At 45.6% G+C, this 72,089-nt stretch overlaps 1 protein-coding gene across 1 annotated transcript; it reads right to left on the bottom strand.

The window, feature by feature from the left end:
* Positions 1-15,691: 15,691 nt before the first annotated feature.
* On the bottom strand, positions 15,692-54,486 carry pctp (phosphatidylcholine transfer protein). The gene is made up of 6 exons (XM_068058619.1): positions 54,347-54,486; positions 43,389-43,506; positions 34,090-34,169; positions 32,248-32,413; positions 21,688-21,755; positions 15,692-17,875 (listed from the first exon to the last, which is right to left on the bottom strand). The coding sequence occupies exons 1-6, from the start codon at positions 54,461-54,463 to the stop codon at positions 17,795-17,797; spliced, it is 630 nt and encodes a 209-aa protein (XP_067914720.1). The 5' UTR covers positions 54,464-54,486; the 3' UTR covers positions 15,692-17,794.
* Positions 54,487-72,089: the final 17,603 nt, after the last annotated feature.

The following is a 72,089-nucleotide window of genomic DNA, read 5'->3' as shown; positions in this document are numbered from 1 at the left end:
TGTTTAAAACAGAAAGAAATTTAACTTGCCTCTAAACTTAAACAATAATTTCAGTTAATTGCTAAATGTAAACAAAGCAAAAACTAGACTTTAGAGAGATTAATTAATCCTTAAAATCCCCTCATTTACCAAACTCCCTGCTTCACACTCTGTGCCCTCCAGCAGAACTCAGTGCAGACAAGCAGCACAGAGTAGGGAGGTTATGCTGGAACTGTATAAAACACTAGTTAGGCCACAGCTAGAGTACAGCATACAGTTCTGGTCATGGCATTACAGGAAAGATGTGATCACACTTGATATGGAAATGTTGCCAGGATTGGAGATTTTTGGCTATAAGAAAAGATTAGCGAGGCTGGGGTTGTTTTCTTTGGAAAAGAGGAGGCTGAGGGAAGATTTAGTTGAGGTGTATAAAATTATGAGGGGTTTGGATAGAGTGGACCTATTTCCCTCAGCAGAGAGGCCAGTTACCGGGGGGTGGAATTTAAAGTAATTGGTAGAAGGATTAGAGGGGAGTAGAGGAGAAATTAATTCACCCAGTGGTGACGGGGATCTGGAACTCGCTGCCTGAAAGGGTGGTAGAGGCAGAAACTCCTCATCATATTTAAAAAGTACTTGCATGTGCACCTGAGGTGTTGTAACTTACTGGACCAAGAGCTGGAATGGGGGATTAGGCTGAACAGCTCATTCCCAGCTGGCACAGACACAATGAGACAAATGGCCTCTTTCTGACCATCAATTTTTCAGGACAGTACAAGTTAGATTTTTTCTTACTCATTCACAGGTCCTGGGCGTCGCTGGCAAGGACAGTTTTTATTGCCCATCCCTAATTGCCCTTGAGAGGGTGGTAGTGAGCTGCCTTCTTAGACCACTGCAGTCTATGTGCTGAACATACTCCCACAGTGTTGTTAGGAAGGCAGTGCCAGGATTTTGACCCAGTGACGATGAAGGAACAGTGATATAGTTCCAAGTCAGGATGATTGTGTTCCATGTGCCGACAATTTGGAAGGTGCTGTTTATGGAGACCTGGTGCTTGGCTGCAGTGTATCTTGTAGATGGTACACACTGCTGCCACTGTGTGTCGGTGGTGGAGGTAGTGAATGTTTGTGGATGGGGTGCCAATCAAGCGGGCTGTTTTGTCCTGGACGGTGTCGAGCTTCTTGATTGTTGTTGGAGCTGCACCAATCCAGGCAAGTAGAGAGTGTTCCATCACACTCCTGACTTGTACCTTGTAGAATGTGGACAGGCTTTGGGGAGTCAGGAGGTGAGTTACTCGCTGCAGAGTAGCCAGCTTCTGACTTGCTCTTGTAGCCACGGTATTTATATGGCTACTCCAGTTCAGTTTCTGGTCAATGAGGAACCCCCTCCCCCACCCCGGAAGGTGATGGTGGGGGATTCTGGGATGGTAATACTGTTAAATGTCAAGTGAAGGTGGTTAGATACTCTCCTGTTGGAATTGGCCACTGCCTGGCACTTGTGTGGCATGAATGTTACTTGCCACTTATCAGCCCAAACCTGAACATTATCTAAGTCTTGCCGTGGGCATGGACCGCTTCAGTATCTGAGGAGTCATGAATGGTGCTGAATATTTTGCAATCATCAGCGAACATCCCCACTTCTGACCTTATGATGGAGGGAAGGTCATTGATGAAGCAGCTGAAGATGGTTGAGCCTGAGGAACTCCTGTAGCAATGTCCTGGGACTGAGATGATTGACCTCCAACAACCACAACTATTTTCCTTTGTGCTAGGTATAGCTCCAACCTGTGGAGAGCTTTCCTCCCCAACCAATCCCCATTGACTTCAATTTTATAATGGTTCCTTGATACCATACTTGGTCAAAAGCTGCCTTGATGTTAAGGGCAATGATACTCACCTCAGAGTAAAGCTCCCTCTGCACTGTTACCATCAAACACTCTCAGGGTAGGTACACTTTTATATTCCAACTTCTTTCCTGAAGGTGCTGAATTTTGCTAGGGTACAGGTGCACGGACAGCAGCTGCTGTCTGGTACCCAGACCAACTGGCCATTTTTCATCCATTGACTTAGTGTTGCACAACTGTTCAATTATTGAGATGTCCCTGACAATCCAAACACATCCCTGGAGAGTTGTAACCAAGGAGAATGCTGAAGTGAAAGCAGTGGGGATCAGGGTACCTATGGAGGTTGTCACTGATGGGAAAGTGAGGTGAGTGGGACTCTGGTGAGGGCCTACACAAAATTCTACATGAGTTGAAGTGAGTGCCCAGATTCACCTTGTGGAACTGGAGAATAAAATAAGGGACGAATGAAAGAAATATCTGTAGAGATACTAGGGCTGCAAAAAGCTCTGAGTAATAGATCTACCCCAGCAAATATACCTGTTATGCTATTGAACCTCCTCTCCAATATCCTTCTTTTTAGTAAAGACTGACATGAAAGTACTTACTAAATACCTCAGTCATTTTTTGATTAATTCCAAGTTGTTAGTCCTCACCCTCGGGGTCCCCACTCTTAATAATTCTATACCTGTAAAATACTGTGTTCCTTTTGATTAGTTTTGACATTTTTTCCCACATACCCCTTTTTAACTTTCCTTATCCTGACCGTAACCTTTTATTTTCTCACATTCTCCCAAAGATACTTGAAAAATAAAAGGTAAAAGGGAGGGAAGAACTTAAAACAATCACAATCACAAAGGAAAAGATACTGGGAAAACTATTAGAGCTGAAGGCTGACAAGTTCCAGGACCTGATGACCTGCATTCTAGGGTCTTAAAAGAAGTGGCTGCAGAGATAGTAGATGCATTGGTTGTGATCTTCCAAAATTCCCTAGATTCTGGAAAGGACCCAGCAGATTGGAAAAGAGCTAATGTAACACCTCTATTCACAAAAAAAGGGAGACAGAAAGCCTAATTGGCCTGTTGTTTCGTGCTAACATCTGTCATAGAGAAAATGCTAGAATCCATTATTAAGTAGGTTATAACAGGACATTTAGAAAATCATAATGCGATCAGGCAGAGTCAACATGGTTTTGTGAAAGGGAAATCGTGTTTGACTAATTTATTAAAGTTCTTTGAGGAAGTAACAAGCAACATGGATAAAGGGGAACCTGTAGATGTAGAATACTTGGATTTCCAAAAGGCATTTGATAAGGTGCCACAACGAAGATTACTACACAAAATAAAATCTCATTGTGTAGGGGGTAACATATTAGCATGGATAGAGGATTTGTTAGCTAACAGGAAGCAGAGAGTAGGAATAAATGGGTCATTTTCAGGTTGGCAGGATATGACTAGTAGAGTGCAATAGGGATCAGTGCTGAGGCCTCAACTATTTACAATCTATAGCAATGACTTGCTAAATTTGCAGATGACACAAAGATAGGTAGGAAGGTAAGTTGTCAAGACGACAAAGTCTCGACAAAAGGATATAGACAGATTAAGCGAGTGGGCCAAAATTTGGCAGTTGGAGTACAATGAGAAAATGTGAACTTGTCCACTTTGTCAGAAAGAATTGAAAAGCAGAATATTATTTAAATAGAGAGAGACTGCAGAACTCTGCGGTACAGAGAGTTCTGGGTGTCTTGGTACATGAATCACAAAAAGTTAGTATACAGGTAGCAAGTGATTAGGAAGGCAAATGGAATGTTGACATTTATTGCAGGGAGAATATAAAACTAGGTAAGTTTTGCTACAGTTGTACAGAGGCTTAATTATACCACATCTGGAGTATAGTGTACAGTTTTGGTCTCCTTACTTAAAGGATAAAATTGCATTGGAAGCAGTTCAGAGAAGGTTCACTCGACTGATTCCTGGGTTGAAGGAGTTATGAGGAAAGGTTGAGCATATACCCATTGGAATTTAGAAGAATAAGAGGTGATCTTATTGAAACACATAAGATCCCAAGGGGACTTGACAGGGTGGATGTGGAAAGGGTGTTTCCACTTATGGGCGAGGCTAGAACTAGGGGTCATTGTTTAAAAATAAGGGGCCTCCCATTTAAGACAGAGATGAGGAGAATTTTTTTTTCTCTCAGCGGGTTGTTAATCTGTGGAATTCTCCTCCCCAGACAGCAGTGGAGATGAGGCCATTGAATATATTCAAGGCTGAGCTAGATAGAGTTTTGATAAGTGTTATGTGGGGGGTGGGCAGACAGGAAAGTCAGGTTGAGGCCACATTCAGATCAACCATGATCTTATATATGGGGAGGTGGTGATATAGGCTGGTGGGATTTAAATTCAATTAATAAATCAATAATGTATTAATAAATATATAAATAAAAGCCCATAATTAATAAATTAGTATTAAAAAAAGTCCTTTAGGGAAGGAAATCTGCAACCTAGTCTGTCCTATGTGTGTCTCCCTTGGACGGGGTGAGCTACATCCCAGAGTGTTGAAGGTGGCGTCTTGATTGAAACATATAAGATCCTGAGGGGTCTTGACAGGGTGGATGTGGAAAGGATGTTTCCCCCTTTGGGAGAATCTAGAACTAGGGGTCACTGTTTAAAAATAAGGGGTCACCCATTTAAGACAGAGATGAGGAGAAACTTTCTCTCTGAGGGTTGTGAGTCTTTGCTTCTACCGCCTTTTGAAGAAGAGAATTCCAGAGTCTTTGAATATTTTTAAGGCAGAGGTAGATAGATTCTTGATGAGCAAGGGGGTGAAAGGTTATCGGGAGTAGGCGGGAAAGTGAAATTGAGGTTACAATCAGATCAGACATGATCTTATTCTGTGGCGGAGCAGGCTCGAGGGGCCGAATGGCCTACTCCTGCTCCTAATTCGTATGTTGGTATGTTATCAAATGCAGGGCAGGCCCAAGGATTGAATGGCCTACTCCTACTGCTAGCTACAAACATACATACGAACTTAGGAATTAGGAGCAGAAGTAGGCCATTCGGCCCCTCTAGCCCGTTCCGCCATTCAATAAGATCATGGCTGATCTGTTTCTGTCTCTAATTTCACACTCCCATCTACCCCCGATAATCTTTGATTCCCTTGCCTAACAAGAATCTATCTATCCCCGCCTTAAAAATATTCAATGACCCCGCCCCCAGCACCTTCTGAGGTAGAGAGTTCCAAAGTCGCACAACACTCAAAGAAAATTTCTCATCTCTGTCCTAAAAGGGCAACCCCTAATTTTAAAACCGTGCCCCCTAGTTCTGGACTCACCCACAAGAGGAAACATCCTTTCCATATCCACCTTGTCAAGACCGTTCATGATCTTATAAACTTCAGTCAAATCTCCCCTCACTCTTCTAAACTCCAGTGAACACAAGCCCAGTCTGTCCAACCTTTCCTCATAAGACAACCCACTCATTCCAGATATCAATCTAGTAAACCTCCTCTGAACCACCTCCAACGCACTTACAGAATCACAGAATTGTTACAGCATGGAAGGAGACCATTCGGCCCATCGTGTCTGCACTGGCTCTCTGAAAGAGCAATTCCCTCAGTTCCATTCCCCTGCCTTCTCCCCATAACCCTGCACATTCCTCTTTTTCATATAACTATCTAATTCCCTTTTGAATGCTTCAATTGAACCTGCCTCCACCACGTTCTCAGGCAGCGCATTCTAGACCTTAACCACTCGCTGCGTGAAAAAGTTTTTCCTCATGTCACTTTTGCTTCTTTAACCAAATACTTTAAATCTGTGCCCTCTTGTTCTCGATCCTTTCACGAGTGGGAACAGTTTCTCTCTATCTACTCTGCCCAGACCCCTCATGATTTTGAATACCTCTATCAAATCACCTCTCAGCCTTCTCTTCTCCAAGGAAAACAGTACTAACTTCTCCAATCTATCTACATAACTGAAATTCCTCACCCCTGAACCATTCTCCTGAATCTTTTAGAACTATAGAAAAATTATGGCACAGAGGAGGCCATTCAGCCCATCATGTCCATGCTGGCCGAAAAAAACTAGCTGCCCAATCTAATCCCATCTTCCAGCACCTGGTCCATAGCCTTGCCGGTTACAGCACTTCAGGTGCAAGTCCAGGTACCTTTTAAATGAGTTGAGGGTTTCTGCCTCCACCACCGATCCGGGCAGTGAATTCCAGACACCCACCACCCTCTGGGTGAAAAAGTTTTTCCTCATGTCCCCTCTAATCCTTCCACCAATCACCTTAAATCTGTGCTGCCTGGTAATTGACCTCTCTGCTAAGGGAAATAGGTCCTTCCTGTCTACTCTATTTTGGCCCCTCATAATTTTGTACACCTCAATTAAGTCACCCCTCAGCCTCCGCTGTTCTAAGTAAAACAACCCTAGCCGATCCAATCTTTCATCATAGCTGCAACTTTCCAGCCCTGGCAACATTCTCGTAAATCTCCTCTGTACTCTCTCTCCAGAGCAATTATGTCCTTTCTGTAAAGTGGTGACCAGAACTGTACACAATACTCCAGCTGTGACCTAACCAGCGTTTTATACAGTCTCAGCATTACATCCCTGCTTTTGTATTCTATACCTCAGCCAATAAAGGAAAGCATTCCATATGCCTTCTTCACCACTCGATCTACCTGTCCTGCCACCTTCACGGACCTGTGGACATGCACTCCAAGGTCTCTCACTTCTTCTACCCCTTTCAATATCCTCCCATTTATTGTATATTCCCTCGCTTTATTTGTCCTCCCAAATGCATTACCTCACACTTCTCTGGATTGAATTCCATTTCCCACTTTTCCGCCCACTCAACCAAACCATTGATATCATTCTGGAGTCTACAGCTATCCTCTTCACTATCAACTACACGACCAATTTTTGTGTCATCAGCAAATTTCCCAATCATATCTCCCACATTTAAGTCCAAATCATTAATATATACCACAAACAGCAAAGGACCCAACACTGAGCCCTGTGGAACACCACTGGAAACAGCTTTCCATTCACAAAAACATCCATCGACCATTACCCTTTGTTTCCTGTCCCTGAGCCAATTTTGGATCCAACCTGTCATATTGCTCTGTATCCCATGGGCTTTCATTTTACTGACCAGTCTGTCATGTGGGACCTTGTCAAATACCTTACTAAAATCCATGTGGACCACATCCACTGCACTATCCTCATCAATCCTCCTTGTTACTTCCTCAAAAACCCAATCAAGTTAGTGAGACATGACCTTCCCTTAACAAATCCATGCTGACTATCCCTGATTAATCCATGCCTTTCTAAGTGGCAGTTTATCCCGTCCCTCAGAATTGATGCTAACAATTTACCCACCTCTGAGGTCAGACTGACTGCCATATAATTATTTGGCCTATCCCTTGCACCCTTTAAACAATGGTACAACGTTCACAGACCTTCAATCGTCTGGTACCTCTCCTGTATCTAGTGAGGATTTGAAGATGATCCTCAGAGCATCCGCTATTTCCTCCCTGGCTTCCTTTAACAACCTGGGATACAATCCATCTGCCCCTGGTGGTTTATCTACTTTCAAGGATGTCAGACCCTCCAGTACTTTCTCTCTCATTATGCTTATCGTATCTAATACTTCACACTCCTCTTTTACTACAATGTCTACATCATCCCTCTCCTTTGTGATGACAGAGACAAAAAAACTTCTGCATCCAAGTGTAAGTTCCCCTGTACATCTCTGATAGGCCCTACCTTTCATTAGTTATCCTCTTTCTCAATGTACTGATAAAACATCTTCAGGTTTTCCTTGATTTTACCTGCCAATAATTTTTCATGTCCTCTCTTTGCTTTTCTAATTTCCTTTTTTACTTCACCCCTGCACTTTCTATACTCCTCTAGGCTTTCTAAAGTATTAAGATTTTTGTGATCGTCATAAGCTTTCTTTTTCTGCTTTAACTTACTCTGTAAGCTTCTAGATAACCAGGGGCTCTAGATTTGGCCGTACCACCCTTTCTCTTTGTGGGGACATGTCTACACTGTGCCTGTAGTATCTCACTTTTGAATGCCTCCCACTGATTTTCCTTCAAGTAGCTGTATCCAGTTCACTTCCGCCAGGTCACCTCTCAGTTTCGCAAAATTTGACTTGCCCCAATTTAGAACTTTTACTCCTGTTTTATCTTTGTCCTTTTCCATGATTATGCTAAAACTAACTGTATTATGGTCACTATCTCCAAAATGGTCACCCACTGTTACTTCATCCACTTGCTCAGCTTCATTTCCGAAATCTAGAATTGCACCCCCTCTCGTTGGGCTTGTTACGTGCTGGCTAAAAAAGTTCTCTTGAATGCAGTTCAAGAATTTTGTCCCCTCTGTGCCCTTCACACTGTTTGTATCCCAGTTGATATTGGGGTAGTTGAAATCCCCAACTATTATTGCCCGATAGTTTTTTGCACTCAGAAATTTGCCTACATATTTGTTCTTCTATCTCCCTCTCACTATTTGGGGTCTATAGTACACTCCTAGTAGTGTGGCTGCCCCTTTTTTATTTCTCAGCTCAACCCATATGGCCTTGTTTGATGATTCATTTCGCAGATCATCCCTCCTCAAAACTGTTATTGATTCCTTAACTAATAATGCTACACCCCCTCCTTTTTTATCTCCCTCTCTATCCTGCCTGAAAACTCTATATCCAGGGATGTTGAGCTGCCATTCTTGCCCCTCTTTAAGCCAAGTTTCCACTGTAGCAATTATATTGTGCTGTCATGTGTCTATCTGTGCCCTCAGCTCATTGGCTTTATTTACTATATTCCTTGTATTTAAATAAATACCCTTTAACACTGTCAAATTCCTGTGCTGCACACTTTTTAATCTTTGCTTCTTCTGTCTTTCAGAGCCACTCGGTAATTTTCTGCCTCATGTTCCCTGCCCTGAAATTGTCCTATCTAAGACTGTGCTCAGGTTCCCATCCCCCTGCAAAACTAGTTTAAATCATCCCCAACAGCACTAGCAAACCTACCTGCAAGGATATTTGTCCCAGTCCTGTTCAGGTGCAGACCGTCCGACTTGCACAGGTCCCACCTTCCCCAGAACTGGTCCCAATGCCCCAGAAATCTGAAGCCCTCCCTCCTGCACCATCTCTCCAGCCACGCATTCATCCGGTGGATTTTCCTATTTCTATAGTCACTAGCAGGTGGCCTTGGGAGTAATCTAGAGATTACTACCTTTGAGGTCCTGCTTGCTAATCTCGTTCCTAACTTCCTAAACTCAGCCTGCAGGACCTCATTCCTTTTTCTTCCTTTGTCGTTGGTACCAATGTGGACCACGACCTCTGTCTGTGCACCCTCACCCTCCAGAATGCCCTGTAGCCGCTTGGTGATATCCATGACCCTTCCACCAGGGAGGCAACATACCATTCTGGAATCACATCTGCGACCACAGAAACGCCTATCTGTTCCCCTAACTATAGAATCCCCCATCACTATTGCTCTCCTCTCCTTTCTCCTCCCTCCCTTCACAGCTGAGCCACCCATGGTGCTCTGGTTATGAGTCTCGCTGCAGTCTCCAGAGGAACCCTCTCCCATCGGTACTCAGAACTGAATACCGGTTAGAAAGTGGGATGCTCTCCGGGGACTCCTGCAATACCTACCTTGACCTTCTTGTCTGTCTGGCAGCCACCCAGTCCCTCTCTGCCTGTGCTCTCTTAAGCTCTGGGGTGACTACCTCCTGAAACGTGCTATCCACATAGTTCTCTGCCTCTCAGATGCACCACAGTGACTCCAGCCGCTGCTCGAGTTCCGAAACCCGCAGCTCAAGCTTCTGCAGCCGGTGACACTTCCTGCAGATGTGTTTGTGAAGGAGACATGGTGCATCCACAACTTCCCACATACCACAGGAGGCACATTCTGCTTGGCCAAGCTGCCCTGCCATTACTTAGCTTTACAAACTAATTATTGCTAATGTAATAAGTGGAATAACCTACCAGTTATTTGCCAATCAGCTTCTTCCCCTGTCCCATTTTCTGTACTCTCTCCAATGCCCTCACGTTTTTCCTAAAGTGCGGTTCCCAGAACTGGACGCAATACTCCAGCTGAGGCCGAACTTGTACATGACACAAGTTCAACATAACTTCCTTGCTCTTGTACTCTCTGCCCCTATTAATAAAGCCCAGGATACTGTATGCTTTATTAACTGCTCTCTCAACCTGTCCTCCCACCTTCAATGACTTATGTACATATACACCCAGGTCCCTCTGCTCCTGCACCCACTTTAGAATTGTACCCTTTAGTTTATATTGTCTCCATGCTCTTCCTACCAAAATGGATCACTGCATTTCTTTGCATTAATCTTCATCTGCCACCTGTCTGCCCATTCCACCAACTTGTCTATGTCCTTTTGAAGTTCTGCACTCTTCTCCTCACAGCTCACAATGCTTCCAAGTTTTGTATCATCTGCAAACTTTGAAATTGTGCCCTGTACACCAAGGTCAAGCTCATTAATATATATCAGGAAAAGCAAGGGTCCCAACACTGATCCCTGGGGAACTCCACTACAAACCTTCCTCCAGCCCGAAAAACATCCATTAACCACTACTCTTTGCTTCCTGTCACTCAGCCACTTTCATATCCATGTTGCTACCGTCCCTTTTATTCCACGAGCTACAAGTTTGCTCACAAGTCTGTTGTGTGACACTGTATCAAATTCCTTTTGAAATTCCATGTACACCACATCAACAGCATTGCCCTCATCAACCCTCTCTGTTACCTCCTCAAAAGTCCCCAGCAAGTTAGTTAAACATGATTTTCCCTTAAGAAATCCCTGCTGGCTTTCCTTAATTAACTCACATTTGTCCATGTGACTATTGATTTTGTCCTGAATTATTTTTCCAGAAGTTTTCCCACCACCGAAGTTAAACTGACTGGCCTATAGTTGCTGGGCTTATCTTTACACCTTTTTTGAACAAGGGTGTAACGTTTGCAATTCTCCAGTCCTCTGGCACCACCTTCAAGTCTAAGGAAAACTGAAAAAATTATGGCCAGTGCCTTCACGATTGCCACCCTCACTTCCCTCAGTATCCTTGGTTGCATTTCATCTGGTCCTGGTGCTTTATCCACTTTAAGTACAGACAGCCTATCTAATACTTCCTCTTTATCAATTTTAAACCCCTCGAGTGTCTGACTTACCTCCTCTTTCAACATTGCCTGGGTTGCATCTTCTTCCTTGGTAAAGACAGATGCAAAGTATTCATTTAATACCTCAGCTATGCCCTCTGCCTCCATCTGTAAATCCCCTTTCTGGTCCCTAATCGACCCCACTCCTCCTTTTACCACCTTTTACTATTTATATGTCTATAGAAAACTTTGGGATTTCCTTTAATTCTAGCTGCCATCTCTTTTCATGCTCTCTCTCTTTGCTTTTTCACTTCCCCTCTGGACCTTCTATATTCAGCCTGGTTCTCAATAGTATTTTCTACCTGGCATCTGTCATAAGCACACTTTTTCTTGTTTATCTTACATCGTTCCTTAAATAAGGAGACCAAAACTGCACACAGTATTCGAGATGTGGTCTCACCAATGCCCTGAATAACTGAAGCATAACATCCTTACTTTTATCTTCGATTCCCAATTCATACGTATGTTAATTTTTTGATTTTATAAGCCCCCTTCTTTCACTTTAATTCATTCCTAGCTTGTTAATTCATGACATCCAAAAGTAGCAGTTTCCTTTGTAAGAATATACTTAAGTACCTTTGATTTTTTTTTTAATGTCCTCCTACTATTGTTCCACAGTCCTGTGTATAAATGCATCCTTCCATCTCGCTCTGCTAGCTTGCTCACCTATTCTGTAGAAAGGGCTTTAAACAAAATAGTGGGGGGCGGGGGAGTGGAAGGGTTCAGTTGCATGGAAAAACAGGAAGTTAAAGCAGAAGGTAAGAGTGCAGGTTTGTGGTGAGGCTGATTGTTACCAAACTGCAAGAAGTTTACTGGTTAAACCAGAAGAGAGAAATAATAAACAGGTGAATAAAGCATCAGTGCTGAGGGACAGGTTAGGGGGTATAGCCCAAATAAGAGTTCTATATACAAATGCAGAGAGTGTAAGGAATAAACTAGATGAGCTGCAGGCACAAATTCAAATGGAAGATTATGATGTGGTGGCCATTGCGGAGACGTGGCTGCAGGATGGTCGGGACTGGGAACTAAATATACCTGGTTATAAAGTTAACAGGAGGGACAGGGAAAATGGCAGAGGGGGTGGAGTAGCCTTACTGATTAGAAATAATATCACCTCATTGGTGAGGGAGGATATAATGAGGGGAAAGCATCCGGTGGAGATCTTATGGGTGGAATTGAGGAACAGAAAAGGGTCTAAAACTGTTATAGGTGTTGTGTATAGACCCCCTGGTAGCATTTCTGAGGTATTAGATTGTATAAATGCACAAATTAGGCAAGTGTGTAACAAAGGCAGAGTAGTATTAATGGGGGATTTTAACTTACACATAGATTGGGAGAGGCAGATTAGCACCCGTCAGAAAGGTAGTGAATTTCTGGAATGTGTCCGGGATAGTTTCCTACAGCAATATGTCCTAGATGTAACAAGGGGACAGGCAATATTAGATTTAGTTATGAGTAATGAGCCAAATTTAATTAGTAGCCTAACTGTGCATGAACATTTATCAAATAGTGATCACAACATGATCGAATTCAAGGTAGCGTTTGAAAGTGAAAAGCACGAATCAGCTACTAGAATTTTAGTCTTGGGTCAGGCTGACTTTACTGGGATGAGACAGAGACTGTCCACAGTAAACTGGGTAGATCTGTTACAAAAACAAGAAATGCTGGATTCACTCAGCAGGTCTGGCAGCATCTGTGGAAAGAGAAGCAGAGTTAACGTTTCGGGTCAGTGACCCTTCTTCGGAACTGACAAATATTAGAAAAGTCACAGATTATAAACAAGTGAGGTGGGGGTTGGGCAAGAGATAACAAAGGAGTAGATCTGTTAATGGGTTAAACGACTGAAGAACAGTGGAGAATATTTAAAGAAACATTTAACAAAATACAGAGCGAGTATATACCCGAGAGGAAAAAGCTCCACTTCACAGAAAACACAGCCCTGGACAACTAAAGAGATTAGGGATAGCATAAAACTCAAAGGGCTTACAAAAATGGAAAACACAGCACAGATCCGGCCGAATGGGATCGATACAAAGACCAGCAAAGGGTCACAAAGCAGGTTATAAGAGCTACTAAAAGAGATTATGAAAAGAAACTTGCAAGGGACATCAAAATCAATAAGAGGAAATTTTATAGTTACATAAAAGGAAAGCAGGTGGTCAAGAGCAATGTCGGCCCACTAAAAACTGAAAATGGAGATATTGTCATTGATAATGGGGAAACGGCAGACATGTTGAATAATTACTTTGCCTCAGTATTTACAGTTGAAAAGGAGGATAACTTGCCGGAAGTCCCGAAAATATTAATAGCCGATCGGGGACAGGGACTTAACACAATGAACATAAGTCAAACATCAGTAACAAGGAAATTAATGGAACTAAAGAGTGAAAAATTCCCAGGACCTGATGGTTTCCATCCGAGGGTGTTAAAGGAAGTAGGGGAGCACATTGTAGATGCCCTAACTATAGTCTTTCAGAGTTCCCTAGATTCAGGAGTGGTCCCTCTGGATTGGAAAGTTGCATGTCACTCCACTTTTTAAGAAGGGTGAAGGGGGGAACCAAGGAAATTACAGACCAGTTAGCCTGACATCTGTGGTGGGCAAGTTGCTGGAGTCTATAATCAAGGATAGGGTGACTGAACACCTAGAAAAATTTCAGTTAATCAGGGACAGCCAGCATGGATTCGGGAAGATCATGCCTGACAAATCTCATTGAATTTTTTGAAGGGTATCTAAGGTAGTGGACAGGGGAATGTCTATGGATGTTATTTATATGGACTTCCAGAAGGCATTTGATAAAGTCCCACATAAGAGACTGTTAACTCCATGGGCTTCTACCTTAGTTGAGGGCAAATTATTGACATGGTTAGGAAGTTGGTTGAGTGGTAGGCGACAGAGAGTGGGGATAATGGGTAAGTACTCCGATTGGCAGGATGTGACTAGTGGTGTCCCGCAGGGATCTGTGTTGGGGCCTCAATTATTCACATTATTCATTAACGACTTGGATGATGGCAGAGTAAATCATATATCCAAATTTTCTGATGATACAAAGTTAGGCGGCATTGTAGACAGTCTAGATGATAGCATAAAATTGCAGAGATATTGACAGACTAGGTGAGTGGGCAAAACTGTGGCAGGTGGATTTCAATACGGGAAAGTGTGAGATTATCCATTTTGGACCAAAAAAGGATAGAGCAGGGTACTTTCAAAATGGGAAGAGGTTAAGTACAGTGGATGTCCAATGAGACTTGGGGGTTCAGGTGCATAGATCTTTAAAATGCCACGAGCAAGTGCAGAAAATAATCAAAGAGGCTAATGGAATGCTAGCCTTCATATCTAGAGGATTGGAGTATAAAGACAGAGGTTATACTGCAGCTGTACAAAACCCTGGTTAGACCACACTTGGAGTACTGTGAGCAGTTCTGGGCACCACACCTTAGGAAGGATATATTGGCCTTGGAGGGAGTGCAACGTAGGTTTACAAGAATGATACCTGGACTACAGGAGTTAAGTTACGAGGAGAGATTGCACAAATTAGGCCTGTTTTTGCGAGAATTTAGAAGGTTATGGGGTGATCTGATCGAAGTTTTCAAGATATTAACAGGAAAAGACAAGCTAGATAAAGATAAACTATTTCCACTGGTTGGAGATTCTAAAACTAGGGGGCATAGTCTAAAAATTAGGAGCAGACCGTTCAGGAGAGATGTTTGGAAGCACTTCTTCACGCAAAGGGTGGTAGAGGTTTGGAACTCTCTCCCACAAACAGCAGCTGAAGCTAGAACAGTTGTTAATTTTAAATCTGAGAAAGATAGATTTCTGTTAAGCAAAGAATTTAAGGGATATGGGCCAAAGGCAGGTATATGGAGTTAGGCCGCGGATCAGCCACGATCTCATTGAATGACGGGACAGGCTCGAGGGGCTAAATGGCCAACTCCTACGTTCCCTTCTTCCTCAGACTAAACCAGTTTTCTTGTAGCTCCACCTACTCAGTTTATTTGCTCAGATTCTCCCTCCTTTTCTTTAGTGCAATATATTGCACCTTTGTCCATCCTGGTTTTTAAGTCCCTCCATGCATTGCCCTTTCCTACCTCTATAACTTTCTCCAGCTCTACAAATCTCCAACTTCCCTGCACTATTTCAATTCTGATCTTATGTATATCCCCAACTTCCTTTGCTCCACCATTGGCAGCTGTAGCCTCAGTTGTCTCAGCCTCAAGCTCTAGAATTCCCTCCCTAAACCTCACTGCTCCTTTAGGTGAGGAGCAACTTACCAATTTGGCCAAGGTTTTGGGCACCTGCGTCACCACCACCTTCTCGACAGCATTTAGAATGGGCAATAAATGCTGACCTACCCAGTGACACCTACATCCCATGAAAGAACTTAAAACTCACATGGGTCAAGTCAAATTTTGTCTGATAATGGTCCTGTGATGCATCTTGGAACATTATGTTAAAGGTGCTATCTAAATGGAAGTTATTGTTGAAACAGAAGCTCTGATTTTGTTTTAACTTCTTGAACTAGGTCAAAGGTTACAGTGCTGGACACCAGCTTCCTAGAGTCATCTCATCTCAGCAGACATTCCAAGACAGGCACTTGCTGAAACTAGGGAGATAACCCCCTCATACCAAGCAGGGACATACCTCATTCAGAACGCCCCTCAGACCCACAGCAAACAAAGGACACAGAATTTTTTATTTAACTTTTAATTATGAAGTTTCAGGAAAACAAATAGAATGCATGACTGGGACCATCTAAACAAAAGGAACAGATTTGGCACAAAACACTTGATTCAAAAAAAAACATTAGGAAGTTGGAAACTAATAGAGCAAAGTGCTGAAGATAAGGAAGGGAACTATACATACCTCTTGGTTGGTTGGGTTTAAATGGAGAGAAAACGACAAAGAAAACAACAAGGCCAGGGAGGGACTGAATAATTCTAGTGTGAGCAACCTAGAAAGAGTTTGAACAGCCAGGGCTCAAGGTAACACTCACTGCCAGAGGGAACAGGAGAGGGCTTTACTCAGGGTTTAATCATGGGGTGCACAGAAGGATAACAAAATGGTGAAGGGGAGAGGATGGGATTTCTGAGGCTTAAGGATGTAGAAGGGGCTGGGATGAAATAGGGCAGAAAGATCCTGTGGGATGTAGAAAGGTTCTGTCTGTCTTATAAACTGCTCCCAATGTGGGGTGTGATCTGGGCTCACTAAGTGACAGTCACAGATAACAGAACCTGTTCCGTTCCTAGCCAGACAGTCCAGAATGCTAGCAGCCAAGGGTCTGATTGCTAAGGCAAGGCAATAATGAGATAGTGCATAGCCTTGGTGCATGGCCTGGATCATCCAGAGAATGGAGTCAACATCGTATGACCATTGAGATGAGAATGAAGTGTAAGTACCCAAATATTAGCAGCTGCCTAAAAGTCAGTGTTCAACACTCTCTTTCAAGAAGGACCATTCAGGGAGTGTAAGCGTATCACACATGTGCCGTGCACTCTGATAAGAGACCAGCCAGGGATATGCTCCATCTGATAGGGAAGTGGGTACTTAGTAATCAGATCATTCAGGTGGATGGCGAGAAATATGCTAAAGATTTACATTCATAATTTCACATAGAAAGTGTGCAATAGTCCATCAGGATATATATGTAAAGACACGACAGCATTGTCCCAGTACTCACTGAAACTACATGCTGCACATTGACACTAAGGAGCCAAAGCCCCTCTCACTTCCACAGGCATTCCGCTGCTTCAGGTGAGTAAGGATTAATGGAAGCCAAAAGTAATTATTGCTGCAGCAACAAGTAATGAGATGCATGTTAGTACTTGTGGATAAGTAAAAAGTTCTCAGTAGTACCTGGAGTTTAGCACTGTGATTTACACAGTTATAAACGATCATTCGGCATTGAATCAATAAGCAGTGTCTGCTGCCATGAGTCAAAACTCGTGTGAATATCAGCATTTAGTTGTTCTCCGGAACCCAGTTAGAACTGGCAGTGACAGAATGTAAACTTTATCCAAGGAGCTGATATTTTATAATCAATCCTTATCGCTACTGAGGACAGCTACAGTTTCTTCAACCAGAGTGCACCCTTGACCACACTGCTTTCTACACGTGGGCTTCAAATGCACAATAGGCCCAGCTCAATCCCTAAGATATAGACTGTAGGAGGCACAGCAGGGGGTGGGTGATGGAAATTTTGCAGACTTAAATCCAGGAGAAGGTCAGCAATATTCATTAATACTATGTCATCCCTTTCACTTAAGGTCTCCCTACAATACACAGCCTAACCAAGAGGGCAGCTGGAGAGCTGCCTCCAGTGCTTGGGCCAATGACAAACTTTGTTAAAATACCAGGAGACAGGAGAGTGAAGTCTGAATGAGATTAAGTTACTGTGATAATTTCCATCCCCCCATGCTCCATTCAAGGAAACCTCATGTCCAGGCCTGCCATTTATTCCCACCCCTCCCTCAGCGTGACCATCGTGGGTAACTGAGGGTGCAGAACTTCAGCCTCCTCAGGAAAGTGCAGTTTCACCCTGTGTTAACAGGGTGGCCATTTCATAATGTTCACTGTCACTCATTCAGTGATGGCACCAAGAATTGGTCAGATAGGGATGCTAGCAGCATGATGCAGTATATACAGTGCAGATGAATGGAGACAGTATTACTGGGGAGATAATTTCCCACTGCTCCAAAACACACAGTCCAGTCCAGTCACAATCAACCAGTAAAGCAAAAAGTACAAAAGTTGGGACAAGTCTCCTTGTCATCTCATCTAGTATTGACTCAGTCAGTAGTATAATGATTATTTCCCAGATTTCTTGCAGTATGCAGGGTAGTTAGCACAAGCTGTCTGCAGGTCTTTCAGAAAGGAAGGCACTCCAGTCTATGGAAAAACACAATTATGTTATCAATCTGAAACAAGTTTTCCAAAGTTTAAATGTGCAAAACAATGATCACAGCTCTGAACAACAGCCATTCCATGTTAAGGGAGGAGCAGAGAGTGATATCAGCCATAGTGCAGTCCCTCAATCTAGATCCACTCTAAGTGTGCAACTTGTAGGTGTTGATGTTCAAAAAGAGACTTGGGTGTGCTTGTACAAGTAACACAGGAAGTTAGCATGCAGGTACAGCAAGCGGCCTGTTGACCTTTATTGCAAGGGGATTGGAGTACAGGTATAAGGAAATCTTGCTACAACTGTACAGGGTTTTGGTGAGACCACATCTGGAATACTGTGTGCAGTTTTGGTCTCCACATTTAAGAAAGGATATACTTGTATTGGAGGCAGTGCAGTGAAGGTTCACTAGATTGGTCCCTGGGATGAGGGGGTTATCCTATGATGACAGGCTGAGTAAATTGGCCCTGTATTCTCTGGAGTTTAGAAGAGGCGATCTCATTGAAAGAAACAAGATTCTGAAGGGGTTGGATAGGGAGATTGTTTGTTTCTGCTGATCAGGAAATCAAGAACAGGGAAGTAAAGTCTCAGGATAAGGGGCTGATCATTTAGAACTGAGATGAGGAGAAATTACTTCACGCAGAGGGTTATGAATCTTTGGAATTCTCTACCCCAGAGGGTTGGATATGGGGAGCAGGCAGGGAAGTGGAATTGAATCCTCGGATCAGCCATGATCATATTGAATAGCGGAGCAGGCTCGATGGGCCATGTGGTCTACTCCTGCTCCTAATTCTTGTGTTACCACTCCTGAATGTACTCAGACTGGGATCAGGCTGTGCGCAGATTATCTCCCTCTTCTGCAAGCGCATGCTAAACACAGAGAATAGAAAAGCTAAAGAGGTACAGAACTAGTTTGTGTGTAATTTATAAACAGACCCATCTCATTGGCACCTGCCTCAAAGATGAGAGATTTAGTGTGTCTCCATGGCTACTGTCTTGAGTGCTCATTTCACTCCTTCCTGAACAAAATACATGAGACATCTGTCACATCAATGTGATAATTTTTAATCCACTGACTGGAGACCCAAATTTATTTATTTTTAAAAGAAATTAAAAAGGAACAGATAAAAGATGACTTTGCTAGCAGCTTAAGATGGCCACTTAATATGGAACACTGTATCCAACATTGCAAGGCCTATGAGGTGAGAAAGTGTCTGCCCTGTCCTAGCAAGAACCAAGACCTGGGAAATTTAAGGTAACTGCCTGTTCCCATAAGCAAGGCATCAAGGCTATTACCTGAACAATGGGACCCTGGTTGTGAGAAAGGGATCCCCAAACATGGGCTGTTTTAGTTGCAAAAAGAAATGCACTGTTAACTACTGTGCTTGAATCACTGGGTGACTGTTATGTGACAAGCCCCTCCATCTGTGCTTCAAGCTGGTGTTTCTCTGCAACAGGCTGAGACACATCTGGACTCTGACAAGTGCAGACCCAACTGGGAAAGTAACTTGTGAAGAGGACATAAGGAGGCTACGAAGGGATATAGATAGGTTAAGTGAGTGGGCAAAGATCTGGCAAATGGAGTATAATGTGTGAAAGTGTGAAATTGTCCACTTTGGCAGGAAGAATAAAAAAAGCATATTATCTAAATGGAGAGAGATTGCAGAGCTCTGAGATGCAGAGGGATCTGGGTGTCCTAGTGCATGAATCACAAAAGGTTAGTATGCAGGTACAGTACGAAATTAGGAAAGCTAATAGAATGTTATTATTTATCACGAGGGGAATTGAATACAAAAGTAGGGAGGTTATGCTTCAGTTATACAGGGTATTGGTGAGACCACATCTGGAGTACTGTGTACAGTACTGGTCTCCTTATTTAAGGAAGGATGTAAATGCGTTGGAGGCAGTTCAGAGAAGGTTTACTTGACTAATACCTGGAATGGGCGGGTCGTCTTATGAGGAAAGATTGGACAGGGTTGGGCTTGTATCCACTGGAGTTTAGAAGAGTAAAAGGCGACTTGATTGAAACATACAAGATCTTGAGAGGTCTTGACAGGGTGGATGTGGAAAGGACGTTTCCCCTTGTGGGAGAATCTAGAACTGGGGTCACTGTTTAAAAATAAGGGGTCGCCCATTTAAGACAGAGATGAGGAGAAATTTTTTCTCAGAGGGTCGTGAGTCTTTGGAACTCTCTTCATCAAAAGGCAGTGGAAGCAGAGTCTTTGAATATTTTTAAGGCAGAGGTAGATAGATTCTTGATAAGCAAGGGGGTGAAAGGTTATCGGGGGTAGGTGAAATGTGGAGTAATCAGTTCAGCCAAGAACTTACTGAATGGCAGAGCAGGCTTGAAGGGCCGAATGGCCTACTCCTGCTCCTGATTCGTATGTTTGCAGTCTATTTAAACACAGAACAGAGAGGAGACCGAACAAGGCTGCTCACAGCATTGAAAGGGATCCGCAGGGACAAACCAGAGTACACAACCCTACACAATGTGGATGCAGGAGACCCCTCCCATAAATCAAAATCCCTATCGCCTAGGTCCCAAGAAACTGACTCAGGTTCAGGAGGAAATTCAGTATATGCTGGAGCACCAACTGATTGAGCCCAGTCAGAGCAGTTGGAGTTCCCCACTGTGCTGGTGCCAAAGCCCAATGGCTCAACAAAGCTCTGCTTCGATTACAGAAAGAGCTGATTGCTACCAAATTCCCCGCCTGGAAGACTGTACAGATAGATGCATCTGGACTCTGACAAGTGCATTCTCCATTCTCTCTGTCTCCATTCCAGCTTGCAAGCTTCGATCCCTGCTTGACTACCGCTGCATACTCTGACTGCAACCAGAGACCCCTTGAAGGAAATCATCCACATCACCATCTCCAAGAGACCCACCAAATCAACAATCTATCTCCTCTAACCAAAAGCCTCAGGACCACCGGATTCAGCTGGAAGCCAGCCAAATCACCAAACTCCACAGACTGTATACCCCTTTTTTTCCTACGGACTCTAACGCAACCAATCTACCCTTCACCACTCTGTAACCTATTTGTGTGTGTGAACCTCGAGTGTGTGTCTGTGAAAGTTGAAGTGTAGTTATTATTTTACTTAGATCAGTTTAAGTACAATAAAGCTAACATCTTTCTTGGTTAAACTCAAGAAAACCTGTCTGATTGGTTCTTTTTATGATCATAGCACGTAAATAAACAAACACTCACTGAATTGGCCGGTACATCCAATATAAAAAAAATAATTAAAACCTGTTACGGTCAAACATGGAGAGGGACAAGAGGGAAGCCCTTGGACCCCTCCTTACCTGATCGTAACACCCTTTAATTACAATTTATTATTCCTGCTATTTTCTCTTGAAGGTACAGATTCTTCTTTCGTAATAGCTCAGTCACTCTCTATTTCTGTCAGGTCTGAGTCTAGATGGAGACTTCTGGTAAGCTATTCCACAATGTAGGTCACCACAGTCAGGTCTGGCCCAGGTCAGGTATCTCAGGATAGTAATCAGGAGACTGATTTCCCCCCCTTGAACACCTACTGCCACTCTGCTTGAGGTGAGCTACTTCTGTGAAGGAACAGACCTCCATTCTCTCCCCCATTCGACTGCACCACAGTTCCAGAAATAGGAGCTGGCCGAGGATTCTAACCCATGTTTAACATTCTCACACAAAAGCAGAAGATTCTTCAGCTCCGGCTACTGTTCCTTGTGCATAGTTATGAGCTGAAAACATTCATTCCTTACACAGCAACACACTTCTTATATATAAAGCCAGCATATCACTGTAAGAAAACATTCACTTACCTTTGCTGCCCAGTTAACAAGGAAGGTTGGGATCATACCCCCAGGGTTATCGAAATAATGCATAAACACTGAAAGAATAAAACACCAGGTATAAATCAGAATATATACCAATTCTTTTACAAACTATATTTATCAAGCAATTTAGAATGATAAAATGACTGACCAAATAGGCAAGGATCTTACAGAATTTGACTTGGAACTTTGCTGGGTTAAGGCAAGGAATGTCTGTGACCATCATCTCTAATTGCTTCCACCAATGCCACGGGTGACAGACCTGTCCCCACCAGTACTGTACCCCAGTGTTATACAGTAACAGACCTGTCCTCTCCAGTACTGTACCCGTTATACAGTGACAGACCTGTCCCCACCAGTACTGTACCCATGTTATACAGTGACAGACTTGTCCCCACCAGTACTGTACCCATGTTATACAGTAACAGACCTGTCCCCTCCAGCACTGTACCCATGTTATACAGTGACAGACCTGTCCCCTCCAGTACTGTACCCATGTTATACAGTGACAGACCTGTCCCCTCCAGTACTGTACACGTTATACAGTAACAGACCTGTCCCCTCCAGTACTGTACACGTTATACAGTAACAGACTTGTCCCCTCCAGTACTGTACCCATGTTATACAGTAACAGACCTGTCCCCACCAGTACTGTACCAGTGTTATACAGTGACAGACCTGTCCCCACCAGTACTGTATCCCAATGTTATACAGTGACAGACCTGTCCCCACCAGTACTGTACCCATGTTATACAGTGACAGACCTGTCCCCACCAGTACTGTATCCCAAATGTTACACAGTGACAGACCTGTCCCCACCAGTACTGTACCCATGTTATACAGTGACAGTCCTGTCCCCACCAGTACTGTACCCATGTTATACAGTAACAGACCTGTCCCCACCAGTACTGTACCAGTGTTATACAGTGACAGACCTGTCCCCACCAGTACTGTATCCCAATGTTATACAGTGACAGACCTGTCCCCACCAGTACTGTACCCATGTTATACAGTGACAGACCTGTCCCCACCAGTACTGTATCCCAAATGTTATAGTGACAGACCTGTCCCCACCAGTACTGTACCCATGTTATAGTGACAGACCTGTCCCCACCAGTACTATATCCCAATGTTATACAGTGACAGACCTGTCCACACCAGTACTGTACCCATGTTATACAGTAACAGACCTGTCCCCACCAGTACTGTACCCATGTTATAGTGACAGACCTGTCCCCACCAGTACTGTACCCGTTATACAGTAACAGACCTGTCTCCACCAGTACTGTACCCGTGTTATACAGTGACAGACCTGTCCCCACCAGTACTGTACCCGTTTTATAGTGACAGACCTGTCCCCACCAGTACAGTATCTGTGTTATACAGTAACAGACCTGTCCCCCAGTACTGTACCCATGTTATACAGTAACAGACCTGTCCCCACCAGCACTGTACCCATGTTGTACAGTGACAGACCTGTCCCCATCAGTACTGTACCCATGTTATACAGTAACAGACCTGTCCCCACCAGTACTGTACCCATGTTATACAGTAACAGACCTGTCCCCACCAGTACTGTACCCGTTATACAGTAACAGACCTGTCCCCAGCAGTACTGTATCCCAAGATAATACAGTAACAGACCTGTCCCCACCAGTACTGTACCCGTTTTATAGTGACAGACCTGTCCCCACCAGTACAGTATCTGTGTTATACAGTGACAGACCTGTCCCCACCAGTACTGTCCCCGTGTTATACAGTGACAGACCTGTCCCCACCAGTACTGTACCCGTGTTATACAGTGACAGACCTGTCCCCATCAGTACTGTACCCATGTTATACAGTAACAGACCTGTCCCCACCAGTACTGTACCCATGTTATACAGTAACAGACCTGTCCCCACCAGTACTGTACCCATGTTATACAGTAACAGACCTGCCCCCACCAGTACTGTACCCATGTTATACAGTAACAGACCTGTCCCCACCAGTACTGTACCCATGTTATACAGTAACAGACCTGTCCCCACCAGTACTGTACCCATGTTATAGTGACAGACCTGTCCCCACCAGTACAGTATCTGTGTTATACAGTGACAGACCTGTCCCCACCAGTACTGTATCCCAATGTTATAGTGACAGACCTGTCCCCACCAGTACTGTACCCATGTTATAGTGACAGACCTGTCCCCACCAGTACTATATCCCAATGTTATACAGTGACAGACCTGTCCACACCAGTACTGTACCCATGTTATACAGTAACAGACCTGTCCCCACCAGTACTGTATCCATGTTGTACAGTAACAGACCTGTCCCCACCAGTACTGTACCCGTGTTATACAGTAACAGACCTGTCTCCACCAGTACTGTACCCATGTTATACAGTAACAGACCTGTCCCCACCAGTACTGTATCCCAATATAATACAGTAACAGACCTGTCCCCACCAGTACTGTATCCCAATATAATACAGTAACAGACCTGTCTCCACCAGTACTGTACCCATGTTATACAGTAACAGACCTGTCCCCACCAGTACTGTACCCATGTTATACAGTAACAGACCTGTCCCCACCAGTACTGTACCCATGTTATACAGTGACAGACCTTTCCCCACCAGTACTGTATCCCAAATGTTATACAGTGACAGACCTGTCCCCACCAGTACTGTACCCGTGTTATACAGTAACAGACCTGTCCCCACCAGTACTGTATCCCAATGTTATAGTGACAGACCTGTCCCCACCAGTACTGTACCCATGTTATAGTGACAGACCTGTCCCCACCAGTACTATATCCCAATGTTATACAGTGACAGACCTGTCCACACCAGTACTGTACCCATGTTATACAGTAACAGACCTGTCCCCACCAGTACTGTACCCATGTTAGTGACAGACCTGTCCCCACCAGTACTGTACCCGTTATACAGTAACAGACCTGTCCCCACCAGTACTGTACCCGTGTTATATAGTGACAGACCTGTCCCCACCAGTACTGTACCCGTTTTATAGTGACAGACCTGTCCCCACCAGTACAGTATCTGTGTTATACAGTGACAGACCTGTCCCCACCAGTACTGTACCCATGTTATACAGTGACAGTCCTGTCCCCACCAGTACTGTACCCATGTTATACAGTAACAGACCTGTCCCCACCAGTACTGTACCCATGTTATACAGTAACAGACCTGTCCCCACCAGCACTGTACCCATGTTGTACAGTAACAGACCTGTCCCCACCAGTACTGTATCCCAAGATAATACATTAACAGACCTGTCCCCACCAGTACTGTACCCGTTTTATAGTGACAGACCTGTCCCCACCAGTACAGTATCTGTGTTATACAGTGACAGACCTGTCCCCACCAGTACTGTCCCCGTGTTATACAGTGACAGACCTGTCCCCACCAGTACTGTACCCGTGTTATACAGTGACAAACCTGTCCCCATCAGTACTGTACCCATGTTATACAGTAACAGACCTGTCCCCACCAGTACTGTACCCATGTTATACAGTAACAGACCTGTCTCCACCAGTACTGTACCCATGTTATACAGTAACAGACCTGCCCCCACCAGTACTGTACCCATGTTATACAGTAACAGACCTGTCCCCACCAGTACTGTACCCATGTTATACAGTAACAGACCTGTCCCCACCAGTACTGTACCCATGTTATACAGTAACAGACCTGTCCCCACCAGTACTGTACCCGTTTTATAGTGACAGACCTGTCCCCACCAGTACAGTATCTGTGTTATACAGTGACAGACCTGTCCCCACCAGTACTGTACCAGTGTTATACAGTGACAGACCTGTCCCCACCAGTACTGTACCCATGTTATACAGTAACAGACCTGTCCCCACCAGTACTGTACCCATGTTATACAGTAACAGACCTGTCCCCACCAGTACTGTATCCCAATATTATACAGTAACAGACCTGTCCCCACCAGTACTGTATCCCAATATAATTCAGTAACAGACCTGTCCCCACCAGTACTGTATCCCAATATAATACAGTAACAGACCTGTCCCCACCAGTACTGTATCCCAATATAATACAGTAACAGACCTGTCCCCACCAGTACTGTACCCATGTTATACAGTAACAGACCTGTCCCCACCAGTACTGTATCCCAATATAATACAGTAACAGACCTGTCCCCACCAGTACTGTATCCCAATATAATACAGTGACAGACCTGTCCCCACCAGTACAGTATCTGTGTTATACAGTGACAGACCTGTCCCCACCAGTACTGTCCACGTGTTATACAGTGACAGACCTGTCCCCACCAGTACTGTACCCGTGTTATACAGTAACAGACCTGTCCCCACCAGTACTGTATCCCAATATAATACAGTAACAGACCTGTCCCCACCAGTACTGTATCCCAATATAATACAGTGACAGACCTGTCCCCACCAGTACAGTATCTGTGTTATACAGTGACAGACCTGTCCCCACCAGTACTGTCCACGTGTTATACAGTGACAGACCTGTCCCCACCAGTACTGTACCCGTGTTATACAGTAACAGACCTGTCCCCACCAGTACTGTACCCATGTTGTACAGTGACAGACCTGTCCCCACCAGTACTGTATCCCAATGTTATAGTGACAGACCTGTCCCCACCAGTACTGTACCCATGTTATAGTGACAGACCTGTCCCCACAAGTACTGTATCCCAATGTTATACAGTGACAGACCTGTCCCCACCAGTACTGCACCCGTGTTATACAGTGACAGACCTGTCCCCACCAGTACTGTACCCGTGTTATACAGTAACAGACCTGTCCCCACCAGTACTGTACCCGTTTTATAGTGACAGACCTGTCCCCACCAGTACTGTACCAGTGTTATACAGTGACAGACCTGTCCCCACCAGTACTGTACCCATGTTATACAGTAACAGACCTGTCCCCACCAGTACTGTACCCATGTTATACAGTAACAGACCTGTCCCCACCAGTACTGTACCCATGTTATACAGTAACAGACCTGTCCCCACCAGTACTGTACCAGTGTTATACAGTGACAGACCTGTCCCCACCAGTACTGTACCCATGTTATACAGTAACAGACCTGTCCCCACCAGTACTGTACCCATGTTATACAGTAACAGACCTGTCCCCACCAGTACTGTACCCATGTTATACAGTAACAGACCTGTCCCCACCAGTACTGTACCCGTTTTATAGTGACAGACCTGTCCCCACCAGTACAGTATCTGTGTTATACAGTGACAGACCTGTCCCCACCAGTACTGTACCAGTGTTATACAGTGACAGACCTGTCCCCACCAGTACTGTACCCATGTTATACAGTAACAGACCTGTCCCCACCAGTACTGTACCCGTTTTATAGTGACAGACCTGTCCCCACCAGTACAGTATCTGTGTTATACAGTGACAGACCTGTCCCCACCAGTACTGTACCAGTGTTATACAGTGACAGACCTGTCCCCACCAGTACTGTACCCATGTTATACAGTAACAGACCTGTCCCCACCAGTACTGTACCCATGTTATACAGTAACAGACCTGTCCCCACCAGTACTGTATCCCAATATAATACAGTAACAGACCTGTCCCCACCAGTACTGTATCCCAATATAATACAGTAACAGACCTGTCCCCACCAGTACTGTATCCCAATATAATACAGTAACAGACCTGCCCCCACCAGTACTGTATCCCAATATAATACAGTAACAGACCTGTCCCCACCAGTACTGTACCCATGTTATAGTGACAGACCTGTCCCCACCAGTACAGTATCTGTGTTATACAGTGACAGACCTGTCCCCACCAGTACTGTATCCCAATGTTATAGTGACAGACCTGTCCCCACCAGTACTGTACCCATGTTATAGTGACAGACCTGTCCCCACCAGTACTATATCCCAATGTTATACAGTGACAGACCTGTCCACACCAGTACTGTACCCATGTTATACAGTAACAGACCTGTCCCCACCAGTACTGTATCCATGTTGTACAGTAACAGACCTGTCCCCACCAGTACTGTACCCATGTTATAGTGACAGACCTGTCCCCACCAGTACTGTACCCGTGTTATACAGTAACAGACCTGTCTCCACCAGTACTGTACCCATGTTATACAGTAACAGACCTGTCCCCACCAGTACTGTATCCCAATATAATACAGTAACAGACCTGTCCCCACCAGTACTGTATCCCAATATAATACAGTAACAGACCTGTCCCCACCAGTACTGTATCCCAATATAATACAGTAACAGACCTGTCCCCACCAGTACTGTACCCATGTTATACAGTAACAGACCTGTCCCCACCAGTACTGTACCCATGTTATACAGTAACAGACCTGTCCCCACCAGTACTGTATCCCAATATAATACAGTAACAGACCTGTCCCCACCAGTACTGTATCCCAATGTTATAGTGACAGACCTGTCCCCACCAGTACTGTACCCATGTTATAGTGACAGACCTGTCCCCACCAGTACTATATCCCAATGTTATACAGTGACAGACCTGTCCACACCAGTACTGTACCCATGTTATACAGTAACAGACCTGTCCCCACCAGTACTGTATCCATGTTGTACAGTAACAGACCTGTCCCCACCAGTACTGTACCCATGTTATAGTGACAGACCTGTCCCCACCAGTACTGTACCCGTGTTATACAGTAACAGACCTGTCTCCACCAGTACTGTACCCATGTTATACAGTAACAGACCTGTCCCCACCAGTACTGTACCCATGTTATACAGTAACAGACCTGTCCCCACCAGTACTGTACCCATGTTATACAGTAACAGACCTGTCCCCAACAGTACTGTATCCCAATATAAGACAGTAACAGACCTGTCCCCACCAGTACTGTACCCATGTTATAGTGACAGACCTGTCCCCACCAGTACTGTACCCGTGTTATACAGTAACAGACCTGTCCCCACCAGTACTGTACCCGTGTTATACAGTGACAGACCTGTCCCCACCAGTACTGTACCCGTTTTATAGTGACAGACCTGTCCCCACCAGTACAGTATCTGTGTTATACAGTGACAGACCTGTCCCCACCAGTACTGCACCCGTGTTATACAGTGACAGACCTGTCCCCACCAGTACTGCACCCATGTTATAGTGACAGACCTGTCCCCACCAGTACAGTATCTGTGTTATACAGTGACAGATCTGTCCCCACCAGTACTGTACCCCAGTGTTATACAGTGACAGACCTGTCCCCACCAGTACTGTACCCCAGTGCTATACAGTGACAGACCTGTCCCCACCAGTACTGTACCCGTTTTATAGTGACAGACCTGTCCCCACCAGTACAGTATCTGTGTTATACAGTGACAGACCTGTCCCCACCAGTACTGCACCCGTGTTATACAGTGACAGACCTGTCCCCACCAGTACTGCACCCATGTTATAGTGACAGACCTGTCCCCACCAGTACAGTATCTGTGTTATACAGTGACAGATCTGTCCCCACCAGTACTGTACCCCAGTGTTATACAGTGACAGACCTGTCCACACCAGTACTGTACCCATGTTATACAGTAACAGACCTGTCCCCACCAGTACTGTATCCCAATATAAGACAGTAACAGACCTGTCCCCACCAGTACTGTACCCATGTTATAGTGACAGACCTGTCCCCACCAGTACTGTACCCGTGTTATACAGTGACAGACCTGTCCCCACCAGTACTGTACCCATGTTGTACAGTGACAGACCTGTCCCCACCAGTACTGTATCCCAATGTTATAGTGACAGACCTGTCCCCACCAGTACTGTATCCCAATGTTATAGTGACAGACCTGTCCCCACCAATACTGTACCCATGTTATACAGTAACAGACCTGTCCACACCAGTACTGTACCCATGTTATACAGTGACAGACCTGTCCACACCAGTACTGTACCCATGTTATACAGTAACAGACCTGTCCCCACCAGTACTGTATCCCAATATAAGACAGTAACAGACCTGTCCCCACCAGTACTGTACCCATGTTATAGTGACAGACCTGTCCCCACCAGTACTGTACCCGTGTTATACAGTAACAGACCTGTCCCCACCAGTACTGTACCCGTGTTATACAGTGACAGACCTGTCCCCACCAGTACTGTACCCGTTTTATAGCGACAGACCTGTCCCCACCAGTACAGTATCTGTGTTATACTGTGACAGACCTGTCCCCACCCGTACTGTACCCGTGTTATACAGTGACAGACCTGTCCCCACCAGTACTGTACCCATGTTATACAGTAACAGACCTGTCCCCACCAGTACTGTATCCCAATATAATACAGTAACAGACCTGTCCCCACCAGTACTGTACCCATGTTATAGTGACAGACCTGTCCCCACCAGTACAGTATCTGTGTTATACAGTGACAGACCTGTCCCCACCAGTACTGTACCAGTGTTATAGTGACAGACCTGTCCCCACCAGTACAGTACCCGTGTTATACAGTGACAGATCTGTCCCCACCAGTACTGTACCCCAGTGTTATACAGTGACAGACCTGTCCCCACCAGTACTGTACCCCAGTGCTATACAGTGACAGACCTGTCCCCACCAGTACTGTACTATGGTATACAAGCATACGAATTAGGAGCAGAGTAGGCCATTCGGCCCCTCTAGCCTGCTCTGCCATTCAATAAGATCATGGCTGATCTGTTTGTGTTTCGAATTCCACACTCCCATCTACCCCCGATAACCTTGGATTCCTTTGCCTAACAAGAATCTATCCACCTCCACCTTAAAAATATTCAAAGACCCCGCCTCCACTATCTTCTGAGGCAGAGTCCCAGAGTCGCACAACCCTCAAAAAAAATTTCTCCTCATCTGTCCTAACAGGGTGACCCCTAATTTTGAAACAGTGCCCCCTAGTTCTGGACTCATCCACAAGAGGAAGCATCCTTTCCATATCCACCTTGTCAAGACTGTTGAGGATCTTATAAACTTCAATCAAGTCTCCCCTCACTCTTATAAACTCCAGTGAAAACAAGCCCAGTCCATCCAACCTTTCCTCATAGGACAACCCACTCTTGGCAAGAAATCAAACTAGTAAACCTCTGCTGAACCGCCTCCAACGCATTCACATCCATCCTTAAATGAGACCAATACTGCACACAGTTTTTGAGATGTGATCTCACCAATGCCCTGTATAACTGAAGCATAACATCCTTACTTTTATTTTCAATTCCTCTCGCAATAAAGGAAAGGATTCCATTAGCCTTCTTTATTACCGACATACTAACTTTTTGTAACTCATGCACTAGAACACCTAGATCCCTCTGCATCTCTGAATTTTGCAGTCATTCTCCGTTTAAGTAATACTCGGCTTTTTTATTCTTCCTGCCAAAGTGAACAACCTCACATTTTCCCACATTATACTCCATCTGCCAGATTTTTGCCCACTCACTCATCCTATCTATATAAGTCTGCAAGCTCCGTCTGTCCTTTTCACAATATACTTTTCTCCCTATCTTTGTCTCATCTGCAAATTTAGTTACCATGTCATCATTCCCCTCATCTAAGTCATTGATATAAATTGTAAAAAGTTGAGGCCCAGCATAGATCCCTACAGGACTCCACTCGTCACATCCTGCCAATCAGAAAGAGATCCATTTATGTATACTCTCTGCTTTCTGCCAGCCAGTCAATACTCTATCCCTGCTAATATGTTACCCCCGACACCATGAGCTCCTATTTTTGCGCAATAACCTTTTATGTGGCACCTTGTCAAATGCCTTCTGGAAATCCAAGTACAGTACGTCATCGGGCTTCCCTTTAACCACAGCACACGTCATTCCTTCAAAGAACCCCAAAAGTTGGTTAAACATGATTTCCCTTTCTCAAAACCATGCTGACTATTCCCGATTACCTTGAGTTTTTCTAAGTGCCCAGCTACAATCTCCTTAATGATCGATTCGAACACCTTCCCCACGACAGACTTCAAGCTAACTGGCCTATAGTTACCTGTTTTCTGCCTCCCCCCTACTTCTTAAATAGAGGGGTTATATTTGCTACTTTCCAGTCTCATGGAACCTTTCCAGAAACTAGGGAATTTTGAAAAATTATCAATGCATCTACTACATCATTAGCCACCTCTTTTAAGACCCTAGGATGAAGTCAATCAGGACCTGGGGACTCGTCTGCCCGCAGCTCCATCAGTTTGGTGCAGTGACAGAACTGTCCCTAACAGCACTTTACCCCAGTGTTTTGCAGTGACAGACCCGGCCCCACCAACATGGACCTGTTGGGCCAAATGGCCTGTTTCTGTAAATACCATATAATACTAGTGCCCTGTGTTATACAGTGACAGACCTATACCCACCTGTACTTCATCTAGTGGTACATAGCTCAAAATAATCTCACTAGACACTAATCAACCTGGAAGGTCATAATCCATTCGTTATTTCACAACTCACAGTTCAGACGGACAAAGTATGAAAAATGCTCATTTATTAAACATTTGCGAGTTCTTGTGGTAGAATATACTGAGCTGAAGATCTCTCAGTGGTACCTTTGGTGCCTTGTTTACCATCACCCTCCAGAGCCAAGGTTTGATGATAGTCCTCCACTCTGATGATGCCAGATTTCGCTGGTAAACCCTGCACAGATTTTGCCACAATCACCCAAATCTTTCGTTCATTGATATCCAAGTCATGACGCTCACGAACGTAAACATACTGAGGACGAAGTTAGGGAAAGAAACATTCTTGGTCATAAAATGATTACACATTTTGTTCATTCGTGGGATGTGGGCAAGACCGACGAGGCTGCATTTATTCGTCAAGAACTCCATCATCATTGTGACTACCAGGATGGTAGAAAACAATATAGATGGACTTTAGTCATTTTTAATGCAACATATCCTTTGTTACTGCCCATTCCCAGCAGATTGATGCAACTGAGCGGTTCAAATGGCCACTTCAGAGTCAACCACATTGATGTGGGTCTAGAGTCACATTTAGGCCCAGATCAGGGAAGGATGGCAGGACATTTAAGAACCAGGTGGGTATTTAATGACAATCCAACAGTTTCATGGTCACTATGTCCAGATTTTAAATTATTTTTATTCTCAAATAGCCATGTTAGGATTTGAACCTTGTACTCTAGATTACAAATCCATTAACAGAACCACAACACAATGGTATCCTCTGCAACAATCAGTGATGAACATTTTTTTTTTAAACAAGGTGTCACTGCACTTTAAGTCATTTGCTCCCATTCTTTAAAGTGCGTACCTGGGTTACACATCCGAAAGCAATGAGGCAGCTCAGAGACCTGCTCCCAGAAGCTGGTTGTCGTGACTGGTGAGAGAACAGGCCACGAGCAGCTTCTCACTCCCTGAGTGAAGGCTGGTGCTCTCACTGATGTGGCTGGCATGGCATGGCAGGGCAAAACCACAGACAGATAGGCAGCCACGTCTCATCACTTTGTGGCACCACTGCCCCACTCTTGACTCCCACATTAGATTAGCTTTGCAAGATGCTGAGGAGAGCACAAGTTCTGTGACTTCCAAATCACAAGTCCTGAGAGGGCCTCCAAGTCACTGGATGAAGCCGTCAGACCAAGGCTGCGTATTTAGTCCCCAGGGAGACGGCCAGAAAATCAGTACAGACCCTTAGGCACGTTCCCTGTGCAAGGCAACAGAGCACACCTGACAGGAGACTAGCAGACAATGCAATGAGACAAGCAACAGGTGGTACACCCAACAGGAAGCACAAACCTTTGTTTTAAGAGCTTCAATGTTTCAATGTCTACAGCATTGAAGTGTCACTAAAAACAACCAGAAATAGAATCATACGGCACAGGAGTGGCTATTCGGCCCATCGTGCCTGTGATAGCTCTTTGAAAGAGCTATACAATTAGCCACATTACCCTATGTTCCCAGAGCCCTACAACTTATTTTTCCAATTCCCTTTCAGGCAGTGCATTCCAGATCAAAACAACTCCCTGCATCTTTACCTTGCTTTTTCTGCAAAACATTGAAGCTGATGTCTGAGAGATAACAATTACTTTCCATTGTTTGCAAGTCTGATACACACAACAACAAAGGCAGCTCAGCAGCAATCCACATCGAGAATTAATGAGATGCTCAGGGATATAGTGGATCCCAATATCTTGCTGCATTAAAGCATTTATCACATGAATTCAGAAGGTGACTGAGGTCACATTCAAACAGTGAATAAAACTTCAACATTTCACTGGCAACAAACCACTTTCTCAAAACAACTGAGAAAACAATAACTCTAACTCCAAAGAAATCTGAACTCCCCACACAGTACCCCTCCACCCTGCTAGACTCCTCGGCACTGCAGTTAGAAAAACAAACAGGACACTCCAACACTGGAAAGGATACATCTCGGTTGGACATAAGGAATGGGTATTTGACTTCCCAATAAATCACCTTCCGCCCATCACAATCCTGCTCACAAAGCTCTGCAGAGTAAAAGAAAAGATTGAATGTTTAATATTAAACTAACATCAATTTCTCTGAGCATCAGCATGTAGCTACACCATTAATATCGGTGCTTCTGTCCATTTAACTTCACCCCCACCTCCTCCCGATTCACATTCCAGGGTGTAGGACCACAGGCACCAGCCTTTTTAAAAAATTCTTTCAGGGGATGTAGCCGTCGTTGGTTAGGCCAGCATTTGTTGCTCCAATTGTCCTCGATAAGGTGGTGGTGAGCTGCTTTCCTGAACCGCTGCAGTCCATGTGGGGTAGGTACACCCGCAGTGCTGTTAGGAAGGGAGTTCCAGGATTTTGACCCAGTGACAGTGAAGGAACGGCGATATAGTTTCAAGTCAGGATGGTGTGTGACTTGGAGGGGAACTTGCAGGTGGTGGTGTTCCCATGCATTTGCTGCCCTTGTCCTTCTACGTGGAAGAGGTTGCGGGTTTGGAAGGTGCTGTCTAAGGAGCCTTGGTAAGTTGCTGTAGTGCATCTTGTAGATGGTACACACTGCTGTCACTGTGCGTCGGTGGTGGAGGGAGTGAATGTTTACGGTGGTGGATGAGGTGCCAATCAAGCGGACTGCTTTGTCCTGGATGGTGTCAAGTTTCTTGAACGTTATTGGAGCTGCGCCCATCCAGGCAAGTGGAGAGTATTCCATCACACTCCTGACTTGTGCCTAGTTGATGGTGGACAAGCTTTGGGGAGTCAAGAGGTGAGTTACTCGCCACTGAATTTCCAGTCACTGACCTGCTCTTGTAGCCAGAGTATTTATATGGCTACTCCAGTTCAGTTTCTGGTCAATGGTAACCCCCAGAATGTTGATAGTGGGGGATTCAGTGGTGGTAATGTCATTGAATGTCAACGGGAGATGGTTAGATTCTCTCCTGCTGCAATGGTCATTGCCTGGCATGAGTGGCACGAATGTTACTTGCCACTTATTAGCCCAAGCCTGGATATTGTCCAGGTCTTGCTGCATGTGGACACAGAATGTTTCAGTACTTGAGGAGTTGTGAATCACTGTCTAATCAGTGAACATCCCCACTTCTGACCTTGTGGTGGAAGGAAGGTCATTGATGAAGCAGCTGAAAATGCCCTCCAGTAATCTCCCAACAGGGCATAATACACAGCAGGCCATTTAATTGGCAGGAGCATCACAGGCTAGTCCCATTTTGTTCTCCCCCAACACTTACCCTGAACAACTCCAGTCATTTTTCCCCTACATAACTTGACTCATGACAAACTAATCCCAGTACCCGTACACTATCCCTGAAATTAGTTCACGCACAGTCGGATGGAACCTGGGACCGCCTGGCCTATGGGGGAAAGAGGCCACAACATAAAAAAATCTAAATCCTTTTATAACACACTACCAAGTAACATAAAAAGAATAGTTCTGCAATATGCTTTGCATTAAAATAGACAGTTTGAAACCAACTAGGCGTTCCTGTAGGGAAGGGGAAGGGCTGCACTAATTAAAAAAAGCAAAACAAAGCACTGAGAATGTAATGACGTTTAACTAAAATAACCAAATCCCTATAGAGTGCAAGGCCTCAGCTCATCAGTGAAGGGAAACCAATCTCCGATCAAAAATTGTTAGACTGACCCGTCAAACGCTCCCAGGACAGGTACAGCATGGGGTTAGATACAGAGTAAAGCTCCCTCTACACTGTCCCATCAAACACTCCCAGGACAGGTACAGCATGGGGTTAGATACAGAGTAAAGCTCCCTCTACACTGTCCCCATCAAACACTCCCAGGACAGGTACAGCATGGGGTTAGATACAGAGTAAAGCTCCCTCTACACTGTCCCCATCAAACACTCCCAGGACAGGTACAGCATGGGGTTAGATACAGAGTAAAGCTCCCTTCTACACTGTCCCATCAAACACTCCCAGGACAGGTACAGCACGGGGTTAGATACAGAGTAAAGCTCCCTTCTACACTGTCCCATCAAACACTCCCAGGACAGGTACAGCAGAGGAACGTAGGTGTAGGCCATTCAGTCCTTTGAGCCTGCTCCACCATTCAATACGATCATGGCTGATCATCCACTTCAATGTCTTTTCCCACACTATCCTCATATCCCTTTATGTCATTGGTATTTAGAAATCTGTTAATCTCTGCTTTAAAGATACTCAATGACTGAGCTTCCACAGCCCTCTGGGGTAGAGAATTCCAAAGATTCACAACCCTCTGAGTAAAGAAATTTCTCCTCATCTCTGTCCTAAGTGGCTTCCCCCTTATTTTGAAATTGTGTCCCCTGGTTCTAGACTCTCCAACCAGGGGAAACATCTTACCTGCATCTACCTGTCTATCCCTTTAAGTATTTTGTAGGTTTCAATGAGATCACCTCTCATTCTTCGAAACTCTAGAGAATACAGGCCCAGTTTCCCCAATCTCTCTTCATAGGACAGTCCCGCCATCCCGGGAACAAGTCTGGTGAACCTTCGTGGCACTCCCTCTATAGCAATAATATCCTTCCTATGGTAAGGGGACCAAAACTACACGCAGTACACCAGGTGCGGTCTAACCAAGGTTCTGTACAACTGAAGCAGGACTTCACTACTCCTGTACTCAAATCCTCTTGCAATAAAGGCTAGCATACCATTAGCCTTCCTAATGCTTGCTGCACCTGCATGTTAGCTTTCAGTGACTTATTGACGAGGACACCCAGGTCCCTTTGTACATCGACACTTTTTAATCTCTGGATTAGATAGACAGTAAAGGTCCCCCTATACTTTCATAGGGACATAGGGAGGCCATTCAGTCCCTCGAGCCTGTTCTGCCATTCAATGAGATCATGGCTGATCTGATCTGTTTCAATCGTGTGCTTTAATCCCAAACTTAGAAGAGCACTCCCATTGTAAAGCAGTGCATCCTTCAACTACCAGTTTAATGGGATGTTATGAGCAGCTTTGATCTATGGGTCTGCACCCTTTGGGAAGTGATCATCCAAAACTCTCATCCAACCAGCGGAGGCTGGATTCAAACACATATTGTTGAGATGAATGAGCTAATTCAACCTTAGCAAACGTATTGTTTGTTCTTTAAAACCCAAGAGTTTTTATGTAGCAGAAATAGAGAAGATGCTCTCAATTGTGAGGGAGACCAGAACTAGAGTCACAGAGAGATACAGCACTGAAACAGGCCCTTCGGCCCACCGAGTCTGTGCCGACCAACAACCACCCATTTATACTAATCCTACATTAATCCCATATTCCCTACCACATCCCTACTGTTTTCCTACCACCTACCTACACTAGGGGCAATTTACAATGGCTAATTTACCTATCAACCTGCAAGTCTTTGGCTGTGGGAGGAAACCAGAGCACCTGGCGGAAATCCATGCAGTCACAGGGAAAACTTGCAAACTCCGAACAGGCAGTACCCAGACCCGAACTCGGGTTGCTGGAGCTGTGAGGCTGCAGTGCTAACCACTGCGCCACTGTGCCGCCCCAGGGGCTATAAATAGAAGATAGCCACTAATAAATCCAAGAAGGCATTCAGGAGAAACCTCTTTACCCAGAGAGTGGTGAGAATGTGGAACTCACTACCACAGGGAGTAGTTGAGGCTAATAGCATAGATACATTGAAGGGAAAGCTAGATAAACGCCAGAGGGAAAAAGGAATAGAAGATGCTGATAAAATGGGATGAAGTAAGGTAGGAGGAGGCTCCTGTGGAACATAAAGACTGGGATGGATCTAACGGGCTGAATGATGTGTTACTGTGCTGCACATTCTATGTAAAAACATTGTTTAAGAAGTTTTCACATTACTCATGACCTAATCTACAGTACTCAAACAAGTACAAAATGTCTCAGCTAATCTAGTGATAACCAGACAAGGGGTTAGACAGAAATGAACATTACCTGAAGGTGGTGTTCCGAAGGAGACCACACTGCAAGCAGCCCACAAATAAATTAAACACAGAAAACAAACCCTGAAGCAGTACAGTAAACAGGTTTTTGGATCCAAGTAATACTTTGTTTTAATCATTTTAATATAGTTCATTTTCATCAACCTTCGGTTTCTAGCATTTGATCATGGAATGGGAGCATTGCTCTGAGAACATCTCATCCTGAAATGTTTCATCAGATCTGGAGGGGAACTTAATCAGCTGTGTATAACTGCAGTAGTATGTGTGATTGCCAATCCATTGACATTCGTGTGTGCACAGCTACACTGGACCAGCTGGAATGGGAAACACTGCTGAACAGGCCAAAGTCATCAGTTAGAAAGGTCAGGTGGCTGGACAGCGAAGATGAAGGCTGATAATACAAACAACACTTTATCCCAAAAACCATTTCACCCTGTGTAACTGGTCAAACATCACTCAGGTTACTAGAGAGAATATCCCCCCAAAAAAGTTAACAGGCAGAAAATCTCAGTGCTGTCTGCACAGGGTGGAACTTCCCAGGAATTTCCTGGGCTGGTTGTTTTAAAACACAAATAGTCTGCAATATAAAAAAAGACATGTTACCACCCCCGACCCCCTCCCCCCGACCCCACCACACCACACACCAGAGGAGTCTTCAACATCACACAGAGAAAGTGGAAAGAAAATGATTGTATAAAGATTGCCTGACCTGTAGTTCAGTAAAGCTCACAGATGTAGTGCAGCTGTTTAAACAAAGAACTACATCAAAACATCTCAGCCGGGAATTTCCTCGGAGCTGCTCCCACTGCGCCGCAATTCTAACGGACGGACGGACGGAGAAGCAGTACCAGCTGAGAAAATTGCCCGCCTTTGAAAATACTGAGCAATACACACAATACTAAATTACATACTGAATATTTGTTTACATCCTGATCATTTAAAGTCAGTGACTTCACAACGCTTACGGTGTACAACACACTGCACTTCATTTGACACCAAGCCATATAAGGAGATATGAGGTCAGGTGGCCAGAACCTTGGTTAGGAAGGAGCGCTGTAAAGTTGGAAAGCGAGGTGGAGGGGTTTAGGGCGGGAACTGCAGAGCTCAGGGCCTAGACAGCTGAAGGCACAGCCGCCAATGGTGGAGCGATTAAAATTGGGGATGCACAAAAGGCCAGAATTGGTGGAGCGCAGATATAAGAACATAATAAGAGTAGGAGTAGGCCATTCAGCCCTTCGAGCCCACTCCGCTGATCAATGTGATCATGGCTGATCTTTCACTTCAACACCATTTTCCTGCACCATCCCCGTATCCTGTGATGATTTTAATATGTAGAAATCCAACGATCTCGGTCTTGAACATACTCAATGACTGAGCCTCCACAGCCCTCTGGGACAGAGAATTCCAAAGATTCACCAACCTCAGTGAGGAACTTCCTCCTCATCTCAGTCCTAAATGGCCTTTCTCCTTATTCTGATACTGTGCCCCCTGGTTCTACACTCCCCAGCCAGGTGAAACATCCTTCCTGCATTAACCCTGTCGAGCCCTGTCAGAATTTTGTACGTTTGAATGAGATCACCTTTTACTCTTCTAAACTCCAGAGAATAAAGGCCCAGTCTATTTAATCTTTCCTCATAGGACAATCCCTTCATCCCAGGAAATAGTTTGGTGAACCTCCGTTGCACTCCCTCTACGGCATGTCTATCTTTCCTTGGGTAAGGAGACCAAAACTGTACACAATACTCCAGGTGCAGTCTCATCAAGACTCTATATAATGGCAGTAAGATATCTTTACTCCTATACTCAAACAAGAGCACAAGGAGGAGTAGGCAATTCAGCCCCTCGAACCTGCTCCGCCATTCAATACAATCATGGCTGATCTCATCTCAGCAACAACTCCACTTTCCTGCCCGTTCTCCATAACCCTTCAACCCATTACTAAATAAAAATCTGTCTATCTCCTCCTTAAATTTACCCAATGTCCCGGTATCCACCGCACTCTGGGGTAGTGAATTCCACAGACTCACGACCCTTTGAGAGAAGTAATTTCTCCTCACCTGTTTTAAATCTGCTACCCCTTATCCTAAAACTATGACCTCTTGTTCTATATTGCCCCACAAGAGGAAACATTCTCTCTACGTCTACTTTGTCAACCCCCTTAATCATCTTATATACCTCAATTAGATCTCCTCTCATTCTTCTAAATTCCAGAGAGTAAAGACCTAAACTGCTCATTCTCTCTTCATAAGACAAATCCCTCATCCTTGGAATCAATCTAGTGTACCTCCTCTGAACTGCCTCCAATGCAACTATATAATTTCTCAAGTAAGGGGACCAAAACTGCACGCAATACTCCAGGTGCGCTCTCACCAATGCCTTGTACAGTTGCAGCAACACTTCCCAACTTTTATAAAAGCAAAATACTGCGGATGCTGGAAATCTGAAATAAAAACAAGAAATGCTGGAACCACTCAGCAGGTCTGGCAGCATCTGTGAAAAGAGAAGCAGAGTTAACGTTTCGGGTCAGTGACCCTTCTTCATCCGAAACGTTAACTCTGCTTCTCTTTTCACAGATGCTGCCAGACCTGCTGAGTGGTTCCAGCATTTCTTGTTTTTATCCCAACTTTTATACTTTATTCCTTTAGCAATAAATGCCAAAATTCCATTTGCCTTCCTTATTACCTGCTGCACCTGCATACTAGTTTTCTGTGATTCATGCACGAGGACACCCAGATCCCTCTGCACCGAAGCATTCTGAAGTTTCTCTCCATTTAGATAATAATTTGCCTTTCTATTCTTCCGACCAAAATGGATAACCTCACACTTATCCACGTTAAAATCCATCTGCCAAATTTTGGCCCATTTATCTAACCTATCCATATCCATTTATAAATTTCTTATTTCTTTATTGCTTACCCACCTATTTTAGTGTCATCTGTAAATTTGGCTATAGTACCTTCTATCCCTGCATCCAAGTCATTTATATAGATTGTAAATAGTTGGGGCCCCGAGGACCGAACCCCTCGTAATAGGCCAATATACCATTTGCTGCCTTAATTGCTTGTTGTACCTACATGTTAGCTTTCAGTGACACATGAACAAGGACACCCAAGTCCCTTTGAAGTTCAACACTTCCCAGCCTCTCACCGTTTAAGAAATACTCTGTATTTCTGTTTTTCCTACCAAAGTGGATAACCTCACATTTCTCCACATTGTATTCCATCTGCTAAATCTTTGCTCAGTCACTTAGCCTCTCCAATGAGGGTTGTAACACTGGGGAAAATTACAGAGATAGGGAGGGGCAAGGAAATGGAGGAACTTGAAAACAAGAATGAGAATTTTCAAATTGAGGCATTGCTTAACAGGGAGTCAATGTAGATCACCAAAGCACAGGGATGATGGGTGAACAAGACTTATTGAGAGTTTGGACACAGGCAGAATTTGGATGTCTTCAGGTTCATGGAGGGTGGAAGATGGGAGGCCAGACAGGAGAGCATTGGAATAGTCAAGTTTAGAGATAAAAGCTTGGATGAGGGTTTCAGCACTAGATGAACTGAGGCAGGGGCTAAGTTGAACGATGTTACAGGGTGGAAATGAGTGGTCTTAGTCATGACGCAAATACAAGGACAGTGTAGGACACATAAATCACTAACAGACACCCAATACTCATCGTTAGGGGGACATCAGCAAAGCGGTAATGTTACTGGATGAGTTATCCAGAGGCCTGCACTAATGCTCTGGAAGCATGAGCTCAAATCCTACCATGACAGCTAGAATTTAAACCCATTTTATTTCTATTTATTTATTAATTGAACATGAAACGACCGGATTGTTGTAAAAACCCATCTGGTTCACTAATGTAATTCAGTGAAGGAAATCTGCCATTCTTACCTAGTCTAACCTCCACGTGATTCCAGATCCACAACAAAGAGGTTGATTCTTAACTGCCCTCTGAAATGGCCTAGCAAGCCGTGCACTCAATTGTATCAAGCTGCTATGGAAAAAGGCACTGTGGGTGTACCTACATCACATGGACTGCAACAGTTCAAGACGGCTCACCACCATCTTCTCAAGGGCAATTAGGGATGAGTAATGACATTCACATCCCATGAAAGAATTTTTAAAAACACAATGGAGGGTGCCCTCAGTGTGAAGACGGAGACAAGGAATGTGAGATGGTCTCTTCTACCAATACTGTGCATTCTGTGCCTCTTCCAAGTGGTGTCCAACATGGAAGAGCAATAATTCATTGGCTGGAGGGGGCAGTAGGTGGTGATCAGCAGGAGGTTGCCTTGCCCATGTTTGACTTGATGCCATGAGACTCATGGGGTCTGGAGTCAATGTGGAGGATGCCCAGGGCCATTCCCTCCCAAATGTATACCACTGCACCGCCACCTCTAGTGGAGGAGGAGTCTGGGACATTGGCAGTAAGGTACGAGTGTGACTATGTCAGGCTGTTGCTTGACTAGTCTATTGGACAACTCTCCCAATTTTGGCACAAACCTCCAGATGTTAGTTAGGAGGACCAGGATCAACCAGACAAGGTGTGCCTGTGTCATTTTTGGTGCCTAGATTGATATCAGATGGACCATCTGACTTTTCTGTAGTGGTTTGATACAACTGAGTGTCTTGCTAGGCCATTTCAGAGGGCAGTTAAGAGTCAACCACATCGCTGTGGGTCTGGAGTCACATGCAGGGAGACTGGGTAAGGACGGCAGATTTCCTTCCCTAAAGGACATTAATGAACCAGATGGGTTTTTACGACAATCCAGTCATTTCATGATTATTAATGAGACGAGCATTTTATTCCAGATTAATTAATTGAATTTAAATTCCTCCAGCTGCCGGAGTGGGATTTGAATTCACTTCTCTGGAGCATCAGCCCGGGCCTCTGAATTACTAGTCCATTACCACTATGCTATCACACCCCTCTCCTCTCCTGAAGGTGGTGTCTTCTCTCTTGGTTCGAGTTCCACAGATACTAGCATCTGTTGTACCTTGTTCACACTCGAGACTAGACAATGACTGATGACCCAATTCTGACCTTACCCTATTGTTATATATTTCAGCAGAGATTAGTGGACAGTGATCAGGAGCAGGACCACTCCTATTGCCTCCCCTTTCATAGCTCAGGAACATGCAGTTGAAGAAATGTGGAAGTTTCCAGGTAGATGTGGCTTGGTACCACACAAGGTACCTAATGTTTTGAAGAGCAGCCATTAAGAGCCTGGACTTGTGTATTCTACAGTAGTCTCTTCAGTTTGAGAAAACAAGGCAAGCTGTCCTTGAAACACCACCAATACAGTAAACACTGCGAACCAACCTTTCACATAATTATCCCATTGCTTCCTATATTCCAGATCCATGTACACAGCCACATACAACTCTGGACTGCAATCTGAAAACGTTCCATAGATCTTGTATTCATAAAGGCACGATTCCTGAAAAATACAGAAACAGAAAGTTGAAAAGGGTCATGCAGTCCTCACCAGACTGGAAGCCAGCACTGCTGAAATCCCACAGGATGAGAAAGCAGCACCAGCTCCAGATAAGGTCCAGTTGTACCAAGCACAGCAGCAGAATCACAGGGTGTGAGAGCTTTTCGCCAACTATCAAAAAAGCCATATGAATGATACCATCAGATAATGACAGTGGGTTAGCAGCAGATAAACGCACTATTAACAAATATGAGGGGAATGTCCAATGAGGAGAGATTGAGAAGACTAGGCCATTATTCCCTGGAGTTTAGAAGAATTGAGAGTTTAGAAAATTTCACAGAATCACTACAGCACAGGAGGAGGCCATTCAGTCCATCGTGTCTGCACTAGCTCGCTGAATGAGCAATTCACCCAATGCCATTCCCCTGCCTTTTCCCCGTAACCCTGCACATTCTTTTCAGATAAGAGTCATAGCTTCAAGTCATCCAAAACTCTGCTGCCCATACCTTAACTCAATCCAAGTCCCATTCCCCTACCACCCTTGTGCTCGCTGACCTACATTGGCTCCCAGTCAAGCAACATCTTGATTTTAAAATTCTCACCCTTGTTTTCAAATCCCTCCATGGCCTTACCCCCTCCCTATCTCTAATCTCCTGCAGCCCCACAACCCTCCAAGATATCTGCACTCCTCTAATTTTGGCCTCTTGTGCAGCACTGATTTTAATCCCTCCTGCATTGGTGGCCATGCCTTCAGTTGCCTAGGCCCAAAGCTCTGGAAGACCCTCCCTACACCACTCTACCTTGCTTTCCCCCTTTAAGACACTCATTAAAGCCTACCTCTTTGACAAAGCTTTTGGTCATCTGACTGGATATATCCTTATGTGGCTCGGTGTCATTTTGTTTTGTAATGCTCCCGTGAAACGCCTTGGGATGTTTTATTACATTCCTTTTTCCTTTTGGGCCTCCTTGTCTCGAGAGACAATGGATACGCGCCTGGAGGTGGTCAGTGGTTTGTGAAGCAGCGCCTGGAGTGGCTATAAAGGCCAATTCTGGAGTGACAGGCTCTTCCACAGGTGCTGCAGAGAAATTTGTTTGTCGGGGCTGTTGCACAGTTGGCTCTCCCCTTGCGCCTCTGTCTTTTTTCCTGCCAACTACTAAGTCTCTTCAACTCGCCACAATTTAGCCCTGTCTTTATGGCTGCCCGCTAGCTCTGGCGAATGCTGGCAACTGACTCCCACGACTTGTGATCAATGTCACACGATTTCATGTCGCGTTTGCAGACGTCTTTATAGCGGAGACATGGACGGCCGGTGGGTCTGATACCAGTGGCGAGCTCGCTGTACAATGTGTCTTTGGGGATCCTGCCATCTTCCATGCGGCTCACATGGCCAAGCCATCTCAAGCGCCGCTGACTCAGTAGTGTGTATAAGCTGGGGGTGTTGGCCGCTTCAAGGACTTCTGTGTTGGAGATACGGTCCTGCCACCTGATGCCAAGTATTCTCCGCAGGCAACGAAGATGGAATGAATTGAGACATCGCTCTTGGCTGGCATACGTTGTCCAGGCCTCGCTGCCATAGAGCAAGGTACTGAGGACACAGGCCTGATACACTCGGACTTTTGTGTTCCGTGTCAGTGCGCCATTTGCCCACACTCTCTTGGCCAGTCTGGACATAGCAGTGGAAGCCTTACCCATGCTCTTGTTGATTTCTGCATCTAGAGACAGGTTACTGGTGATAGTTGAGCATTACATTAAAAGTTCGATATAAATATAAGTTATTTGTTTGCTGAGATGATCAAATTGAAATATAAAATTAAGGAGCTTGACAGGGTAAATGCTGAGAGGTCGTTGCCTCTGGCTGGAGAATCTAAAACACAGGGTCACAGTCACAGGATAAGGGGTTGGCCATTTCAAACTGACATAAGAAGTTTCTTCACTCGAAGCATTACTGATCTCAAATTCTTTACCACAGACAGCTGTGCACGCTGAGTTGAGTATATTCAAGTCTGAGATCGATAGATTTTTGGGACCTAAGAAAATTAAGGGATATGGGTGTATTCCAGAAAGCCAGTTGGTGAAGGATATAACTGGAGCCAATCTTCACGCAATTTTATAAGCATTTACACAGTTACAGATTACAAGCAAGCAGCTCCTAACCCCACCCACCACAGATTCAGTTTGTGTCTATTGAACTAACAGGAAATAGAGTCGGGATAAATGGGGAATTTTCAGATTGGCAAACTATAACAAGCGAGGTGCCACAGGGATCAGTGCTGAGGCCTCAACTATTTATAATCTTTTTTAATAACTTGGATGAAAGGATTGACTATTGCAGACAAATCTGATAATACAAAAGTAAGCAAGCAAGCTGTGAGAACACAAAAAGTCTGCAAAGGGATATAGATAGGTTGCGAGTGGGCAAACATTTGGCAGATGGAGTATAATGTGGGAAAATGTGAGGTTGTCCACTTTGGTGGGAAGAATAGAAAAGCAGATTTGTTGTTTTTTTTTAACATGGAGACTGCAGAATGCTGCGGTTCAGAGGGATCTGGGCGTCCTTGTACACGAAACACAAAATGTTAGCATGCAGGGACAATGTGCAGTACTTAGGAAGACAAATGGAATGTTGGCATTTATTGTAAGGGGATGGAGTATAAAAGTAGGGAAGCCTTGCTATAATTGCACAGGGCATTGGTGAGACCACACCTAGAGTATTGTTTAGTTTAGTTTTAGTTTAGTTTAGAGATACAGCACTGAAACAGGCCCTTCGGCCCACCGAGTCTGTGCCGACCATCAACCACCCATTTATACTAATCCTACACTAATTCCATATTCCTACCACATCCCCATCTGTCCCTATATTTCCCTACCACCTACCTATACTAGGGGCAATTGCTAAGGCCAATTTACCTATCAACCTGCAAGTCTTTGGCATGTGGGAGGAAACCGACGCAAACACAGGGAGAACTTGCAAACTCCACACAGGCAGTACCCAGAATTGAACCCGGGTCACTGGAGCTGTGAGGCTGCGGTGCTAACCACTGCGCCGCCCACACAGTTTTGTCTCCTTATTTATGAAGGGATATACTTGCATTGGAGACAGTTCAGAGAAGGTTCACTCAGCTGATTCCTGAGATGAAGGTGTTGTTGTGAGGAAAGGTTGAGCAGGTTGGGTCAATACTCATTAGAATTTAGATAAATGAGGTGTGAAAAATGTAAAAAAGAACGTAAAAAAAAAGGAAGAAAAAATAACCGACTCCCACAGCTACCTCGACTACACTTCTTCACACCCTACCTCCTGTAAGGACTCCATTCCATTCTCCCAGTTTCTCCGTCTCCGACGCATCTGCTCTGATGATGCTACCTTCCATGACGTTGCTTCTGATATGACCTCCTTTTTCCTCAACCGAGGATTTCCCCCCACTGTGGTTGACAGGGCCCTCAACCGTGTTCGGCCCATTCCCCGCACCTCTACCTTCACCCCTTCCCCTCCCTCCCAGAACCGTGACAGGGTTCCCCTTGTCCTCACTTTTCACCCCATCAGCCTCCATATCCAAAGGATCATCCTCCGCCATTTCCGCCACCTCCAGCGTGATGCCACTACCAGTCGCATCTTCCCCTCCCTTCCCCTGTCAGCATTCCGAAGGGATCATTCCCTCCGCGACACCCTGGTCCACTCCTCCATTACCCCCACCACCTCGTCCCCGTCCCATGGCACCTTCCCCTGCAATCGCAGGAGGTGTAATACCTGCCCATTTACCTCCTCACTATCCCAGGCCCCAAACACTCCTTTCAGGTGAAGCAGCGATTTACTTGTACTTCTTTCAATGTAGTATACTGTATTCACTGCTCACAGTGTGGTCTCCTCTACATTGGGGAGACCAAGCGCAGACTGGGTGACCGCTTTGCGGAACATCTCCGCTCAGTCCGCAAGCAGGACCCTGAGCTTCCGGTTGCTTGCCATTTCAACACTCCCCCCTGCTCTCATGCTCACATCTCTGTCCTGGGATTGCTGCAGTGTTCCAGTGAACATCAACGCAAGCTCGAGGAACAGCATCTCATTTACCAATTAGGCACACTACAGCCTGCCGGACTGAACATTGAGTTTAATAATTTCAGAGCATGACAGCCCCCCATTTTACTTTCATTTTTAGTTTTTTTCCTTCCTTTTTTTTTTACATTCTTTTTCACATTTTTCACCATCTTTTTTTTTGCATTTAGTTTGTTCAGTTTGCTTACCCACTGTTTTTTTTCAGGTTTGCACCTGCTGCTGTTCAATATTCAGTGTATTAATACCTAATCTGTACTAATGCTTTGTCTTTCAACACACCATTAACATATTGTTTGCCTTTGCTCCGTGACCTTTTGGTCAGCTATGTGGCCTGGTCCAATCTAGACCTCCTTTGTTATCTCTTGCCCCACCCCCACCTCACTTGCTTATAACCTGTGACTTTTCTAATATTTGTCAGTTCCGAAGAAGGGTCACGTTAGGGTTAACTCTGCTTCTCTTTTCACAGATGCTGCCAGACCTGCTGAGTGGTTCCAGCATTTCTTGTTTTTATTTCAGATTTCCAGCATCCGCAGTATTTTGCTTTTATATCAGATCAGCCATGATCTTATTGAATGGTGGGGCAGACGTAAGGGGCCAAAAGGCCTACTCCTGCTCCTATTACGTTCTTCTAGGGGCTCGGGTGGACCAAGTTAATGCCCACCATCTGCATACAATTAAACACAATATACAATTAACAATGGGAATGGTGCAGGAACGTGGAGTTGAGCTATATCTGTCATGATCTTATTGAATAGCGAAGCAGGCCAAAGGGCCACATGGCCTACTCCAGCTCCTATGTTTCTTTATATGCTTCCTACAGTGTCAGTGCACAGCCAAATGAAATATTACATTCACAATGAAGAATCTGACCTGAAACCACCTCATTCTGAGTATATGCGAACCATTTCCTTCCTGTTGAACATTCCTGCACCATTACCCCGAGCAGAACATGTCATCTTCTCTGCAGCCTAAGTGACCAGTGACCCTTCTACTTGGTGGGATCTGATCAAAAACGGTTAAGCAATTGCATATGGTGTGCCATGCAGGAGAGGGATTGATCATGAACCCGCAGAGCCAATGGAGGGTATTTCAGGTACCACACTGACTGTCAGAGTGTGGTACAATGCCAATCATGAAGCTTTCTCCCAGCTTTTTCAGCAGTTCTATCACAGAGACATAAGCAGGGTAAATCATTAGCTTTCAAAGCACTTCCCCTCAGCTCCATCTCAGCCACTCCTCGTTTCTGTGGGAATGTCTCTCTGCACCACTCTCCACAAATGATGATAGCCTGCCAATGGCCTGGACCAACTTCTCCAATTTTCCAGCAACGCTACAAACAAACTCGTCTCCTGCCAGCTTCCATGTTCCTCTACAAATAAAACAGCTATACAACGTTAAACTAGAACTCCTGGTCTCTCCACAGCTGCTCACCATTAATTAACACAAATCCAGAACACACAGTTCAAACACTTAATGTGTCTCTTGGCTGCTTTTTCAATTATTATTGAATACAAATTGCCTCAAGTACTCAGCTTGTCTCTTTCTCCAATGTACACAAAATTTAACTCATCAATTCTTAGAACCATGAAATAATTGTAGAGTCCTAGAGTTATACAGCACAGAAACAGGCCCTTCAGCCCACCGAGTCTGTGCTGACCAACAACCACCCATTTATACTACTCCTACATTAATCCCATATTCCCTACCACATCCCCACCATTCTCCTACCACCTACCTACACAAGGGGCAATTTACAATGGCCAATTTAACTATCAACCTGCAAGTCTTTGGCAGTGGGAGGAAACTGGAGCACCTGGCAGAAACCCATGCGGTCACACGGAGAACTTGCAAACTCCGCACAGGCAGTACCCAGAACCGAACCCGGGTAGCTGGAGCTGTGAGGCTGCGGTGCTAACCACTGCACCGGCCTACTATATCCTTACTAGTCCTCCAACTTCTTTCCTGTTTAATGTCTGTTGTGCTCAGCAAAGCAATACAGATAAACGCTGAAAACTGGAACATTTTTCCATTCTATTACCACTACACTGTCTCCAACAAACACTCCCAGGACAGGTACAGCACGGGGTTAGATACAGAGTAAAGCTCCCTCTACACTTCCCCCTGCATTTGCCACCAAGATCCAGAAGAAACTCGTCGATTTCTTCTGGGGCAAGAGGAAACACTGGGTCTCTGCCGCGGTCCTGAGTCTCCCGATCGAGGAGGGCAGCCAGTCGCTGGTGTGCATCCGCGCCCAGGCTGCGACTCTCCGCTTTCGGACCCTGCAGAGATACCTGTGCGTCGAGCGTCCTCCCGGATGGTGTGCGCTGGCGACGTATTTTTTCCGCCAGTGTCACTGCCTTCAAGACGACACGCAGCTCCCGGTGGAGTCCGTTAGCCGCGCCTCTCTGAGGGAGTTACCTGTCTTTTACCGGGATCTATTCCAAGTCTCGAACATGGTCACCTCCAGTCAGGGCGCTCCCCCAGTGACGGAGGAGCGCGCCTCGGCTGCCCAGGCGGCCAACTCCGGGGACGGGCCGGCGGGCGGAGGAATAGCCGAAACACCCGGGACGCCCCTCACTGCGGGTGGCGAGGGGGCTCGGGAGTGCGGAGCGCTCCCGGCCGAGCTGACCCCTGCTTGGCCGGAACTGCTCATCGGACCCAGGCCCCGAAACCCTCCTCGGGAGCCGGTCCTGCACAACTCGAGCCGCCTCTCGGAAATGTCCTCCGTGCCATTCCAATTGGTGCAGAGGGGTTTCCTGTACGGGCTGCTCCTGCACACTCTCCACTTCCTCGCCCGCCGGCCGGAAACGCCCTGGCGGTCCGCGTTGCCATCTGGCGGCGAGGGGAAATCCCGATGGAGGTCTCTCGACGCGGGAGTCTTCCCCCTTTGCATCGGGGACCTGGGGTGGAGGGTGTTGCACAGAGCAGTCCCGTGCAATTGACTTTTAAGTAGGTTCACGGACTCCCAGGCCGCCTGTGCTTTCTGCGGCCTGGACGAGTCCGCGTTCCACGTATATACAGAGTGTGTGAGGTTGCAGCCCCTGTTTGAGTATTTGAAGGGCTGCTCCTCAAGTTCTGGCTGCACTTCAGTCCCACGCTCCTTATCTTTGGGCACCCGGTGCAGAGGGGCGTGGGCCAGGAGGGGGATCTCCTCGTCGGTCTGCTCCTGGGCCTGGCCAAGGTGGCCATTCACAGGTCCAGGCTGTGGGCCGTCAGGGGGTCCGTCCTCCCCGATTGCCTGCCCCTCTTCCGCGGTTACGTTCGCGCCCGGGTGTCCCTGGAGAAGGAGCATGCGGTGCCCACCAGTACGCTTGAGGCCTTCCGCGACCGGTGGGCACCGCAGGGACTGGAGTGCATCGACGACGCCAAGAATGGCATTTTAATTTGAGTTTTTTTGTTTATCTGTTTTTTAATAAAGTTATTTTAAAAAATATGTATATAAAGGGGACCTGAGGAATAAATGCCCCCTCGACATGAATTTTTTAAAAAAGGGGGTTTGATTGAGTAAAGCTCCCTCTACACCGCCCCCTACATTTGCCACCAAGATCCAGAAGAAACTCGTCGATTTCTTCTGGGGCAAGAGGAAACACTGGGTCTCTGCTGCGGTCCCGAGTCTCCCGATTGAGGAGGGCGGCCAGTCGCTGGTGTGTATCTGCACCCAGGCTGCGACTCTCCGCCTTCGGACCCTGCAGAGATACCTGTACGTCGAGCGTCCTCCCAAATAGTGTGCACTGGCGATGTATTTTTTTCCGCCGGGGCATTGCCTTCAAGACACGCAGCTCCCATCGGAGACCATTCGCCGTGCCTCTCTGAGGGAGTTGCCTGTCTTTTACCGGGATCTATTCAGAGTCCGGAACATGGTCGCCTCCAGTCACGGCGCTCCCCCGGTGGAGGAGAGCGTCTCAACTGTCCGGGAGGCCAGCTCTGGGGACAGACCGACGGGCGGAGCAGTAGCCGACACCCCCGGATACCCCTCGATACTGGTGACGAAGGGGCTTGGAAGTGTGGCGCGCTCCCAGCCAAGCTGAACCCCGCTCGGCCAGAACTGCTCATCAGACCCAGGCCCCGTAACCCTCCTCGGGAGCTGGTCCCGCACAACACAAGCCACCACTCTGAAATGCCCTCTGTGCCATTTCACATACTGCGGAGGGGTTTCCTGTATGGGCTGCTCCTGCACGCTCTCCACTTCCTCGCCCTTGTCAGCCAGCTGTACACGCCGTCATTCCTGTAGCCTGGACAAGTCCGTGTTCCATGTATATATGGAGTGTGTGAGGTTGAAGCCCCTGTTTGAGTATTTGAAGGGGATGCTCCTCAAGTTATGGCTGCACTGCAGCCCCACACTCCTGATCTTCGGGCACCCGGTACGGAGGGGCATGGGCTGGGAGGAGGATCTCGTCGGTCTGCTCCTGGGCCTGGCCAAGGTGGCAATTCACAAGTCTAGACTGCGGTCTGTCAGGGGGGGTCCATCCACCCCGATTACCTGCTCTTTTTCCGTGGTGAGTTCACGCCCGGGTTTCTCTGGAAAAGGAGCATGCGGTGTCCGCCAGTTTGCTTTCCGTGACCAGTTGGCAACGTTGGGGCTGGAGTGCATCAATGATGCCGAGAATGGCATTTTAATTTGAGTTTTTGTTTTATTTATTCAATTTTAATAAAGTTATTTTATAAAATGTAAATAAGGGGGGGCCTGAAGAATAAAGGCTCCCTCGACATAAAAAACATTTAAAAAACAGGTTAGATACTGAGTAAATCAGCTGTGCATGACATATCCACAAAGGCTCCAACTTTGGCCTCACGTCCCATGGGTGGATACAAAATTGGCTCAGCGGTAGGAAACAAAGGGTAATTGTTGACGGGTGTTTTAGCGACTGGAGGCCTGTTTCCAGTGGCGTTCCGCAGGACTCAGTACTGGGTCCCCTGCTATTTGTGGTGTATATTAACGATTTGGATGTAAATGTAGGGGGCATAATCAAGAAGTCTGCAGACGACAAAGATTGGCCATGTGGTAGATAGCGAGGAGGATAGCTGTAGGCTACAGGAAGATATTGATGGTCTGGTCAGATGGGCAGAAAAAAGGCAAATGGAATTCAACCTGGAGAAGTGTGAGGTGATGTATTTGGGGAGGTCAAACAAGGCAAAGGAATACACGATTAATGGGAAAATACTGAGAAGTGTAGAGGAAGTGAGGGACCTTGGAGTGAATGTCCACAGATCCCTGAAGGTAGCAGGACGGGTTGATAAGTGGTTAAGAAGGCATATGGAATCCTTTCCTTTATTAGCCGAGGTATAGAATATAAGAGCAGGGAGGTTATGCTGGAACTGTATAACTCATTGGTTAGGCCACAACTTGAGTACTGTGTGCAGTTCTGGTCACCTCATTACAGAAAGGATGTAATTGTACTAGAGAGGGTACAGAGGAGATTTACGAGGATGTTGCCAGGAATAGAAAAATGCAGCTATGAGGAAAGATTGGATAGGCTGGGGTTGTTCTCCTTGGAACAGAAAAGGGTGAGGGGAGATCTGATTGAAAAGTGCAAAATTGTGAGGGGCCTGGATAGAGTGGAGGCGAAGGGTCTATTCACCTTAGCAGAGGTGTCAGTGACGAGGGGGCATAGATTTAAAGTGATTGGTCAAAAGATTAGAGGGGAGATGAGGAAAAACATTTTCACCCAGAGGGTGATGATGGTCAGGAACTCACTGCCTGAAAGGGTAATTGAGGCAGAAACCCTCAACTCATTCAGGAGTCTGGATATGCACCTCAAGTGCTGTAATCTGCAGGGCTACGGACCAAATGCTGGAAGGTGGGATTAGAATAGGTGGATCGTTTTTCAGCCAGCACAGACACGATGGGCCAAGTGGCCTCTTTCTGTGCCTTAAACTTTCTCTGATTCTTTGAAGAAACAGACAATCAGGCAGCAAACTATTGCTGCTTAAAGCATTCAGTGGGAATCGGGTCAGAATGCCACAAACATCTTGTGCAAGAGTCTTCAAACTTGGAGTGTGATTTACAACCCATCAGACATTGAAGGGTTAACAAGGTATACAGTTTAAATGTTTAAACGGTGTAAAACACCCCGAAGGTGTGAAGTGGTGTCCTGTACAGACTGACCTTTAATTACAGACTGGAGATTCAATAAAGGACAAAGGACTGCTTCCGGGTCAAAGTACAAGTCAACATTTACATTATCACTCAATCATTTAAACATTACTTTGAGAGAAGGAATGGCAGCAATCTCAGGTGGAGAATGGCCCCTTCTCCACTTCACACTCTCTCACTCTCCTCCTCACTCTCCTTCCCCTCCTCTACCCCCTCACTCTCAGCCTCACCCTCACTCTCCACCCTCACTCTCCCCATCCTCACTCTCCCCATCCTCCTCCTCCCCCTCACCCTCCCCCTCCCCCTCACCCTCACCCTCCCATCACCCTCCCCTTCACTCTCACCCTCCCCTCACTCTCACCCTCCCCCTCACCTTCACCCTCCCCCTCACCGTCACCTCACCCTCCCCTCACCCTTACTCTCCTCCTCCCCTCACCCTCACCCTCCCCTTCACCCTCCCCCTCACCTCACCCTCCCCTCACCCTCACCCTCCCCTCACCTTCCCCTCACCCTCCCCCTCACCCTCACCGTCACCTCACCCTCCCCCTCACCCTCCCCCTCACCCTCACCGTCACCCTCACCTCACCCTCCCCCGTCACCCTCTCCCTCTCCCTCTCACTCACTCCCACCCGACCCCGGTCTCCCGCAGTGTGACGGCCGGCCCAGCCCCGGGCTCCTCCACTCTGTCCCCGGGCCCTACCTGGCGGTAGAGGCGGTAGATACTGAACCCTGCCACCTCCAGGTAGAATTGCCAGTCTCCGCCCAGCTGCGGCCCCTCCAGCTCCCGCCAGACCCCCTCCGGGCAGCACAGCGCCATAGCAACAAGTCACGTGGCAGCTGCTGGCCCCGCCCCGAAAGAGCTACCGGTCACGTGGTACACACACCAGTCCCAGGATCAGTGAGGGGCTCAGGATAGTGTCCATCAAACAGCCAATCAAAACCCATCATCAACCCCCATCAAAACCCCCATAAAACCCCCATCAAAACCCATCATAACCCCCATAAAAGCCCCATCAAAACCCACCATCAACCCCCATCAAAACCCCCATAAAACCCCCATCATAACCCCCATAAAAGCCCCATCAAAACCCACCATCAACCCCCATCAAAACCCCCATCAAAACCCATCATAACCCCCATAAAAGCCCCATCAAAACCCACCATCAACCCCCATCAAAACCCATCATAACCCCCATAAAAGCCCCATCAAAACCCATCATCAACCCCCATCAAAACCCCCATAAAACCCCCATCAAAACCCATCATAACCCCCATAAAAGCCCCATCAAAACCCACCATCAACCCCCATCAAAACCCCCATCAAAACCCATCATAACCCCCATAAAAGCCCCATCAAAACCCACCATCAACCCCCATCAAAACCCATCATAACCCCCATAAAAGCCCCATCAAAACCCACCATCAACCCCCATCAAAACCCATCATAACCCCCATAAAACCCCCATCAAAACCCACCATCAAAACCCATCATAACCCCCATAAAACCCCCATCAAAACCCATCATAACCCCCATAAAAGCCCCATCAAAACCCACCATCAACCCCCATCAAAACCCCCATAAAACCCCCATCAAAACCCATCATAACCCCCATAAAACCCCCATAAAAGCCCCATCAAAACCCACCATCAACCCCCATCAAAACCCATCATAACCCCCATAAAAGCCCCATCAAAACCCACCATCAAAACCCATCATAACCCCCATAAAACCCCCATCAAAACCCATCATAACCCCCATAAAACCCCCATCAAAACCCATCATAACCCCCATAAAACCCCCATCAAAACCCACCATCAACCCCCATCAAAACCCATCATAACCCCCATCAAAACCACACCATCAACCCCCATCAAAACCCCCATAAAACCCCCATCAAAACCCATCATAACCCCCATCAAAACCCATTATAACCCCCATCAAAACCCATTATAACCCCCATAAAACCCCCATCAAAATCCACCATCAACCCCCATCAAAACCCATCATAACCCCCATAAAACCCATCATAACCCCCATAAAACCCCCATCAAAACCCACCATCAACCCCCATCAAAACCCATCATAACCCCCATAAAACCCTCATCAAAACTCATCATAACCCCCATCAAAACCCATCATAACCCCCATAAAACCCCCATCAAAACCCATCATAACCCCCATAAAACCCCCATCAAAACCCCCATCAAAACCCATCATAACCCCCATAAAACCCTCATCAAAACTCATCGTAACCCCCATAAAACCCCCATCAAAACCCACCATCAACCCCTATCAAAACCCATCATAACCCCCATAAAACCCCCATCAAAACCCACCATAACCCCCATAAAACCCCCATCAAAACCCATCATAACCCCCATAAAACCCCCATCAAAACCCATCATAACCCCCATAAAACCCCCATCAAAACCCCCATCAAAACCCATCATAACCCCCATAAAACCCCCATCAAAACCCATCATAACCCCCATCAAAACCCATCATAACCCCCATATAACCCCCATCAAAACCCATAATAACCCCCATAAAACCCCCATCAAAACCCACCATCAACCCCCATCAAAACCCATCATAACCCCCATATAACCCCCATCAAAACCCACCATAACCCCCATCAAACACCCCCATCATAACCCACCATCAACCCCCATCAAAACCCACCATAACCCCCATAAAGCCCCCATCAAAACCCACCATAACCCCCATAAAACCCACATCAAACCCCACCATAACCCCCATATAACCCCCATCAAAAACTACCATAACCCCCATAAAACCCACATCAAAACCGACCATAACCCCCATATAACCCCCATCAAAACCCACCATAACCCCCATAAAACCCACATCAAAACCCACCATAACCCTCATATAACCACCATCAAAACCCACCATAACCCCCATAAAACCCACATCAAAACCCACCATAACCCTCATATAACCACCATCAAAACCCACCATAACTCCCATAAAACCCACATCAAAACCCACCATAACCCCCATCAAAACCCACCATAATCCCCATAAAACCCCCATCAAAACCCACCATAATCCCCATAAAACTCCCATCAAAACCCACCATAACCCCATCAAAACCCATCATAACCCACCATCAACCCCCATCAAAACCCACCATCAACCCCCATCAAAACCCACCATAACCCCATCAAAACCCACCATAACCCACCATCAAAACCCACCATAACCCCCATAAAACTCCCATCAAAACCCACCATAACCCCCATAAAACCCACATCAAAACCCACCATAACCCCCATATAACCTCCATCAAAACCCACCATAACCCCATCAAAAAACCACCATAACCCCCATCAAACACCCCCATCATAACCCCCAAACACCCCATCAAAACCCACCATAACCTCCATCACAACCCCCATCAAAACCCACTATAACCCCCATAATAACACCATCAAAACCCCATCATACCACTCATCAAAACACCCCAACATAACCCCCATCAAAACCCACCATAACCCCCATAAAAACCCCATCAAAACCCACCATAACCCCCATCAAACACCCCATCATAACCCCCATCACAACTCCCATAATAACCCCCATCAAAACCCCATCAAAACCCCCATCAAAAACCCACCATAACCCCCATCAAACACCCCATCATAACCCCCATCACAACTCCCATAATAACCCCCATCAAAACCCCCATCAAAAACCCACCATAACCCCCACCATAATCCCTATCAAACACCCCCATAACCCCCATCAAAAATCCACCCTAACCCCCATCATAATGCCCAAACAATTCACCATAACCCCCATCAAAACCCCACCATAACCCCCACCATAACTCCCATCAAACACCCCCCATAACCCCCATCAAAACCCCACCATAACCCCCATCATAACCCCCATCAAACAACCCCCCATAACCCCAATCAAAACCCCACCATAACCCCCATCATAACCCCCATCAAACAACCCATCATAACCCCACCATAACCTCCATCAAATCCCCACCATAACCCCCATCAAACAACCCACCATAACCCCCATCAAACACCCCATCATAACCCCCATCAAAACTCCCATAATAACCCCCATCAAAACCCCCATCAAAAACCCACCATAACCCCCACCATAACCCCCATCAAACACCCCCATAACCCCCATCAAAAATCCACCCTAACCCCCATCATAATGCCCAAACAATTCACCATAACCCCCATCAAAACCCCACCATAACCCCCACCATAACTCTCATCAAACACCCCCCATAACCCCCATCATAACCCCCATCAAACAACCCCTCATAACCCCAATCAAAACCCCACCATAACCCCCATCATAACCCCCACCATAACCCCCATCAAATCCCCACCATAACCCCCATCAAACAACCCACCATAACCCCCATCATAACCCCCATCAAACAACCCCTCATAACCCCCATCAAATCCCCACCATAACCCCCATCAAACAACCCACCATAACCCCCATCAAACACCCCAGCATAACCCCCATCAGAATCCCATCAAAACCCACACCATAACACCCATCAAATCCCCCATCAGAACCCCCACCATAACACCCATCAGAACCCCCACCATAACACCCATCAGAACCCCATCAAAACCCTCATCAGAACCCCATAAAACCCCACCATAACCCCCATCATAACCCCATCATAATCTCCATCATAACCCCCATCCAAACCCTCATCCAAACCTCATTGTTATCTCCATCACAATCCCCATCACAACCCCCAATCTGTTCGTGTCTAATAAGTTCTGTTGATGGATGTTAAATACCTAGTAGTTGAAGGCAACAAGGTGAGTAGGTGTTGGGTGGTGTTTCGTTAATTGTACTCAGATGTATATATAAAGAGCCAGCACTGACTGGAGATTGTTAGGAGTGGTGAACTGAGTTTTGTGGTAAATAATAAATGGTCTCCACCAAAGCATCCTACTCTCAGTGTCTTCACAAACTAGCTTGGAAGTTTCTCTAGCATTGGTAGCTGAGGATGGTTGCCTGAAAGTGATGATTGGAGACTAAGGTTTATTTTCAGACAGAAGACTGTAATTGGATTTCATCTTTTTGAAGAAAGATGACTGAAAGCAGGTGTAGGGTGTTGGGATATGATTTTTCCACTGCTATTTTGTGAAGCTGAACCTTCTGATCAATGAACGGATGAAGTTACTCTCTGGATGTGGGTTATATCTTTGCCAAAGAGGAAGCAAGGAATGGCCCTTGTACATTCACTTCCTGCCAGAAGCAAGATCGGGGCAAAGTGTTCTCGCAGCTAGAGGCTCATCATTTGGAAAATGAGGAAGGTTTGAACAATCTCAAAGTTTATGGATAAAATTTATATGAAAGATGACTTATTGAGAGCCTATGAGGCGTGGTTGGACTTTGATAAATTTAGAAAAATGGATGGTTTTTCCATAGAAGAGTGTATCATGGAGTTTAACTGACTCTATGCAGGGTTGCAGTGATTCTAGTTGGAAATTCTAAGTCAGTACTTGCCTTCATATTGTTGGATTGTGCTTGGATATCAAAGATGGAGAGGCTCTTAGTCTTTACTGGGGTTAGATTCAAAGAGACTTTTTGACCAGATGTCTGAAGCCTTAAAAAAAGAGAAAATGTGGGGAATACATTCCTTTCTGACTGCTTTCATTGTGCAAATGGGTTGAAGGTGGAGGATACAATACCAGCAGCAATTCCAGGTCATTGCAATGTGGGGCCCAGACATCAGTATGAAAGAAGAATCACTCACCAACAAAATGACTGAGGATTGGGATCCTCTTAGTGGATATAACAGATGGTGGGAATTGGACAATTATGGCAGAAAGATGAACACCAGGAATAACCAAGGAGTGGTCAACAGGCATTTCTGATGTGACTCAAAGTATCATTGTGTTGCATTGTCCAAAAATGAATAACAGGATTTTTGAGATGAAATGACTTGGAAGGTGAGGATGACGACACTGATCAATCAGAAGGAATTGTATTGGTCACGAGAAGCTTCAGTCTGGTAATGGGTGTCCTAGTCGCAGTATGTGGAGTGGACTGGTTAAGGTGTTATAAGTTTTCCTTAAGGAAGACCAAAATAAGGTCAAAGAATATGACAGTTCTATCTGTTTCTGGTTTGGGGTTGACAGCACATCCATCACTTAAAGTGGTGATTCCATGTAAAATAGCAGGGGTAAACTGCTTTATAAGTATGCATGAGTATCCAGTGAAATATCTTTGCTGTTGAGCTGTTTATGAAAAAAAGGTTCAAATGAAATTGGATATGGAACACAGTAAGGTGATTGTCTTTGGAAGGTCTGTACATTTGTATTTTACACAGTTGGGACGTTATTGTATCAAAAACAAAGTGCTGGAAATACTCAGCAGGTCTGTCAGCATTTGTGCAGAGAGAAAAGCAGAGTTAGCGTTTCAGGTCGGTGACCTTTCATCAGAACTGGCAAAGGTTAGAAAAGAATTGGGGTTTTAAGCAAGTGAAGGGGGTGGGGGAAGACAACAAAGGGGAAGGTGTTTGATAGGGCAGGAGAGATTAAATAACAAAGCTGTCCTGGGACAAAGGCACAGCATATGTTTTTTCTTGTGGTGAAAGACAAAGTATTAGTCCAGAGAGAGTGTTAATAGCAGAATAATGAGCAGCTCTGACTACATGAAAAGTAAGCACATGGTTAAAAAATAAAATTTAAAGGCCAGTCATGCTCTGACGTTATTGAACTCAATGTTCAGTCAGCAAGGCTGCAGAATGCCTAATCGAAAGATCAGGTGCTACTCCTCGAGCTTGTGTTGATGTTCACTGGAACATCGGAGCAGACCAAAGACAATGAATACTGTATACTAAATTGAAAGAAGTACAAGTAAATCACTGGTTCACCTGAAAGGAGTGTTAGGGGTCTGGGATAGTGAGGAGAGAGGATGTAAAAGGATAGGTATCACACCTCCTGCGATTGCATGGGAAGGAGATGAGGTGTCAGGGGTAATGGAGAGTGGGCCAGGGTGTCACAGAGGGAATGATCCCTTCGGAATGCTGACTGGGAGGGTGGTAGAGGCGGGTTGCCTCACATCCTTTAAAAAGTACCTGGATCAGCACTTGGCACGTCATAACATTCAAGGCTATGGGCCAAGTGCTGGCAAATGGGATTAGGTAGACAGGTCAGGTGTCTTTAATGCATCGGTGCAGACTTGATGGGCTGAAGGGCCTCTTCTGCACTGTATTATTCTGTGATTCTGTGAACTGCACTACCCTCATCTATCTTCCTTGTTACTACAAAACATTCGATCAAGTTGGTCAAACAAGTTCTTCCCTTAACAAACCCATGTTGACTATCCTTCATTAACCTGTGCTTTTCTAAGTGACAGTTTCTCAGAATAGATTCCAATAATTTGCCCACTACTGAGGTTAGACTGACTGGCCTGTAATTATCCGGTCTATCCTTTGCTCCCTTTTTAAACAGAGGTACAACGTTAGCAGTTCTCCAATCCTCTGGCACCACACCTGTATCCAGTGAGGACTGGAAAATGATGGTCAGACCTTCTGCTATTTCCTTTCTTGTTTCTTTTAACAACCTGGGGGATATTTCATCTGGCCCTGGTGATTTATCCACTATCAAGGATGCTAATCCTATTAATACTTCCTCTCTCCCTATGTTTATCACATCCAATACTTCACACTCTTCCTCCTTAACTACAATATCTGCATCATCCTCCTCGTTTGTGAAGAGAGGTGCAAAGTATTCATTAAGAACCATACCGACATCTTCCGCTCTTACACATAGGTTACCTTTTTGGTCTTTTATGGGCCCTTAGTTACTTTCTCTTTACTTATCCTCTTACTCTTAATGTATTGATAAAACATCTTTAGGTTAACCTTGATTTTCTTGCCAATATTCTTTCATGCCCTCTCTTTGCTTTCCTAGTTTCCTTTTTGATTTCAACCCTCAATTTTCTATACTCCTCTCAGCTTTCTGTAGTATTGAGCTCTTGGTGTTGGACATGAGCTTTCCTTTTCTGCCTTATCTTACCCTGTAAGCTCCTTGACATCCATGGGGCTCTAGATTTGGCCATCTCACCCTTTTTCTTCGTGGGAACATGTTTACTCTGAGTCCCTTCAATCTCCTCTTTGAATGCCTCCCACTGTTCTGACATTGATTTACCTTCAAGTAGCTGTTTCCAGTCCACATTCACTAAATCACTCCTCAGTTTAGTAAAATTGGCCTTGCCCCAATTGAGAACTCTAACTCCTGTTCTATCTCTGTCCTTTTCCATAATTATGTTAAAACTGACTGAATTATGAACACTATCACCAAAATGTTCTCCCACTGCCACTCCTTCCACCTGCCCATCTTCATTTCCTAAAACTAAATCTAAAACTGCACCCTCTCTTGTTGGACTTGCTACACACTGGACAAAAATGTTCTCCTGAATGCACCTCAAGAATTCTGCTCCCTCAATTCCTTTCATCTAAAACTATCCCAGTTAATATTGGGGTAGTTAAAATCTCCTACTATTACTCTCCTATTGTTCTTGCACTTCTCAGAGATCTGCTTACATATCTGCTCTTCTATCTCCCTCTGACTGGGGGTCATCTTCACACCCTGCTTCCTATAAAGACTCGATTCCATTCTCCCAGTTTCTCTGTCTCCGACGCATCTGCTCTGATGATGCAACCTTCCACAACAGAACCTCTGATATGTCTTTTTTTGTCCTCAACCGAGGATTCCCCCCCCACTGTGGTTGACAGGGCCCTCAACCGTGTCCGGCCCATTTCCCGCACTTCTGCCCTCACGCCTTCCCCTCCCTCTCAGAACCACGACAGGGTTCCCCTTGTCCTCACTTTCCACTCCACCAGCCTCCACATCCAGAGGATCATCCTCTGCCATTTCTGCCACTTCCAGTGTGATGCCACTACCAAACATATCTTCCCCTCCCCTCCCCTGTCAGCATTCCGAAGGGATTGTTCCCTCCATGACACCCTGGTCCACTCCTCCATTACCACGGAAACCGCATCGCCTTCCCATGGCACGTTCCCCTGCAATCGCAGGAGGTGTAATACCTGTGCATTTACCTCCTCTCTCCTCACTTTCCAAGGCCCCAAACACTCCTTTCAGGTGAAGCAGTGATTTACTTGTACTTCTTTCAATGTAGTATACTGTATTCACTGCATACAATGCGGTCGCCTCTATTTTGGGGAGACCAAACGCAGATTGGGTGACTGCCTTGCAGAACACCCCCGCTCAGTCTGAAAGCATGACCTCAAGGTTCTGGTTGCTTGCCATTTCAACACTCCCCACCAATGCCCCCCCCCCCCCCCCCGCCCCCCCCCCCCGCCACTGTCATGCCAACATTTCTGTCTTTGGCCTGCTCCAGTGTTCCAGTGAACATTAACGTAAACTCGAGGAACAGCACCTGGTCTTTCGATTAGGCATTCTACACACTTGCGGAATGAACATTGAGTTCAATAACTTCAGAGTATGACTGGCCTGTTTTTAATATTTTATTTTTTAACCATGTTCCTGTTTTGCATGTAGACAGAGTTGCTCATTATTCCGCTATTAACACGCTCTCTGGACTAATGCTTTATCTTTCACCACAAGTATTAACACGCTGTTTGCCTTTGTCCCAGGACAGCTTTGTTATTTAATCTCATCTGCCCTCTGCCCTATCAAACACCTTCCCCTTTGTTCTCTTCCCCCACCCCCTTCACTTGCTTAAAACCCTATTCTGTTCTAACCTTTGCCAGTTCTGATGAACGGTCACAGACCTGAAACGTTAACTCTGCTTCTCTCTCCCCAGATGCTGCCAGACCTATTGAGTGTTTCCAGCACTTTGTTTTTGGTCCAGATTTCCAGCATCTGCAGTATTTTGCTTTTATTTTAGTGGGACTTTATTATATTCCTTTTAACAAGACCTAACTCCTCTAAGCAGAATGATAGAGGTATTCGTGGCGGCCGGGGCTAAGGATTTAAAGGAGAAAAGGCAGATTATTTCAAAACTATATCGATAGTTTGCACATCCATCTTGTCATAGGTTGAAGATTTTATTAAAAGATGCAGGGGTAATAGATGACTATACTAAACTTTTATCGAGAATATCAGTGAAAATCTGTAAAAGCAAAAAAAATACAGGAGGACGACCTCACAACCCACAGTGAGTCTCCCATTAGTAAGGGACTTTAATGAAACTGCAGCGATGGACTTGAAGGTATGGGATAATGAAAACATTTTTTTTCTACACTTTATAGGCATAGCAACTAGATTCAGTCTGTCAACGGTAATTTATAGTAAAGACAAGAAAGCAATAGTGGACAAGATAATGGAAAGGTGGATAGGAACAGGACTGGGAGCACTGGCTAGGTTTCTAACTGACAATGGAGGAGAATTTACCAATGATGAGTTCAGGAATATGTGTGAAAATATGAATATTGTATCAATGTACACGGCAGCAGAAAGTCCTTTTAGTGATGGGATTTGTGAGAGAAATCACGCTGTGATTGACGAGATGCTCTGAAATATTTTAGCCGACCATCCAAATTGTAAATTGACTGCTGCTCTGACGTGGGCAGTACATGTAAAAAACACACTTCAAATGGTTAGGGGCTGTAACCCATATCAATTAGTTTATGGCAAGAATCTGAAAATACCTTCAGTAATGTGGGATCATCCCCCGGCTTTAGAGGCGACTACAATTAGTTCCATTTTTGCAGAACATTTGAATGTCATGCATTCAGGGAGAAAAGCATTTATTAAGGCGAAGGTTTCAGAAAAAAATCAGGAGAGTTTTGAGGTATCGGATCAGGCCATCAGAAAAAACATTTATACCAGAGACACGATGTATTACAAAAGAGAAGGGAAGAAAGAATAGAGAGACCCCGGAAAGGTTATCGGCATTGATGGCAAAATGGTAACTTTACAACATGGTAACCAAACTGTTAGAGTGCATTCCTCACGGCTTATTGGCACTGTTGTGGTGTGTTTCACAAATCACCACCCAGAGACTCAAGTCAGGTCAAATGGTAGCTTTATTCTGCAACATGCATGAGGGAGGCCACGACAACAGAGCAAGCTCCAAATCCCAGCCCTCCGGAGAAACAGATACATCCACTTTTATATATCTAGGTTGCACCACCCTACGTGATCTCATTTGAAACAAACAATACCTGTTCATGATTGCAAATATTCCAGGCTTTGTTTTAACACATACCCGAGTCTTTCTAAATCCGATCCTGACCGCTCTCTGCTAATTCAATTAGTAGCTGTTTCCCCATTCTAATGTAATCAAGCTCTTTTCTGAGAATTAGTTTAAACTTCATCTTTGTTACATATTTTGCAATGACAAGCTGGTTGAAGTTAATCCATTCGTTCCCACTTCAGTCCCTCCTATTGGCCATATCATACTCTAATGTGGTTAAGGCCACTATACCTTTCGAGGGTCCGCCCAGAGACCCCGATGAGCAAACTGAGTCCCGGAGATTCCCATCCTTAGCCTTTCCAGTTTCTGTTGCACTGTGCTGCTGGTCAGCATGTCTGGACTGGGGATTTGGGCATTTGCCCCTAGATCTCCTAGTCCCCCTAGCTATTTTCATCCTTCTTTCTTGTTTCTCATTGACGAAAGTCTGATATTCTCAACCTTGAGGGGGGCCTGTGTTTATTTGATTTTGTGGATGTTCTTCTTGAATCTGCACAAGAGTATAATAAGTGTTGGTAACACCAGTAGTTGGACCACGACCAAGACATGGGATTTAATCCAGATCCATGGATGGACCTGTATATCCAGTCCCCAATTCCACAACTCACCCCACCGCGATGCTTCCTGTATTTCTTCTACTTTCCTCATGTTTTCCATGATGATACTTCTCCTTCCTGTATCTGCCATAGGTTCTCCCTCATTTGTACTCTCAGCCATCCTCCCCATGTGGCGCATACTTTTCCCAACCTATTTTATCTATAGATAGTCAGAGATCCTTAATTACCTTGTTGATGGTTTCAGCGTGTGTTTCTAGAATGCCTACTACATCTAGGTCTCCTTGCACTAATTCCTGGTCGTTGACTAACTGGTCTTCCATCACAATTTATTCCCTGAGAATGTTCTTTACCCGGAGGGTCACATTCCTGACCTTGTCATCCAGGGCAGCTAAATCTAGGGTATTAACTACGCCTGTTCCTGTATTTAAATACCATGGCTATGTCATTGAGCAGACCTCTCCGGGGACATTGCTGAAACCCTCCAGATGCCACAGCCTGACCGAGCACCTGCTTTATCAGTATAGGATGCAATCCTCTGACTGGACCTGAGCACCATTTGGGTCACCCCAGGGCAGATACATTCTGATTACACTCACAAGTTTGTGTGGTGCATTCTCAAACTTCCTTCCCTTCATCAATTAATGCTAGTCTATTTGCCAGCCCTGTTTATTAGGCAGAGCATTCTGGCTGTGCCTCAATGGTTGTTGTGACCGTTGCTGCCACAGTGGCGGGGTTTGAGGTGGTGGTGTGTTCCGTCCTCTCAATCCGGGGGATTCGGATTGCTTCCCTCCTACACCATCAAGGGGCTTCATCAGTTGCGCATGTGGGCCATATCTTAATTTTTCCCTCTGTTCCCACATCAGGTGTGAGGCGTATAGGCTGTCTGTCGGGATATTGTCCCAGCCAGTTGTCACCTAGCCCATCCATTGATCGTATGGTGAGGTTGGCTCCTGGTGTCCCAGGCATTCCATGATTTTTAATTAACGTCATTGGATATTGACTGGGACGATGTATATGTGCGATTTGATTCTCATGTAATATTATTTCACTCTCAGTTTCTTGGTGACGGCGTGCATCAAAGAATCTCCCCAGACTGGTTGGCCTCTGGATATTGTTCCTGCTGAGTCGTATGTTGCTTTCTTTGTTTTTCTTGACAATATTCACCTGTCCCACCACCAGGTGGGATGCCAGGAGCATCAAGATTGTGGTGTGACCCATCTATATTTACCTGCAACGAGATAATTAATACGGAGGTGTCTGTCCCCTCGTCCTGTGGATAAATCACATTAGGGGTTAAATGGTTTACCTTGTGACCAGTACTTCCATTTGTGCTTACCTCGCTCATCAACTGTGACGTATGTGTCGCTGGTCGGTACTACTTCACACGGTCTATTCTAGCTGGCTCGCCACCCAGGTTTCTTAGGGAGGACTTTGACCATCACTTTATCCCCTATACCCAGCAATGTAGGCTTCTGCTTTCCTATTTCTTCCCAGTCTCTGTCTCCTCCTTGTCTTGTTTGTCCTGTACTTCTTGCCTCATGTCCTGTAACTATCGATATGACTCTAACATATCTGTGGATTCTGTCCTTTGCCATCATCACTCCCTCCCACCGTATCTTCTGGCCGTCTCCTGGCTCTCCCTGTCATTAGCTCGTAGGGTGTCAGGCAGGTGGTTGTGTTAGGCATTGCTCTTAGATGCATTAGGATAGCAGGCAAAACCTCTGTCCACCGTTTCCCACATACCATTATAGTCTTGGGAATAGCTGTTTTCAGGGTCTTCTTCATCCTTTCTACCATTCCTGAGCTCTGGGGGGTGGTATGGGATGTGGTATCACTGTTTTACTCCCAAGAGGTGGCATACCTGTTTCATAGCCTTCCCTTGTGAAATGTGTTCTCTGATCACTATCTATCTGTAGTGGCACTCCCCAATGGGTTATCTCTTAGCCAGGATTCTTGTCACTGTGATAGCTGCACAATTCCTCATCGGAAATGTTTCTACCCATCTAGTAAATTGAGTTATAATCACCAAACCCTATATCTTTCCACTGCTCTTAGGTAGGGGTCCAGTAAAGTCGATTTTGTATCCGTTCCCATGGTCCTTTGGGAAGTTCCTGATATGCCATCCAGACCGTAGTGGGTTTCCCTGGATTGTGTTGTGCACAGACCAAACACTGCTGGCAATATTTTGCTATATCTCATTCCATTCCGGACACCACCAGTCCTTTTGGAAGAAGCCAAGGGTGGCGTTCCATCCTTCATGGCTTTGTCCATAATGTTATCAAGTGTTGCTGTGTGCAAACTGGTGTAACAACACAACTGCCCCTCTGGTATATACCATCTGCTCCCATTAATGCTCCCCCTTTTGCCATTCTGTCTCTTCCTCTGCACCCACGTCCCGGTGTATTTGTACCAAATTGACATCCTCGTCTTGCGTGGTTACCACACTTACCGGATGTCCTATATCTGTTGCTTGCCTGGCGGTCTAGTCTGCCTAAGCGTTTCCCTGTTGAATGGGTGAGTATTGTCTGATGTGCCTTCACCTTTACTACTGACACTTCCTTAGGTAATTTTGAAGCCTCGACTAATCTCCTAACTATTTCTTCATGCTGGATGTTTCCCCCTTGCCTACTCCATGCAGTCATTTAGTCCTACAACACCCCGAGGGCATATCTGCTGTCTGTGTACACATTTATTCATTTACCACCGCCTAACGTAAGTGCTTTGCTAAGAGTTATCATATCTGCTACTTGGGTTGAACAGGAGGGTTCCAGGGTCCCCTTTGTAACGGTTTTGCCGTCCGCGTCTACTACCACCCACTCTGTTCTCGGCTCTCCATCCACATATCACCTTGACCCACCTACTAATATTCTGTGTCGCTGCACAAATTGCCTGATCCCTTTTCCTGCCCCTTTCTTCTTCCTGGATTACATTTCCACATACATGTGGTTCCCCATCTAGCATTCTTTCCCCGGGTTTATACCTACGTCTCGAAATATCTGGACTGATCTATCTTTCGGGATTAAAACCACTTCCCAGGCTGCTCTCCATCTATCTGAGATGGATTTCAATCTCCCTGTGTTTAACAGTTCTACCCAGGTATGTCTCGTATGTAACATTAATTGCCCTGTCATGACTACAGGCTCGCAGACCCTAACTGCCCAGGCTGCACAGTTGAGTGCTTGTGTACACCAGTTTGTGCTGGCAGCCATGGCAGATTGTTTGGCAGCATAATACGCCATGGGACGCTTCTGATCCCCATGGTCTTGCATCACAACCATATTGTAGTACGCTCCGTCCTGACGACAATGCAGATGAAAGAGTTTCTCCTGATTGGGGAGCCCTAAGGCTGGTGCCTGTGACAGAGCTTCTATATCTCGGTATGCCTTTTCCTGTTCCGGCCCCCAAGTTATAGTTCCTAAGGGTGCCAGTCCTCCTTTGACTGAGGCTTGGATTGGCTGTACGATATTCGCATAGTTAGGAATAACATTTCTGCAATAGTTGAGTCCCAAGACTTTTCGGACCCCTCTAACATTCTCAGGCCTTGGCAGATTTTGTATGGCTGCTCTCCTGTCTGCAGATAGTGACCACTTCCCTTGACTTATCACATGTCCCAGATAGTTTACGTCAGATTTTCCCATTTGTGCTTTCTTAGGACTCACCTTAAGACTTGCTTTCTGGAGAGCTTGTAATACAGTTATTAGGGCTCCACAATGTCCTCCCTCTGTGCAGGAGGCTATCAACAGGTCATCAACACATTGTAGGACTGTGCTCTCAAATAGGCTCAGGTCTATATCTCCTAATATTTTGCTCATAACTTGGTGGAAAATTCCGGGGACATTGTGGAACCTTTTGGGGTAATCAGGTCCAGGTATATTGTTTGTCTCCCACCAAGAAAGCAAACTCCTCCTGTGACTCCCTATCCAATGGTATCGCCCAGAACCTGTGAGATATGTCTAAGACACCAGGGTTTAATCCATTAAGTATGGTGGCAGGGCTAGTCATGATAGGATGTTACTGGGGAATAACTTTGTTCAGTTCTGTATAGTCTATGGTGAGGCAGTCAGTGCCATATGGGGGAATTGGTGGCAGATTCTCTGTACCTGATTACTCCCTGTTTTAGGAGGCCTTGCACTATGTCCCTGACTGCCTGCATTGCGGCGGCTTTAATGGAGTACTGTTTCTTGGTAGTATGCTGTGAACCTGGAGCTTTAATGGGTGCCATGTTTACACTTCCACAGTCCAGTTTTTTTTTGTCTGCTCAGACACCTGTCATTTTGGAACATATTAACCCAAAGGCTCCCTCCTGTTGCCAGTTCTTGGTAATGGCCTTTGCAGTGCCCACTTGGACTGTATAGGCCGAACGACATGGTGTCAGTTGTCACACGCCCTCTTTCCTATTGCAGGTGGCCATATGACCCGACTGTGTCTAGGATCTACTGGGCTCCGGCCTCACGTAATATATCTATTCCTATGATTGTTCCCTCAGAGTTGGGACATACCCAAAAACAGACAGGCAGGGCCCGACGTGACTTTCACCTCCCCGGGGGCAGGTACTTCCTATTTCTGAGATGCCAGTGTGAACATACGAATTAGGAGGAGCAGGCCACTCGGCCCCTCGAGCCTGCTCCACCATTCAACAAGATTGGGACTGATCTGATTGTGAACTCAAATCCACATTCCCACCTACCCCCAATAACCTTTCTCTCCCTTGCTTATCAGGAATCTATCTACCTTTGCCTTAAGAATATTCAAAGACTCTGCTTCCACTCCCTTTTGAGGAAGAGAATTCCAAAGTTTCACGACCCTCTGATAAAAAAAATTCTCCAGTTTTTTTTTAAGGGTCTGTATCTCCTTGCTTCCTGCCCATTCATGTATCTGTCTAGATACATCTTAAAAGACGCTATTGTGCCCGCGTCTACCACCTCCGCTGGCAATGCATTCTAGGCACCCACCACCCTCTGCGTAAAGAACTTTCCACGCATATCCCCCCTAAACTTTTCCCCTCTCACTTTGAACTTGTGACCCCTAGTAATTGAATCCCCCACTCTGGGAAAAAGCTTCTTGCTATCCAGCCTGTCTATACCTCTCATGATTTTGTACACCTCAATCAGGTCCCCCCTCAACCTCCGTCTTTCTAATGAAAATAATCCTAATCTACTCAACCTCTCTTCATAGCTAGCGCCCTCCATACCAGGCAACATCCTGGTGAACCTCCTCTGCACCCTCTCCAAAGCATCTACATCCTTTTGGTAATGTGGCGAGCAGAACTGCACGCAGTATTCCAAATGTGGCCGAACCAAAGTCCGATACAACTGTAACATGACCTGCCAACTCTTGTACTCAATGCCCCGTCCGATGAAGGAAAGCATGCCGTATGCCTTCTTGACCACTCTATTGACCTGCGTTGCCACCTTCAGGGAACAATGGACCTGAACACCCAAATCTCTCTGGACATCAATTTTCCCCAGGACTTTTCCATTTACTGTATAGTTCACTCTTGAATTGGATCTTCCAAAATGCATCACCTCGCATTTGCCCTGATTGAACTCCATCTACCATTTCTCTGCCCAACTCTCCAATCTACCTATATTCTGCTGTATTCTCTGACAGTCCCCTTCACTATCTGCTACTCCACCAATCTTAGTGTCGTCTGCAAACTTGCTAATCAGACCACCTATACTTTCCTCCAAATCATTTATGTATATCACAAACAACAGTGGTCCCAGCACGGATCCCTGTGGAACACCACTGGTCACACGTCTCCATTTTGAGAAACTCCCTTCCACTACTACTCTCTGTCTCCTGTTGCCCAGCCAGTTCTTTATCCATCTAGCTAGTACACCCTGGACCCCATGCGACTTCACTTTCTCCATCAGCCTACCATGGGGAACCTTATCAAACGCCTTTCTGAAGTCCATGTATATGACATCTACAGCCCTTCCCTCATCAATCAACTTTGTCACTTCCTCAAAGAATTCTATTAAGTTGGTAAGACATGACCTTCCCTGCACAAAACCATGTTGCCTATCACTGATAAGCCCATTTTCTTCCAAATGGGAATAGATCCTATCCCTCAGTATCTTCTCCAGCAGCTTCCCTACCACTGACGTCAGACTCACCGGTCTATAATTACCTGGATTATCCCTGTTCCCCTTCTTAAACAAGGGGACAACATTAGCAATTCTCCAGTCCTCCGGGACCTCACCCGTGTTTAAGGATGCTGCAAAGATATCTGTTAAGGCCCCAGCTATTTCCTCTCTCGCTTCCCTCAGTAACCTGGGATAGATCCCATCCGGACCTGGGGACTTGTCCACCTTAATGCCTTTTAGAATACCAAACACTTCCTCCCTCCTTATGCCGACTTGACCTAGAGTAATCAAACATCTGTCCCTAACCTCAACATCTGTCATGTCCCCCTCCTCGGTGAATACCAATGCAAAGTACTCGTTTAGAATTTCACCCATTTTCTCTGACTCCACGCATAACTTTCCTCCTTTGTCCTTGAGTGGGCCAATCCTCATCTTTGTCCTAAATGGGCGACCCTTATTTTTAAACAGTGACCCCTCGTTCGAGAATCTCCCACAAGGGGAAACATCCTTTCCACATCCACCCTGTCAAGACCCCTCAGAATCTTATATGTTTCAATCTAGTTACCTCTTCACTTCTAAATTCCA

Source organism: Heterodontus francisci, chromosome 26 (genome assembly GCF_036365525.1).
Source record: "Heterodontus francisci isolate sHetFra1 chromosome 26, sHetFra1.hap1, whole genome shotgun sequence".
In the NCBI taxonomy this organism is placed as follows: domain Eukaryota; kingdom Metazoa; phylum Chordata; class Chondrichthyes; order Heterodontiformes; family Heterodontidae; genus Heterodontus; species Heterodontus francisci.
This window is presented reverse-complemented; position numbering and strand designations above follow the sequence as displayed.

Coding starts and splice junctions, on each gene's coding strand:
- pctp (XM_068058619.1), bottom strand. CDS start 54,463: ATGGCGCTGTGCTGCCCGGAGGGGGTCTGGCGGGAGCTGGAGGGGCCG. Junction 43,507..54,346: donor TCTACCGCCTCTACCGCCAG/GTAGGGCCCGGG, acceptor TGTATTTTTCAG/GAATCGTGCCTTTATGAATA. Junction 21,756..32,247: donor TGGTAAACAAGGCACCAAAG/GTACCACTGAGA, acceptor TTATTCTTTCAG/TGTTTATGCATTATTTCGAT.